The sequence below is a fragment of the Manis pentadactyla genome, chromosome 11 (assembly GCF_030020395.1).
Source record: "Manis pentadactyla isolate mManPen7 chromosome 11, mManPen7.hap1, whole genome shotgun sequence".
NCBI classification, from domain to species: domain Eukaryota; kingdom Metazoa; phylum Chordata; class Mammalia; order Pholidota; family Manidae; genus Manis; species Manis pentadactyla.
Genome location: NC_080029.1, coordinates 61,570,742 through 61,642,830, shown reverse-complemented (window position 1 = coordinate 61,642,830; position 72,089 = coordinate 61,570,742). Strand labels below are relative to the sequence as shown.

Here is a 72,089-nt window from a genome sequence, read left to right as displayed (position 1 = left end):
AAGATGGCGGCACACCCAGAAGAGAAGGGGAACAAGATGGTGGAGAGACTGGAAGAGAAGGGGAACAAGATGGCAGAAAGACTGGAAGAGAAGGGGATCAAGATGATGGAGAGACTGGAAGAGAAGGGGAAAAGATGGCAGAGAGACCAGAAGAGAAGGGGAACAAGATGGCAGAGACCGGAAGAGAAGGGGAACAAGATGGACATTGAGGAAGGGAGCCGGCCCCCGTGGTGGGCCTGGAGGTGCGGGAAGGGGGGTAGCCAAGATCCTCCATCGAGTCCATCAGAGAAGAGCCTCCCAGTAATAGGAGAGGTAGAGATCTGCGGTCCTTGGTGGAGGCCTGGGCCAACAAAACTTGGGAAGGAGTACACTTAGCACACAGATCTGGGAGGGCGCACAAAGTCCAAAAAGCCTGCACATGTGGGATTTCACCCCACTTTCTGCTCCAGTGGCAATAATTAGTCAAGTCGGTAAGGAGGCCAAAACAGAAAGTTTCCTCAGGGGGCCAGCGAGATTGGTTGTCCAAGGGATACTGAGGCCAGGCCTGAGAGCAAAGGAAGACCAGCTTCCATTTGTGAACTTTCTGGGACAAATATAGAGTAGCCAAATTAGAAATGAGACACCGCAACGGGGTCTGGGCCTCTGCTTTTGAGAGTTGGTTCCCCATGTCTGCACCACTTCCCAACTAATCCTGCTGAGAGGAGTGCTCAGCGTCCTAAGTGCGCCAAGTCAGGGGAGACGTCCTGGGAGCCTGGGTGAGGGACGTCTCCCACACCGCAGTGCCAGGGGCAGGCTTGGATGCCCACAGATGTCCTGGGGCCTGGGGTAGGGACGTCTTCCACACCGCAGGGCCAGGGGCGGGCTGGATGCCCGCAGAGGGTGGGCCGGATGCACAGGGGCTGGATGCCCCAACCTGGACGTAGCTACTATTTCTAATGGACCAGGTGAAACGGAGTTAGGAAGGGAAACAGACCGGGGGAAACTGAGGGACTCACCAGAAAATAGTCCACACAGCGGAGAGCAGTCTTAGGTCCTGGGTTGGGGAAGGAGGGGGCAGGGCCACCGATAAATTCTAACCAAAATGAGCAGGTGACAAGAAGCAACAAAAGGCCAGGCAGTTTATTTGAGCGCAATCCTGGGCGAGGTTCACCAGTCTGCACAGACACAGGCCAGAGAAGTCACGCCCAACCAGACAGGCGGGGAGTTTTTATAAGCACAGGGAAGGGAGGGGGGAGTGGGCCCCGCCAGGGGTATGTGGGGAATTTTTGTTGGCTCAGGGTCAGTTGATGGACAGCCAGAGGTCTCCTCCTTCCAGACAGAGGGGGTCTGCATCCGGGGTTTGTCGGCACTTCAGGGGACCGGAATCCAGGAAGAGCTGTCCGTTCCTTCCTTATATGGCACAGAGCTATTTGGTGCTGTCTCTGTTCCACTTGCACTGTCCTCACTTTCCTCCCTCCGGTACCTCCAGCCTTACACACAGAAGGTTACACATACACACTCCCCAAACTCTTAACCCTGGTTGTCTCTGGGGCTAAGTTTGGTAGCACAGGCTGTGGAGGGAAGGAGAAGGGATCATATAACTTATTATCTGAGTACTTTTTTAGAAATCAAAAGCAAAATAAAATACTGGAAAAACACAATAATGTTTGGGAAAAATTACAAACTTAGTAGAAGATGACAATGACAAAACATATTAAAGCTTTTTTTTAAACCAAAATTTGGGGTTATGACATTAAAGAAAAATATCAGCAGGCTTAAAAAGGGACAGAGAGAAGACAAATGGTGTCACAGAGGGTAAAGCACAGTTGGGGGCCACAGCTCCCACTCAGGTATCCTCCACCCACCTGTGGTCAGGCCTTTGGCCACTTAACCTTTCTAAGAGTCAGTTTCTCCTTCTGTAAAATGGAATAACTTTTCAGATAATTACTTATCTAGGATACCTACTTCTCAGAGTAATTGTAATGAGTTGATTCGCACCAGTGTTCAGAACCTGTCTGGCACACAGTTAAGTGCTTAAGGAATGTCAGCTAGTTAAAGGGTCCTCAGTTCTGCCAAGCTGGGGATGGCCACCCACAAGGCAGGCAGCCACCAATAGAAGGTGGGGCCCCTTCACTTGCTCTTTAGCATCTTGGCACTTCTCAAATACCTGTGAAAGTCAAAAAATATATGTTCGGTAATTAATCAGAGTACAAAGGACTGACTGATGTGTGGTTTGGAGGTCAGGGAACAAGTGTGGAACATTACAGAGTCCAATACAATGGAACACAGATCTGACTCCACCGCTTAATAACCTTCACCTTTGTTAGCTGAAAAATAAACAGGTCTCCAGACTCCCACTGGGATGCTATCTGCACTTATGGAGAGCGGGAGAAAACAATTGACAGGCCCCTTTGCTTGGCTGACATTTGCCTTAATAAGCTGTACTATATTGGTCCTCAGAAAATCAAGGGGTTGAGTTGTTTTTCTAGATTTCTAGGAAATGTAAGTTTGCACATCTTGAAGTGAGTAGCTGACTTTAAAATAAATCACTAGACATTTTTAAGTTTCCCAAAAGCAACTTGCAAATTCTGCCCATCGTACTCCTTTCATTGCAAGTGGCAGAGTGGGTGTCATGTAATTTTGCTAAAGACAAATGTTAAGGGATCCTACCTGAACTTTTGTTGCGAGAGAGGAATCCCAGAATTCCCAATAGGCCATTGGACACTTGTTTTCTCACGGCTTTCCCAAAACAGCCTCTCCCTTTACCTTCCAGAGTAATGTTGCCAAGGAACCAAAGTATAGAATGGCCCTGCCAGCGTCACTGTTCATTAAGATCGTGGGACAAAGCCAAGTACTTTTACAAGACAGTAAGTCAATCATCCCACGTGCTGACCTATAGCGCCCCCCCCCCAGAGGACGTAAGCGGTCACGTGCTGTTGTCAAGCTGACCTCAACAGGGTTTCTCATTCCCTTTAACGGCTCTCTTCTTACCTGTCTTCTTTCTGTTCATTTCCTCCCTTCTTTTCATTCACTTCTTGTCTCCATTCTGTACCCCCCGTTCTGTGCATTACCTAATTATTTCCCATCTTGTTTCCTATGGAGCACATTCACCAACATTTGACAAACGATTTGACATTTATTTGAATATCTTATGTGTGCTCAAAAGACACATATCTACAGATGTTGTCTCAGATGAAAAAGTTTTCACTTACCAAGCGAGAACAGACTTACTCAGATTACCATTTCCCCATTAAATTTTGCTGACCGTTCTTTTCAAATGCTTCATAGTGCCTTTGAGAAATAACATCTCTGGGGAATGGAGTACAATTTATGGGAGAAATTAGCTTGAGTAAATACGTAAGTGCTCTCAGGATATGGGACCAAGCAAGAGTTCTCTCTGTTTCCGAGAGTTTAGAATTTAAGTATAAAAGCAGTAGCAATGCCCTGGTGGATGGTGGCACCAGCGTTAAAATGCTTTTGAAAATTCAGGGGAGTTTCTTTGGAGGTCTCTTGGCTAATGACTGTTGCAATGGACACGTATATATTCTGTTCTTGATACTTAAATTTGCACATGGGGCACAGTGGTCAGATTATTGAAGAGGGAGCAAAAAAGAGGTAGTTTTATGAAACTCATTTATTTTCCTTATTAGGACTGTTTCATTGTTTGTCAACTCAAAATATTAGTGAGGATTTAGGGAAATAATCTTGCTCTCTAATTAGATGAAATTGGAGGTGGATTGCTGCAGCTATAAATGACCTTTGAGGTGTTACCAATTCAACTAAATCTCAGATGCCCGATTTGGGCAGCCTGTTGATGATATTATTCTAGTGAAGAAGGGTTGGGGAGATCGGGAATGATTCAGAAAATTGTTTTTGCTCACAACCTAGTGATAACACTTGGGGGAATATAAAAACAATAGCCATGTGGAAAGTCAGGATAGGCTGTCCAGCAGTGAACTATTGCTCAGCCCCTCCCAAGATTTGGATCATTAACTGCTCAGCTACATGAGGAAGAAATAAATTACTAATTAGTCCTGTGAAGGCTAATGTTCTTGTCTAGCCGTCAGACTGACTGGTTCCTGCCCTGTCCTGGGGCCCTGCACCATGCAAATCAACGGCATTTCCTGGTGAACTCTCTTCTCAGGGGTCCCAGATTGCCTCTTAGGGGAGCAGTGATAGGAAGAAGGCAAAAATAATCTCTGTATGGTGTATGGTGTCTGGTGTCTTCACCTCTCTGGCCTCAACAGTCCAAGGTCTCGCTATCCTTTATCTCCACCCACACTGTGCCTAAACTGATTTTCTAAAATTTTCAATGAAATTTGCCATTGTAAGGAGTATTGTGAAGGAAATGAGTATATGTATCCTTAAATCTGTTTCTTCACTTTGTAAAATGTCTTCATTTTCCCATCGGGACTTTGGGTTTCTTAGGGAGGGGGATCATCCTTTATTATCAGGGCACTTAAAAGGAACTGGAAAACACACAGGTGATTTGTCCCTAGATAGAAGGTAATAAAGATCAGAAAGCGTAAGGAGGCTGCTGGGACCAAAGGCTCCACATCTCCCTCTGACATGGCATGCTCCCTCAAGGCAACTGACAGAGGAGGTCGGGCCAAAACTTTGGGGTCCCTTTAGCCAGAGCCCAGTTGAGTGGGCCAGTTCTCGGCCAGCCACAGGTCCAAAGAGGCTCTACCAGGGTCTAAGAGCCAGAGCAGTTGCTGGCTTCCTCACGGTGAACCTGACAGCCGTTTCAGGAGCAGATGTGTGTGTCCATTAATGACACAGGCTGGGTCCTTAAAATTAATTTGGAGGCCTCCTGGTTTATACTTGGCAACTCCAAAATGCTCAACTCTTATCAATGCCGTTATGACACTATATGTGTGACTTTGTACTTAAAAAAAATTGTTTCTCATGTTAAAAAACAAAATCCAACCAAGTAAATTTAAACATCTAATTGGCTTCAATAAGCCATTCATGAATTGGGCAGCACCCCATCTAACAAGTAGGCATGTTCAGAAGAGTTGTACAAAGTGGGAAGTTTTTAAAAAATATGTCCCGTTTCCACTGTGTAGTGGCTATCAGCCTCACAAAGTGGAAGGTTTTTATAGGAAGGAGGATGGGGCAAGAAGTTATTAGCAAAAAAAGGAGGGATTGTCTCAGAAGAGGTCACCTTCCCTGCAAGGAAGAGCAGGGGATCTTACTGTGCAGATTGCCTCACCATTTTGGGGGATAGAGAGGGCTCGGCGACAGATCACCTCACTGGTGCTAACCAGAAAAGTCCTGATTGGCTGTTAAAACTACATTTCTGGGGGAGGTTGAAACTGCAGTTAGGCAGGAAGTCAGCCCCAGTTTGGTGATCCAGCGCAAATGACTCGCTGTCAGGCCTGTGGCTTTCTTTTTTAAACTGAAAATAGTGGTGATTTTAATAAAATTCATTTTTAAATAAAAATGTTGGTGTATTATATTCTGGATAATAGAGCACCTACATCCTGAGGAGGACCTTTAAGCTTACATGAAAGGACCACATAGATGGTGACTGACCACATAGTGGCACCAAGTCTCAGAGAGGACAAAAGCAGGGTGTAAGAAGACATATCTTACAGATGGGATCTTGTTTGAATGACTTAAATGTCAAAGGTAACATGATTATGTGCCTGCTAAAAAATTAGGAAGATCCATGTCCAGAATATACGGTTAAGCCAAAAAAATTAAGCAAGGTGCTAAAATTGTATATAATATGCTATTTTTTATGTATAATCATGGCAGAAAATGAGAATATATATTTGATTTGCTTGTATTTGCACAGAGAAACCATGGAAGAGTAAACAACTAATAAAAGTAGAGGGATGCATGAACGGGACAGGGACAGAGCATGACTTCTCAGGGTATACTTTATACTGCTTTGAGTTTTAAACCCTGTACATATATTACTTATTCAAGACAAACACTCTTAAAAGATGGATTTTGGAAAACTTAAGCCCAAACGGAGTATTTTCTGGGACATGTAAAGCATTACGTTTGAACATAAGCCCAGCATTGTGATGCAGTGGAAAGGCCAGTGGCCTGGGAAACAGGACCTGGGTTCAGGTCTCAGTTTTAGTTTAGCCACAAATTACTCTGATATATTTAAGATCAGCGCAGCAAAAGGGCCTATTGTGTGATGCCAGTCATGTGTATGATTAAATATGAAGAGGCTGGAGCAGTCCGCTGAGAAGGATTTTAAGGTCCTGTCCAGGTTCAGTAGAGAAGATTTCTTTAATTGATGAGTGATCTCTGCCCTGGGTGGCAGATTAGAGGGTGGCAGCATGCATGCCTTGTTTGTCCTTCCTGTGATTTTTCTTCCTTACTTGTAAGATTAGGGGCTTAGACTAGAAGATCTCTAACCCTCTTGCAGTTCTAACATGATAATGATAAACAAGGCATAGTCAAAAAAGATAAAATGAAGGAGGAGTGCCAGAGGGAAGGTGCCACAGAGGGCAGGGTTCAGTCATCTGTGGTTCTGTGGTTACAGATGGGAAGGGCTGCCTTAGGTGGAATGTAAGAAAAGCTGTTTCAGAGAAGTTCTGTTCCATGGTGGGTGACCAGGTTTTGGGAGCCAGGCTGAAATGGCCTAGCATTTAGTATTCCTTAAGTGGTTGGAGGGGAGCTAGGCCAAAGATGCAAGGCTTTCTAGGAGAATTTGCTGGAGATGATTCTTGGAATATCCCACTTCCTCCTGGAACATTATAACAACTAAAGGTGGAAACATGGAAGAGCCCCAAGAATGCTGGTCCCCCTGTGGTGCTGGACAAGAGCTGAGCGACTGGCAGAAACGGAGAAGGTCTCTCCTCAGAGCCTAGGGCAAAATTACAGATTTTTGTATCTTCTTTCAGGTCGCAGCCTGTAGAACCCCTTGGATCTTCTTGGAAAGGAGCTGGCCTGTTTACTTGCCATGTGCGGTTCCTGATGGACTGGCTGATCCTACTGTCTCCTGAAGGGAGATATAATTCATTTAGGAAAATGAATTATATCCACAACTCATATCTTAATAGAAATATAATTCAAAGTCGTTGTGTAAGCTAAAATGAAAAACCTGGGCTAAAAGCTGTAATGAAATATAACCAATTAGACTCACATAAACAAAAAGGATTAATTTGGTTTTCTTTTTTGTAGTACTTGAAGATGTGAGTGGTAGGCTGTGCTGTTAACAAATGGACAACCTAAAATGACCTAGGTGTTTTGCATTAACATCTACATTTTCTCCTCTAGTCCAGGACACAGTATATTGCCCCAAGGAGTCCCAGTTGGTTAGTGTGATGGCAGGCCTTCATACTAAACACAGAGAGCAAGCGAGAACTAAGTTCCCGTTCATTTAAGCAACTGAACATTTTCTTTCTGAGGGTGGGCAGGAGAATGTGTGCTTTGAATGTTTTCATAGTCATTGAGCAAGTGTGACACTCTTCCTTTTTAATAGGTTGGGCTTATCCCCCACGTGTGCTTGATGTCACCCTAGCCTAGATCATCCCCTGTTCACAGGATGTAATCAGGAGAGAAGACCATCCATGACCATCTGTAGGCAGATGCTGCAGTGGCCTCTGAACTGGAGGTGCTAGAGCAGGACATCCAGGGTACTGCAGGTGTTTTTATGACACTTTGCCATGTTTCATCTTTTTTCAGAAAGACAACAATAACAGAATGTAAGACTGTTCTTATAAATTTTCATTGTGTGTGGTGTTCAACAAATAATGGACATTTGAGGTTCATCTTGTTGGTGTATATGCATTAATTCCCTGGGACCTGGAGAAACCAACTATCAGGTAGATGTGTGTTTCTCACTCTCATGCTACCCTTAGTTAAAAACACTTTAGGCTTGTCATCGTCTAGCAGATACAGGGAACATGGGCACGGAGAGTCCCAAAGGCTGACTGATACTGCTGCTGTGTTGGAACTAAGTAATTCAGAATATTTTGGGCCTTTTTCAATCACCTGCCATCTTTTCTCATCGCCCCCGCCCCCTACTGTAGTCCTGGGGCAGTCTCCCCCGTAGGAGGACTCTCCTAACCCCATTCTTTGTGTTCTGTCCACGTTCTTCCTAAATCATACACTTGGTTGTAAAAAAACATATTACCATTAGGTGTCACTGTTCAACACATAATGTACTCGGTGAAAATAAGATTTTAATTTATTTAAAAAAAATCACACAGTTGATATTACAGGATATTAACACTGAAAATTTTGAAAACATATTTTTGTCTTGCAAATAATAAATTCTTGAAGGTATAATAAATGGGAGCTCTCCAGTCAGAATTTTTTAAGTAAATAAAATTTGTAAGTTTATTTGTTGGAGAGATAGCAAAAGAAAATACAAACCTTTTAGCTGGCATTCAAAGCTCTCCCCAACTTATCTCAAACCTACATTTCCAAAACTTCATCTTCTGTCTTTAAGCACCTCCCCATCCCCCAGTTAAATTGTGCGACTTGCCATTCTTTGGATATTCATGTATTTTCCCATGCTATTCCATTTACCAGGAGGGTCCTTTCTTCGTCTCCCAATAATGTCTCATCAAAACCTACTTACTCTTACAGTTAAGCTCGGATACTAAGCCCTCTATGAAATCTTCCTTAATGTCTTCAGATGGAAGCACTTTTTCCTACTTCTGTATCTCTGCCATTTTATCATGTTTTTTTGTGTAGCATTTCATAAACACCAGGTCAAATAATAATTATTCCTGTTTTATCATGAAGACAAGGTCTGTGATGTAATTATCACAAAGCCAAGAATGGTGCTTAGAATAAAGGTTAATGGTAGTGATGTTAATTAAGTGAATCAATTAATAATTTAAAGAAATGGATCTAGAAAATTTGATTCCAGTTGACTTTTGAGGCATTGCCAATTCACTGGGTACTGGAAGCTGGCTGCACAATGATAATTAAAGAGTAATGATAAATGGCAGTTTATCAATATATGAGGAAATGCATCCTATGCCGAGCTGTAGGGAGCCAATCAGTACAATTGATTTATTAGTCATGATAATTGATGACATGAGAAAGTAGACGGTTCACCAATGCCTTAGCATCTCTATTTAGAACTTCTTGCTTTTTTGCCATGCTCTAGTGAATAAGTAAGAATATAGTTAGAAATACAATATTCTTTGTATACGATTTAGAAAATGTTTTTCCTTCATCCATCATATTCATGATGAAAATGAGAGGCGGGATGCTTGAAGGGGAGAATGGAAAGTCTCTCAAGGTAAAAATTAAGGACAAGGAAGTTTCAGCTCACGTGAGATGAAAACCAAACTTCATCAACCACTTTCCTATTACTGTTGGCCTTTGTGGTCATTATTGGTAATCTTGTTAGCTAACCTGTTTCATTGCTTGTGTGGAAGGGGGCTTATTCAGTCAGAGCCCAAAAGTTGGTAAACTGTCCCAGTAAGCAGAGATTCTATGAATTCTGATTGTCCCAAGTGCTCAAGAAAAGCCCATATTCATTGGAACTTGTCTAACTTCTGGTGCAACATTGAGTGAACTGGCTATTATTTTAAAAATTATAAAAAAACACTTGGACTGTCTTGCTGCTTGGCAATCACCAGACCTGGTTAAAATTTCTCCACCTTCAAATGTAGATAAAGGGAAAACCACCAAACAGAACCTTAAAAAAGTCCTACAGAATGTAAAAGAGGGGACCCACTGCTACAAAGTACTATTAAAAGAATATGTGTGAAAGATCATCCTAGCAAAAGAAGAGAACTTACTTCCTTTGAGTTATTAAAAGACACAACGGTATGTATGAAAGGGTATTTGAAGGGGGAATTGATAAAGATTAAAAAAAACTGCCAATGTTAAGAAACAAAGACATAGAAATTAAGATCCCATTGCAGAATTAAAATCTGCAGAAGAGATAATACAGAAAAAAATGAAAATTATTGATTTGGTGGACAGAATATGAAGCTATGAGTAGCTGACACTCTTGAGATGAAATAAGTAGAGTAGAAGGTATAATTAAGTGTATAACCAACCAAACAAACAAAAAAGTTTCTGGTTTAAAAAAAAAAATACCTGGAACCATATATTGAGGAAAATGTTCTGGGAAAATGAATAAAATGAGGAGTCCTAGGCATATAGTAAAAGTGTGAATTTCCAGTATAAAAACAATTAAAAATTTTCAAGCCAGAAAAAGAAACAGGTTATTATAAGGATATTGATTCTAAAGGACCTTAATGAGAACACTGATGCCAGACATATATACAGAGTAAAGCCCAGCCACTTGTTTTAAATTGATACATAAGTGAAATACAGGAATAAAAAGTAGAAGACAGAATGAAAACAATCTGATGTTATTTTAGGTATACATTCTCAGGCTGTATTGGCAAGGATTGGGAAGGAAAAGGCTATTATACTAATACCTATACCACTATTGAACTTATAATTAGAAAAAAACATGTAAGTTCAAATACGATTTAAAAAACTTGATTATAGTCATTAACACTAGCTCTACTTTGTCCAAATCATTGAATAAAATAAATATATATTTATGACTGAACTCTTTATATATGTATATATATATAAGACTGAAAGTCAATTCAGCAAAATGCTAACAGAAGTTATTTCTAGTTACAAGATCATGAATGATTTTTATATTCTTCCTTATGTTTTTGTATTTTTATAAACAGTAAAAAGATATTAAAGCTGCAAATCAGTCAAAGTGAAAGCAAGCAATGTTTTCTGTGCATAAAGGAAAAAAGGCAGAATCAAACTACTGTTCAAATATTCGACCAGGTTTGTTTTCCTATTGCATCTCTGAGTAATAATGGACATCAAGTGGGAAAAAGGCAGGAAAGTCTGAACCCATTTCAAGGTTCTAATCGTATTGATAATGCTTCAAGTTTGCATCTTTATGAAGCCATAAAATCTTTTTTAGGGCCATTGGAGCTGCCTTATGTAATCCTGAAGGATGTGTCATTTTCCACCTTTACAAAGCTAGGCCCATTATCTTAAGCAGAGTACCATTAGCGATCTGTCTCCAACTCTGGCACCAGATAGCGGAGGTGATATGTGAGAGAGAAATTCAAGCACAGATAGACTATAAATAGCGGGAGATTTAATTCCATACTTAAATTTAATTTCCTTGATAGCTGAACTGTACCACAACGTCACAAAGAATGTTTTTAATCTAGAGCATTCAGACCTAAGCGGTTGAGATAAACCTTAACAAACACACTAGAGAGCATGACAACCATGACAGAACAGTCAAGGCCTCCCTGGTGTCTGTCGGTGAAGCTCATATGCTGATGTCAGCTGTCTGGATATCAGCACATGGTGGGTGCAAAAAGGAAAAGAAAGACACCCGAGTAAGACTGTACTGAAGTCAGAGAGGAGAATGGTTTGTTTCAAAGCCTAGACAAGTGCTGTTCTAGGCATCCACACGGGGCCTTCCCAGGGAGGGGCCTTCCCCTGTGGAGTAGCCACAGGCCCGTTTTAGTGCAGCAGGTAGAATATTAGAAACAGACACAGCAATTCAAAAGAATTTCAAGAGAACGAATCCAGAACAACCTCTTCATTTTGTGAAAGCCTGAGTTTTAACTTTCTCTCATTGCACCAAAAGCTGCTCTGGCACAATATGGCTTTAGACCTAACCCACTCTTTAAATTCTCTACCCTCCGAAGTACAGGAATTCAACAAAAATATAAACAAAACAAACTCGTTGAATGATAAAGTACTGGTTGAGTGGGTAACCTGATTCCAATGTCACCCTGAGAGTTGGCAATATCCTCCAGTCACGACCACTTTGTTTATTTCAAGCTAAATGAAGACACAGTTTAGCTTTCTCAGTTAAAATAGTTTGATTTTCATGAGCTTCCTGTTGATTTCAAGAACAACCTCCAACCTCACATCGTCCTCCCTGCTACCCCACTTTACATACAACATCAAGGGCTAACACAGAGTGTCGGGGGGTTTCAGGAAGCAACAATGAAGGAGAATTTGAAGTTGTACTTGGGGAAGAATTCTGAAAGGTGGTGAGTGAAATCCTACTTCTTTGCCTTCACCCCAACTTCAACCTATTTGCCTCTGCTGAGCCGCATGGCTGGTAGCTGGTCCCAAGGGAGGTCGTCCGCTGTGGGGATCCCAGTGAGTAGCGTGGTGTGGCCATTTCTTCTTTGAGGGCTAAGTAAGAACTTGGGAAGGCCTCTGGGGTAAAGCGGAGGCTCTTGGGAAGAGCGTGGCCTGCAGAGGCCTGTGCGCACCATACCCTGCTCAGAATAGGATAAGGGGAATTAAAATCAACTTTGTATAAATACGCCAAATGTTCCAGCCCACAGCAGAGCCAAATCAGCTGAATGAATGGGCTGAGTCTCTCTAGGCAGGAGTAAGTGTTAGACATGAGCTTCAATGGGTCAACAGAACAACAACAAAACTAGTGATCTAAAGGGCCCTCCTACAATTGTAAAATAGAATTGTAGGAGGAGATGGAAGATAATTTAAGCAAAAAATAATCAGAACATTTAAGGAAATTCAAGTAGAGCACCAATAAGACTTTCTGTAATTGAGAATCATGATTTTCCAACTAATGAATTCAGTGGCAGATTTGAAGGAGAAGAAAGTCATTTTCAGGACAGAAATTTGTGGGAAATATCACGAGATGGAAGGGAAGAGATAAGGTTGGCTCTATAAGACCCAGTGAGTAATTATACTCATTGTGGGGATTCCAGAAGGAGAAGGAGGAACTGAAGAGAGTCAATAATTAAATAGTAGGAGGAAATGTCCCTGATTTGAAAAAAAAAAAAGGCTAAATCCACACACTGAAAGGGCTTACCAGATTCCAGGAGGGTGCATGAAAAAAGATATATTGAGGTATAGTAAAAATTCTTGAGCTCTATCAGAAAAAAATGGTCCAAAAGCTGAAAATAGGTAGAAGAGATTGTTGGGTGTGTTTTCTGTGCAGGGCAGGACCTGACTTTAGATTGACTGGACTATTTTTCAAGTCTGTAAGTGGCTGAGGCTCATGTGCACATTTTTGTCTGATAGAGAAGAAAATAATTTCTGTCTTGTTGAACAGATAATCCCCTAAGGGTACAGTTTAGGGCTCTGTAAGACATTAAGCAGGTCTGTAACTAACCTAGCAATTTTATCTCAACATTCTTTCACTAAATTGCCTGCTTATACCTCCCTTTTTGAATTCCCTCTGACCCCTTTAAAAAACATTTTACTGGTTTTCTCAGTATTTAATGAGTGAAAAAAATCACCAACAAATGCTTGAGTTACATTGCATAAGAATCATGGTTTCACCTTTTTGAAAATGTTTCCTGTAAGCGTTTTGGAGATCAGCCACCGAAACGCCCAGGTGTGCTCACCTGAAGAGCGGCTTCGTTGGAGAGGTCACCGGAGAGCTGCTTCCGCTTGAGCGTGTCTTTCCTTGGAGTAAAATCACAAGAGGCAATACAAGTTTAACTTTGCTGATGCTCTGTTTCTCCAGTTTATTATTATTATTTTTTCTCTCTATTGATTTTGTGGTTTTGCTCTTTTCTGTTTCCTGCATGGTCAATAAAGTCATTCCCCAGTGGGGGCAGCAATGTTGGGAATTGGGTTTCATGGTTTGGCCATCGGTAATCTCTGTCAAATGGATGATGAAAATCTAGGCTCTGCAGGGTGAGCGATAACAGAATTTGGTTCGTTCATCTTTTTTCTGTTTGCCTATGTGTGGACTCAAATCAACTGAAAAGTATTTTGTGAACACCGGGAAGGGCAATAGCTTTTGAGATCGAAACTGGTGAGTTTTTGTGTTTCTGGGATTACTTTCACTCTGCAGCTGAATTGTACAACTGGGCTAAAAGCTATGTTTGTGGAATTGTAATTCAATAAAACCTTTACCTCTTGTGTGTGAATGTGAGATATTTTCCTACTTCTGGAGGGTATTAATAAATTAGATCACAATGTCTATTAAATTAAAGGACTCTTGTTCTGATTGGTTTTTAGAGATAAACAGTGCTTATATAAGTCAAATAGTCCCAGATTTCACAGAATAAATAAACTAAGCTTTTATTACTGTAAATGCACTAGTCTTTTGAGGGAAAAAAAACACTTCTTACAGAAACTGCTAGCTCAGTAACATATTAAGAATTTAAGTTCACATAAGCTAACTCCTTTGACAAATTAGACTGGTTAAATAATTTTTTTGATTCATCAGTGTTCAGCATAATATGGTATATATGTGTATATATATGGGTATGTAATTTAAAATTAATTTGGTTTGTTTTTTCATGATGAGACTAATTTAATATGACCTTCCTAAGCTTCTTACCTTAATCAAGGGAACTAATATTACAGATACATAGTGCTTAAATTATAAAAATATTGATTTGTCTTCATAATTCTGATAAATATTTTTATAGCACTAATTATTTCTGTAGTTGTCAATTTGAACATCATTTCCAAGATCTGTAGGTAACTTAAAACTGGAATTTAAAAAATTGCATTAATCAGATAATCAATGGATACACAGATGATTTATAAGCACTATTGATACTGAAACATTAATTAATAAGCATAGTTTCAAGTTTGTATATTTTTGCATCTAATTTTGATACCCTCTAAAGTGGCTATATCCTTGGGATATTCATGTTAATGAATGTTTTATTTTTGCCATGTTATGAAGGTGTAAAGGATATGTACACCTGGAAAGTTTTATTATCAGTGTTCATGAGTTTTGTTTGATAAAATCCTTAAATATGATACATTTCTTAATTTTCTATGTTCTAGTTTGCTCTATGAAATAGAAGCTATTTTTTAATTAAAATTTACAATTAATATGGGTACTTGAGAATATAGGAGTCATAGTGAGAGAGAAATACAACTATGTATATACTTTTGTTTTCCAAGAAAAAAGGAGAGTGATTTTATCCTAAACTAACATGTCAGTTTGTTCCAGAATATGAGAGAGCATAGTGAAGGACAAAATCTGAGTATGTGAGCAAGTTTTAGAGGATTTGAGGAGATTGAATTTTATTTGCCTTGAATTATAAAATCTGAGTCTATAAAGAAGCTATGAAATGTATTAAAATTTTGCCAAAGTTTGTCCAATTTTTGAAGAGTTTATTCACCAGGTAATTTAAGGAACAAAGAGGAGCTTGTGAATCTTTTACTGCCAAATATTATATTAATGAAAATCTAGAATTTACCTTTTCTCTATTAAAATCATAAGTTAGTCTTTGGATTCTGAATAGCTCTTAATAGAAAAATGTTATTTGGCAACCTCTGTGAAATCTGTTCAGATAGTAGAGACTCCATATCCCATCAGAATGATTTTCTCTGCTCTATTATTGACTTTTATAGTGTCCTTAATTATTTTTTAAAAAAGCAAAAATAAGGAACAAATGCTCCTTATTTGTGAAAGTTAGAATTCCTTACAATCATATTACTTTATTTGATGTTATTTTAAAATATTTCATTGATACTTTGATAACCAAGTACTAGTTCTCAAAATCCATCATGCTACTAGATAAGTAACCAAATCTCCTCTAATAACTCTTTTGATTTTACCTGCCAAGTTTTTTCTATAACTAGAAAAATAAAATCAGTATGTTTTTTACATGTAAAGCTATATTTGAGAGTTACCAGAAGGCTCTGGAAAGTTAAGATTTATTATTATTCCTTATATAGAAGGATGCTTAGAAATAATTGGGAGTGTTTGTTATATTCCATATTTCACAACTAATTTGGCACTACTGTAAGAACTACATGGAATAAACGGCAAATCAGAAGACATGTCCGATCTTCCCTTAAGTTTATATAGGTAAAGTGTTTTTAACACAAATATTTCAGAAGTTGTGCATTTTATGAGATGACCCTTGAGATTTATCAGTGCTCTCATAATTTTTATTCTCTGGAAAAATATTGACCAAACCCTTATAAAATAGTTATGTATTGTACCCCATTACAGAATATCATTTTCCTCCATTCTTATTCAATTGGTCCTTATAATAAGCTGAGCACAGCCATCCCGTTTCAGGTGTCTGCCTGAAGGCTAGTCTATAAACTAGTATAATATATGCTCAACAAAGAAGGACAGCTTCAGAGTCTCATGGGACGGACTCTGCCTGGTTTTCTATTGACATTTTAAAGAATAGACACTTGGATATACCCTTTGAGCTTGGAATATTTAGACAACTTTGAGATTTTACCAATGGATGGAGTTAGGAGTACTAGGACTCTTTTCAGTCCTGAAGAAGATATTCATGATGAAAGCAGATGGTTTGACCCAAAGCTCCAGTGAAGTGAGAAGGATTACATGGGGCCAAATAGACTGATAAGGGAAATTAAATTGTGGTTATTTATTTGAAATATTGTTATCATTATTATTTTTTAATTAAGGTAACATTGATATACACTCTTATGAAGGTTTCACATGAACAGCATTGTGGTTTCAACATTCACCCATATTATCAAGCCCCCACCCCATTGCATTCACTGTCCATAAGTGTAGTAAGATTGTTACCATTATTATTATTATTTTTTTTTTTTTTATTGAAGGGTAGTTGACAACAGTATTGCATTACATTAGTTTCAGGTGTACAACACAGTGATTCAACATTTATATACATGATAATTCTAGGTACCAGGTATCACCATACCAAATTGTTACAATATTTTGAATATATTCCTTATGCTATACATTACATCCCGGTTACTTATTTATTTTACAATTGGAAGTGTGTTTATATATATATATATATATATATATATATATATATATATATATATATTTTGTGAGGGCATCTCTCATATTTATTGATCAAATAGTTGTTAACCACAATAAATTTCTGTATAGGGGAGTCAATACTCAATGCACAATCATTAATCCACCCCAAGCCTAATTTTCGTCAGTCTCCAATCTTCTGATGCATAACGAACAAATTCTTACATGGAGTACAAATTCTTACATAGTGAATAAGTTACATGGTGAACAGTGCAAGGGCAGTCATCACAGAAGCTTTCGGTTTTGCTCATGCATTATGAACTATACACAGTCAGTTCAAATATGAATATTCATTTGATTTTTAAACTTGATTTATATGTGGATACCACATTTCTCTATTATTATTATTTTGAATAAAATGCTGAAGTGGTAGGTAGATACGAGATAAAGGTAGAAAACAGAGTTTAGTGTTGTAAGAGAGCAAATGTAGATGATCAGGTGTGTGCCTGTAGACTATGTGTTAATCCGCGCTAGACGAGGGCAATAAACATCCATGTATGCAGAAGATTTCTCTCAGAACATGAGGGGGGAGGTTCTAAGCCTCACCTCTGCTGCTCCCCATTTTCTCACCAGATGGCCTCCTGTGACTGTGCCTGTCTTAGGTTGTTCCTCCCTTGAGGAATCTTACCCGTCTCTGGCTAACCAGTCATCTTCCGGGGCCATACAGGGAAATGTTAAGTTGGTAAGTGAGAGAGAAGCCTTATTGTTTGAAAAGGTTAGCTTTTTACTTCTTTGCATATTTATGCCCTGTGGCTTCTATGCCCAGCATTTGTCTTGAGGTGTCTTTACCACTTGGAAGAATTATGATACTCAGTAAATTCGACATGTGGCACGAGTTCTATTTAAAGGTTGTGATTAGGTAGGAAGAAGAAAAGCTATAGAAGTAGCAGGCAGAAGAAAACCTGGGAAGATTGATTATTTCTTTGACATATCTTCTTGTAGAGTAACTTCAGCATGGATAGGTTTTAAACAACTAATTAAATTGTGCACACACATTAACATAATAGGAATATAGTTACCTAACCAAAGCATACCTGTAATTACCAGCCATCTCCAGTGAAACCAAGAAAACCAGTTAGGCACCTTAGGCATTTGTGAGAACTTATCCATGATATGGTGGATATTGTCCGACTGAACTTAAACAGTCTGAGAGAATTCAGATAAACTAGAACACCCCATTCCTGGGGACTGTTCGTATCCCATATGTTCTTTTAACGATAAATAGTCTGTGGTTGTAAGATTTTGGAGTGCTACAATTTGCACTTCTCCTAATTCTTGGTTGAGTTCCAACAGTATAGATCCAGTCAAATTCGTTGTTTTACTGTATGCACAGGCCAGCTTAGATATCTCCTTCATCTTTCCTATGGCAAGTCCAGGAACTGGTGGGATGAGTGCATCTACACCTGTGACAGTGCGTGGATCTTTGTTGGAGTTTTTTTTTTTTTGCTGATCATCTTCTGTCATGAGTCTTCCCGAGAGTGCTGATGTTGGAAGTTCTTTTTCATATCGTATCTTAGTTCATTTTCGGGGTAACCAAATTAGGCTTTGATCCTCTGTATAAACACAAACAGACCCTTTGCCTACACTTTTATATGCCCTTTATATCACTGTGTAGAGCTCATTAGAGGTCACCACATAGGAAGTGCTTTTTTTTTTTTTTTTTTAATCATTAATCTACACTTACATGACGAATACTTTGTTTACTAGGCTCTCCCCTATACCAGGTCCCCCCTATATACTCCTTTACAGTCACTGTCCATCAGCGTAGCAAACTGTTGTAGAATCACTACTTGTCTTCTCTGTGTTGTACAGCCCTCCCCTTTCTCCCACCCCGCTATGGATGCTAATCTTAATACCCCTCTTTTTCTCCCCCCCTTATCCCTCCCTACCCACCCATCCTCCCCAGTCCCTTTCCCTTTGGTACCTGTTAGTCCATTCTTGATTTCTGTGATTCTGTTGCTGTTTTGTTCCTTCAGTTTTTCCTTTGTTCTTATATTCCACAGATGAGTGAAATCATTTGGTATTTCTCTTTCTCTGCTTGGCTTGTTTCACTGAGCATAATACCCTCCAGCTCCATCCATGTTGCTGCAAATGGTTGGATTTGCCCTTTTCTTATGGCTGAGTAGTATTCCATTGTGTATATGTACCACATCTTCTTTATCCATTCATCTATCGATGGACATTTAGGTTGCTTCCAATTCTTGGCTATTGTAAATAGTGCTGCGATAAACATAGGGGTACATTGGTCTTTCTCATACTTGATTGCTGCATTCTTAGGGTAAATTCCTAGGAGTGCAATTCCTGGGTCAAATGGTATGTCTGTTTTGAGCATTTTGATGTACCTCCATAGTGCTTTCCACAATGGTTGAACAAGTTTACATTCCCACCAGCAGTGTAGGAGGGTTCCCCTTTCTCCACAGCCTCGCCAACATTTGTTGTTGTTTGTCTTTTGGATGGCAGCCATCCTTACTGGTGTGAGGTGATACCTCATTGTAGTTTTAATTTGCATTTCTCTGATAATTAGCGATGTGGAGCATCTTTTCATGTGTCTGTTGGCCATCTGTATTTCTTTTTTGGAGAACCGTCTGTTCAGTTCCTTTGCCCATTTTTTAATTGGGTTATTTGTTTTTTGTTTTTTGAGGCATGTGAGCTCTTTATATATTCTGGACGTCAAGCCTTTATCGGATGTGTCATTTTCAAATATATTCTCCCATACTGTAGGGTTCCTTTTTGTTCTATTGATGGTGTCTTTTGCTGTACAGAAGCTTTTCAGCTTAATATAGTCCCACTTGTTCATTTTTGCTGTTGTTTTCCTTGCCTGGGGAGATATGTTCAAGAAGAGGTCACTCATGTTTATGTCTAAAAGGTTTGTGCCTATGTTTTCTTCCAAGAGTTTAATGGTTTCATGACTTACATTCAGGTCTTTGATCCATTTTGAGTTTACTTTTGTATATGGGGTTAGACATTGGTCCAGTTTCATTCTCCTACATGTAGCTGTCCAGTTTTGCCAGCACCATCTGTTGAAGAGATTGTCATTTGGCCATTGTATGTCCATGGCTCCTTTATCAAATATTAATTGACCATATATGTCTGGGTTAATGTCTGGATTGTCTAGTCTGTTCCATTGGTCTGTGGCTCTGTTCTTGTGCCAGTACCAAATTGTCTTGATTACTATGGCTTTATAGTAGAGCTTGAAGTTGGGGAGTGAGATCCCCCCTACTTTATTCTTCTTTCTCAGGATTGCTTTGGCTATTCGGGGTCTTTTGTGTTTCCATATGAATTTTTGAATTATTTGTTCCAGTTCATTGAAGAATGTTGCTGGTAGTTTCATAGGGATTGCATCAAATCTGTATATTGCTTTGGGCAGGATGGCCATTTTGACGATATTAATTCTTCCTAGCCATGAGCATGGGATGCGTTTCCATCTGTTAGTGTCCCCTTTAATTTCTTTTAAGAGTGACTTGTAGTTTTCAGAATATAAGTCTTTCACTTCTTTGGTTAGGTTTATTCCTAGGTATTTTATTTTTTTTTGATGCAATTGTGAATGGAGTTGTTTTCCTGATTTCTCTTTCTGTTGGTTCATTGTTGGTATGTAGTAAAGCCACAGATTTCTGTGTGTTGATTTTGTATCCTGCAACTTTGCTGTATTCCGATATCAGTTCTAGTAGTTCTGGGGTGGAGTCTTTAGGGTTTTTTATGTACAGTATCATGTCATCTGCGTTGGTTCATTGTTGGTATGTAGGAAAGCCACAGATTTCTGTGTGTTGATTTTGTATCCTGCAACTTTGCTGTATTCCGATATCAGTTCTAGTAGTTCTGGGGTGGAGTCTTTAGGGTTTTTTTATGTACAGTATCATGTCATCTGCAAATAGTGACAGTTTGACTTCTTCTTTGCAATCTGGATTCCTTGTATTTTTTTGTTTTGTCTGATTGCTGTGGCTAGGACCTCCAGTACTATGTTAAATAACAGTGGGGAGAGTGGGCATCCCTGTCTAGTTCCCGATTTCAGCGGAAATGCTTTCAGCTTCTCGCTATTCAATATAATGTTGGCTGTGGGTTTTTCATAGATGGCCTTTATTATGTTGAGGTACTTGCCCTCTATTCCCATTTTGCTGAGAGTTTTTATCATGAATGGTTGTTGAACTTTGTCAAATGCTTTTTCAGCGTCTATGGAGATGATCATGTGTTTTTTGTCTTTCTTTTTGTTGATGTGGTGGATGATATTGATGGACTTTCGAATGTTGTGCCATCCTTGCATCCCTGGGATGAATCCCACTTGGTCATGGTGTACGATGGTTTTGATGTATTTTTGAATTCGGTTTGCTAAAATTTTGTTGAGTATTTTTGCGTCTACGTTCATTAGGGATATTGGTCTGTAGTTTTCTTTTTTGGTGGTGTCTTTGCCTGGTTTTGGTATTAGGGTGATGTTAGCTTCATAGAATGAGTTTGGGAGTATCCCCTCCTCTTCTATTTCTTGGAAAACTTTAAGGAGAATGGGTATTATGTCTTCCCTGTATGTCTGATAAAATTCCGAGGTAAATCCATCTGGCCCGGGGGTTTTGTTCTTTGGTAGTTTTTTGATTACCGCTTCAATTTCGTTGCTGGTAATTGGTCTGTTTAGATTTTCTGTTTCTTTTTGGGTCAGTCTTGGAAGGTTGTATTTTTCTAGGAAGTTGTCCATTTCTCCTAGGTTTCCCAGCTTGTTAGCATATAGGTTTTCATAGTAGTCTCTAATAATTCTTTGTATTTCTGTGGGGTCCGTCGTGATTTTTCCTTTCTCGTTTCTGATACTGTTGATTTGTGTTGACTCTCTTTTCCTCTTAATAAGTCTGGCCAGAGGCTTATCTATTTTGTTTATTTTCTCGAAGAACCAGCTCTTGGTTTCATTGATTTCTGCTATTGTTTTATTCTTCTCAATTTTATTTATTTCTTCTCTGATCTTTATTATGTCCCTCCTTCTGCTGACCTTAGGCCTCATTTGTTCTTGTTTTTCCAATTTCGATAGTTGTGACATTAGACCGTTCATTTGGGATTGCTCTTCCTTTTTTAAATATGCTTGGATTGCTATATACTTTCCTCTTAAGACTGCTTTTGCTGTGTCCCACAGAAGTTGGGGCTTAGTGTTGTTGTTGTCATTTGTTTCCATATATTGCTGGATCTCCATTTTGATTTGGTCATTGATCCATTGATTATTTAGGAGCGTGTTGTTAAGCCTCCATGTGTTTGTGAGCCTCTTTGCTTTCTTTGTACAGTTTATTTCTAGTTTTATGCCTTTGTGGTCTGAAAAGTTGGTTGGTAGGATTTCAATCTTTTGGAACTTTCTGAGGCTCTTTTTGTGTCCTAGTATGTGGTCTATTCTGGAGAATGTTCCATGTGCACTTGAGAAGAATGTGTATCCTGTTGCTTTTGGATGTAGAGTTCTGTAGATGTCTATTAGGTCCATCTGTTCTAGTGTGTTGTTCAGTGCCTCTGTGTCCTTACTTATTTTCTGTCTGGTGGATCTGTCCTTTGGAGTGAGTGGTGTGTTGAAGTCTCCTAGAATGAATGCATTGCATTCTATTTCCTCCTTTAGTTCTATTAATATTTGTTTCAGGTATGTTGGTGCTCCTGTATTGGGTGCATATATATTTATAATGGTTATATCCTCTTGATGGACTGAGCCCTTTATCATTATGTAATGTCCTTCTTTGTCTTTTGTTACTTTCTTTATTTTGAAGTCTGCTTTGTCTGATACCAGAATTGTAACACCTGCTTTCTTCTCTCTGTTGTTTACTTGAAATATCTTTTTCCATCCCTTGACTTTAAGTCTGTGCGCATCTTTGGGTTTGAGGTGAGTCTCTTGTAAGCAGCATATGGATGGATCTTGCTTTTTTATCCATTCTATTACTCTGTGTCTTTTGATTGGTTCATTCAGTCCATTTACATTTAGGGTGATTATTGAAAGGTATGAATTTATTGCCATTGCAGGCTTTAAGTTTGTGGTTACCAAAGGTTTAAGGTTAGCTTCTTTACTATCTTACTGTCTAACTTAACTCGCTTGTTGAGCTATTATAAACACAGTCTGATGATTCTTTATTTCTCTCCCTTCTTATTCCTCCTCCTCCCTTCTTCATATGTTGGGTGTTTTGTTGTGTGCTCTTTTTAGGAGTGCTCCCATCTAGAGCAGTCCCTGTAGGATGCCCTGTAGAGGTGGTTTGTGGGAGGCAAATTCCCTCAACTTTTGCTTGTGTGGGAATTATTTAATCCCTCCTTCATATTTAAATGATATTCGTGCTGGATACAGTAGTCTTGGTTCGAGGCCCTTCTGTTTCATTGCATTAAGTATATCATGCCATTCTCTTCTGGCCTGTAGGGTTTCTGTTGAGAAGTCTGATGATAGCCTGATGGGTTTTCCTTTGTAGGTAACCTTTTTTTTCTCTCTGGCTGCCTGTAATACTTTGTCCTTGTCTTTGATCTTTGCCATTTTAATTATTATGTGTCTTGGTGTTGCCCTCCTTGAATCCCTTGTCATGGGAGTTCTGTTTACCTCTGTGGTCTGAGAGGCCATTTCTTCCCCTAGTTTGGGGAAATTTTCAGCAATTATTTCTTCAAAGACATTTTCTATCCCCTTTTCTCTCTCTACTTCTTCTGGAATACCTATGATTCTTATATTGTTCCTTTTCGATTGGTCACTCAGCTCTCTTAAAATTCTTTCATTCCTGGAGATCCTTTTATCTCTCTCTGCATCAGCTTCTCTGTGTTCCTGTTCTCTGTTTTCTAGTCCATTAATGGTCTCTTGCATCTCATCCATTGTGTTTTGAAGTCCTTCCCGAGCTTGTTTTATTTCTGAATTCTCCTTCCTTAGTTCTTGCATATTTCTCTGCAAGTCCATCAGCATGGTTATGACTTTTGTTTTGAATTCTTTTTCAGGAAGACTGGCTAAATCTATCTCCCCAGATTCCTTCTCAGGGGAAGATGTAGCAGATGCCAAAGCTGTCTGGGTTAGTCTTGTCTGGATCATATTTTTTTGCCTTTTCATGTTGACAGGTGCTATTGACTGTCAGCTAGGAGGGCCAAAATTTTCACTTGCTACTGGCCTTTCTTTACTGGGACAACTGCGACCCCTAGTGGCTTGTGTTGGGTAATTGCGTGTAGAGTGGTTCTTTGTGTCTTGCCTGGCCGGAAGGGTAAAATTTCCCTTTCTGTGGGTGGAATTTGTCTCAGGCTGCTTCTCTGCTTTCGCAGCGCCTGGTGGGGTAATGGATGGGGGTGCTGCTTGACTGTTTGCCTCCGTGAGGGGTCTCAGAGCTGTTGCCCAGGGGGTTAGTGCACCCGGTTTTCCCTGTAATTTCCAGCTGCTGTACTGTGACCTGGGTTGTTTCCGTCAAGCTGTTAAGTCCCTGTCCCTTTAAGACTTTCAAAAAGCCCCCGCTTTTGTTTGTCACAGGGGCATCAGCTTCGGGACATGCTCAGAGGCCTTGCTGCCCTGTTTCCCTAGTATCCAGGACCCCCAGCATGCACTGTGTCTGCGCTCTGGCCCGGATGGCTGGGGCTGGGTGTTCGGCAGCCCTGGGCTCCGTGTCCCTCCCGCTCTGCCTACTCTTCTCCCGCCGGGAGCTGGGGGGAGGGGCGCTCGGGTCCCGCAGTCCGGGGCTTGTATCTTACCCCTTTCACCAGTCGCTGGGTTCTCGCTGGTGTAGCTGCAGTCTGGCCACTGTCCTGCGTCTTCTGGTCTCTCTTTTAGGGCTAGTTGTGTTTGTTGTATTTTCAAAAGTATATATGTTTTTGGGAGGAGATTCCCACTGTCCTACTCACGCCGCCATGTTGGCTCCGCCTCTCTCCATTATTTTTAATGTTCCATTTTTTAACAAATATGAGGAAGTTCTTTTTCTTTGTTCATAAACTATCCCTAGCTCTCAATTTAGTAAACTTTGATCTTTTAAGCTGAGATACATATGTTATTTGGCAATGAGGTTGCCAAATAACATATGTATTTCTCTTCTCATTGAGCCTTCAGAATTCAGGAATACTTCTATTTAGTGTTCCCCCAGCAACTGGTCATTTATTTGGAAGCAAAGCAGCTCACATAACTTGCACTTTCCTTGAAATAATTTCTTGGGAAATTAAAGACAAGTGTATTTTGGGAAATTATATAAATGATAAGGAAAATATAGTGTATGTTTTGGGCTGTGAAGAGTTTTTAATCAGGACCCTGGACACAGAAATAGAAATTGCTAATAAGTTTAACAGATTTCAACTCTTAAACATTTAAAACTTACAGGCTTCTAAAACTCCATGAACAAAAGTAAGGGGCAGATAATAAACCAGGAAAAGAGTATTAGCTGGATAGTTGATAGGCAATAGGTTATATTCCTTCATATACAATTGCATTTAGAATTAATGAAAGAAAGACAATAATTGGGCAGGGGATATGAACAAGCAATTCTCAAAAGGAGAAATGGAAATAATAAACATATAAAACTGTAACCTCATAATGATCAAGGAAATATATATGTACATATATATACACACACACACATAAAAAAAAACAATGATTGGACGTCATTTTTTACCTGTTAAAGTTCCAAAGATAAAAATTGTTAATAATGTGGATGAGGATATTTGAAAAAAGCATTTGCATATCTTTGTTAGGAGTGTATAATATTTCTGGAATTACTTTAGAAATACATTTTGGCTTCTGGACTACTTCATTTGGAAAATAATTACTCATCATAGAACTCAATAATATCAAATAATTGGGAATAATCCAGATTTCTGTTGATGGTGGCTGAGTTAAATAATTGGTGATACGATTATACATTAAAATAGATATATTGTTATTTATAATAATGTGGTATGATATTTAATAACATGGACTAACATTCATTACATATGATTAAGTCAAAAAGATATCACAAGGTATATGGTCATTTTTGAAAACAAAATATATTTAATTTTTAGAAAGTAGACTCAAAGGATAGTTATAAAAGCATAAATAGTGATTTATTTTGGGTCATGAGATTTTCATTTTGATTTCCTGCATTTTGCTGATGAATGTTATTAAATATGGCTATAAGGAACATTACTCTTTTGTTAAAACTAAAGATGTTTTTAAAAAGATACTACCCTCAGATTCTTTAATCCCTTCATATATATTTTTTAACTCAACTTAATTTCCAATTATTTTACTTGAAAAAGATAAATCTGTTGGGTATAAGGTTTGAAGGTTGATATCTGTTTCTTTTTTATTTTATAAAGCTGAATTCGATATTTGGGGGAAAAATATCTGTGTCTGATTTAAGTAGTTTTGCCAACTCTTTTGCGGTATGTAAAAGTTTAAAATTGCTTAGCTGGACATGGTGTATTTTGTTCATGATGTATCAGATAGTCAAAGTTTAATTTTAAATTCATTGAGCAATTTATTCTTGAGATAACATCAGACTCAAAAAACCCTGCACAGAACCTTTCAAAAGTTTGCTTTAATATGCCAAAGAAGAAAGTATTTCAAACTATTTAACCTCTCATTAAATCTCATTTTCTAAAGGTCAAAATATGAGAGCAATGACTCATGAAAACAACCCTCACCTCCCAGTCTCTCTGTGATGTTCCTACCCAGCTGTCTGCCTTCTCTTAGAGTCAGCCTTCTGCAAGCCTGTGAAGTAAAGAAGGACGCAGTGAGAAACTGGTAGGTTCTGAAATATGTTTTGATGGATTATTAGCACTCAGAAACCTCCTCTTCTATAGACCAGATTTAAAGAGGCCTCATATCTCTGGAACCTCTGAGGACCAGGACATCACTGTGCTCGCCTTCAATTTCTTAAATGACCTCCTAGCATCCTGTTGAATAAATATTTAAAGACATTGGGACTTGACAGAGATGCTTGAACAGTAGTGACCCCCGACCAACCCAGCCATACACACACATCATTTTGTTAGTCACTTTTCTTTTACTCTTTAAATGTTGATTGTTGATTTGCAGGATCGTTTCACCAGTTGCATGATTTGCTCCCTTTTTTAATCAAGAACCTTGTTTTTGTTGAATAAGTTAGTCCAAGTTTAAGTGTGATGTTCTCCATTTTCTCATCATTTCCATTTTAAAAGATATTACACAGGCATGTGTGTGCAGACACCTGTATGTGAGCATCTTTTCATTGCTATTGTAATTTTATGTCTCTTCTTACAAAAGCTTTAAAAATCACTTTCACTCTTACATGCTTAGAGAATAAAACAAGGACAATAACGGTTTTAAATGCTTCCACATCAGCAACATCCCTCACCTTTTACATCTTAAACTAGTGAATAATATGACATCCTATACCAAAATAAATGTACTTAAGGGAAGGGCTGGCAAGGTTGGCATGTTTTTGCTTCTTTCATACACGTAACTTTTTTTTAGACTGGAAGTTCATGAAGAGCGGGGACTGGGTAGCCAGACAATAACATTCTGTACCCCTTGGTTTTCCCTTTACGTTGAATATATTTTAAAATATTGTGTCCATCTTGGTGACTGCATCCTCCTTACAGTTTGAAAGTTAATAAGCACTTTATTTTTTGAGTGCAAGACTGAACCAATGAATAAACTGATGATTCATCCATACTAAATATTACAGATGATGTGTTAGTAGGACCCTGTGTTGAGCAATCTGCGTTTTAAAGGAGATTAGTACATGTTGCATAGAGAAGAGTCAGTGGCAGATATTGTGTATCACTTTTGGGGAAGGACCATGTGTGAATCCTCTCATTAACCAGCCTGGCCAATGACTAACCTTCCTATACTCTGCTATTCTTTCTCCATTTTGGAGTTCCAGAATATTTGTTAGGCTTCTGTTGGTGTCTTCAGAGCATTTATCACCTATATATGTCCCCATGACTTGGGTGAGGATTGGGGGAAAATCAGTGACCCCTTCCTAATCTTAACAGGAGAATCATCAGTTGCACAGAAATAAGACTTCAGGCTCATGGACCTTTGGTTCTGGGAATAGACATGACTACACAGGAGTTTGTTATTTGGCTGTGTTCATTAAAACAATTTGCCTATCTGACCTCATTAGCATGATTTTTAAGATTCCAGGAAATGCTTTCGAAAAAAAAGTTGTAAATAACTTTATTGTTTGTTTCAGGGACTATCCCCAAATCCATCTATCTGAACACTAGGCTGCTCAATTTACCTTCATCAGAATAAATATCCCTTTTCAGGATGATAGGTAACATCAAATTACTGTTTATTCTTCAAGATGCACTGTGAAACCCTTGCTTTGCTCACTAGTCCTAAACAATTATGTCAAAAACTTGATCAATCCTAATCAAGCACCCTTCTCTCCACTTATAAAAAACCAGCTTACTCCAAATCTCCAAAATGTTACAAATGGCCTATCTTTGATCTCTTTTTATATGCTACAAAGAATCTTTCAAGGAAGTGATATCCCTCCCCCAGTAAGCAAGGAACACAAAGGTGTTCTTTCAACAGGTTATTTTAGTGACATTTTCAGGAAGCAAGTATTTGACAGTTTAGAATGAAAACATTGTGGACTCTGACTGACTTATTCAAGTTCTTTAAATAAGTGAGCTTACTTTCTGGAAAGAATCCTTAGGTTGCGTTATGTGATACAGTGTGTGGGAGCTGGCTTGCATCACTTGACTTAAACCCTTTTGGAGAGCCGATTTTTAAATAATCAAGGGATTTGAAAGCTATTTGTTAAAATATTGGTAGCTTTAAAATGGTCATGGTCGGAGGATTTACAGCATGGGAATAGGCAAATACTACAAATCAGGGCCCCCCTTTTTTTTTTTGAGAGCTGGCATACCAGCACACCATTGGTTTATTGCTGGGTTAATCTCATGTGGGGTCCTCAAAGGATGCTTTGCTCATATTGGGAAATAGGGATGAAAAACATCATCCTTTTTTGAGATAATGCAAACTTTAAAGCCCCCTTATTATCAGAGATGCATTTATATTTTTCCATTATAAAGAAATTGTTATGGAGAATGGTGTAGGTATCAGGAGACTTTAAGTCCCAGATCTTTGGGAGATATATTCCTAATTCCATTACTTTTACTTTGCCATTGAGAAAATTTTAAATGGGTGAACTGGATGCACTGAAGTTCTACATTTAGGAGTTTTATGTTATTTAATATATTGCTGAAAATCAGCTTTGAACCAAGTGGGAAAGGAATAACCAGTCTCATTTTGGGGCTGACTGCATTCACTCACCCAGACATACACGTCTTCAGCTCAGCCTCCTGAGTCACTCCCCCTGCTCCAGACTTCTGGGATACATAGCTGGTCTTGGTTTTTCAGTGAGGGCAAGGAGATCTGTCAGCTGAAATTGTCTGACATTTTAAAAGAAAAACCTTTTATAAGTAATGTTAATTAGAAAAGCAAAACAAAGTAAAAACAAATACAAAACCATGGTGATACATTGGTGAGACACTAAATAATTCTTAATAGAAAAGCAAAATCAACCTTTGCTTATTTCTTTGTCACATTTCCATTCACCTTTTTTCTATACATAAACACACACACACATATATATATGCTTCTTCAAGCAGATATATATGTTTGTTCTCTGATTTGGAGAAGGGGCTGGGGTGAGAACTGGTTAGATTATCCCTCCTTAGTGAGTTCTGGATGGCAAACACATGGATACATGAGACTTGCATAGATTTTATTATTTTGTATTATTACACATATTTTATTTATTTCTTGGACTAGATTTACATCTTTTCTGGGAAAATATCGACTAAAGGAATCAGTGACAACAACAGCCAGTAGAATTATGTAAGTCTGCCTGTCTTATTTTCTTTTGTTGTAAGGTGCTGAATCATTGGAATGAAATCAACACTAAAACCCTGGGGAATTTGGTTGATAAAGGAGCTAAAATTCAAGCAAAGTTATTGTGCCTATAACTCTCCTCAAGCGTGGCAGCAGAATATGGCAACTTCTCTTTCACTGTGTGAGCTTAACAAAAAAAAACACCTCTGAGATCCCTGGGTAGGTGCTCACTTGTAGTATTTTTCTCCTTTACGTGGCCCTTTGGTTTTTCTTTTCTTTCTTTCTTTCTTTTTTTTTTGAAAAGCCTGGAGGACGATTTTATTTAGCAAGGCAGAAGTACACTGTTGAAGAAAGGGAGGCCTGAGAGGTCAGGACCGGCCTTGGTTTTCTAACTGAGAGAGAGACAGAGAAGGGCAAACAGGAAATCCTTGGTACATATTTGTTCAAGTTTATGAAATCATAGAACATGAAGAGACCTTTTGGTAAACAATACCAGTCCCCAAAATTTTGCAGGAACAATGTTGAAGTCACAACATCAATGTCACATTGATTGGTTATTTTTATTGTTGTATAATTGGCAGAATCAGAATCAGAACCAGACAGAGGAAGTGAGTTTCATGTTACTAGAAGTTACGGACTCCAAAATTATTCTGTTTTTTGGCCGTAATGACTGATGTGATGTTGGGTTTATAAGTATACATATATTTTAAAACTTTTCCATTTTCCCCTTTCGAGCTCTCTCTCCACTTCTTTCCCCCTTTTATCCTGTTCTTTCCATTGTCTTTAAAACATGGGCAAGGCTCACAAAGAAAAGAAACAACCTTTAGAAATAAACAAAGTAACTTCAGATTTTCCCCCTTATTGTTCAAGGGTCACCGGTGAGCAATTTGACAATCCATGTTAGAGCTCAGCATGAATTCCCTTGTGTAGAAATCTAAGTCACAAATAAACGTAACAGAAGAGTGGGATTTTCTTACAACAGATTTTAAAAACTGGCTTCCAACAGATAATATACCCACCATATACTGATTTCTCAGAGATTCTTTAAAGATACAATCTGCTGAATTATTTTACTGCTCCCCAACCTGTGGTCTTAAGAAGCATTTAGTCATATTTTTCTTGTGGGTAAACTCTGACAGAAAATTACTTTTGGAATTAGCCACAGTACCTCTTTTGGTCACTAGAGTATCATTCAGTAATTGCTTCTTTAGTGTTCCTTAATGACTGGGAAGAATTAATGAAGTTACTAGGTAATTTCTGTGCTGTGAGAATCTGGCTATATTGTTGAAAAGAAGAAATTCTATACTGCAAACATTTCTGAACAGGAATTATGTTTTTAGGTTTGTCCCTTCATTCAGCAAACATTTTTTGAGTGTCTACCACAGATGGGCTCCTTATTAGGCACTGGGGAGGCAACATGAACAAAAGCAGTCCCTAGTCCCCCAAAATAAGTCTAGATCTTATTTGACAGAGTACCAAGTGGCAGTTAAATATGGTGTGATATTGCCTCACTATGAGCCATGCACACAGTTCTCTAGGCAGACTGGCTGCAGTGGTGGTAGTTGGAGGCTGAAGACAACAATGATGGTGTTTGTAGCAATGGTGGGTGGGTGGTGGGGTTGATGGATGCGCTGGGGATCACAGAAAGCTTCTTGGAGAAGGTGCTTGCTGAGTTAAGCCCTAAAGGATAAAGGCAGATTAGTTGAAGGAGGAGCATGTTCTCTTAATGCTTACCTCTAAGTGTCTCAAACACATTTGCAATACATTTTAGTTCAAAATTCCTACTTAGCTAATGAGAGAACAATTCTGAGGGGTTCTTCAAGTTACCATCTTACAGCTCGGCTTGACTCTCCTGATGTGTGGTGTGCATCTCACGTGTGTATCACCACACCTCTGCACAATTATAAGCCATTCCACTGGAGAATGTATTACATGCTCTGGTTTTTGGCCCCATGTCAGGGTTTGACTCAAAGCAATACTTTCTCCATCGCCTCTGCTGCAGCAAGATGTATGCTATGCATCATGAGACTGCCTGGTAACATTGACACTTTTATGTATCCTTGAGAAATAATTTCTGGAGCTGAAAGACCAAGAATTTTGTACAGAGGGATTTTGAAGAAATAAGCAAAATGAAGACAACATGTTAAATTCTCTAGTGTGGATGCATTTTACAAAAAATGGCATTCTGGGGACTAAGGTCACTGAGGTGAGAAAAAATGATGAGGTTGCCACATAAATCTCATCTATGTCCTATAGTTTTTATCTGCTCCAGGTCAGTAGGGATTTAAATGCCTGACCAACAAGAATAGAGCAGTCAAGATACTCCTCAAGGGATCCTCAGAAGAAATGTAGATTATTTTTTATGTTTCTTGCCTGTAGGGACCAAGAAACCATAAAATCACACTTGATGCCCTATAGCATATTGGATTCTGCTTAACACACCTACACATCCACTTCTGATCTTCTGAGCAGTTGTTTTCATTTTAGTTCACACTGACATGTTCCCTGTTTCGCTAATATTCTTACCAACATCAAAGACTCACTCTCTCTATATTTTTAATAATATATAATATCAAAAATGTTATTATATAACATGATATTAATATATTAGTAAAAACAACATAGATATTTATCTTCCACAAAACTGATTGGTGTGAAATACTACCTATTTTTAGTGCTGACTCGAACTGAAATGATGAATCATCAGACAAGTGGTGGTGGAGTGTTTTCTAATACTGGTAGCTATTAAGTCGATGCCTGCTCTGCCAGGTATTGTACAACTTGTCTTAGGAAAGGAAAATTTCACACTTGTAATACTCCTACCAAATAAACACACACATTTATAAAGGTAAAAGGGTTTTCTAAGACCATATGCTTGAAAGTAGGAAAAGCAGAATTTGAACTCAGCTGATGTTTTTTGTTATGCTGAATAGATTTCAATATTTCACAGATGTTTGTGACTAATCAGTTTTCAGTACACCTGAACTATGTCACCTAATTGTGAAACTCAAAGATGAATTGGATCTTGCTAAGACATTGAGATATTGGCTTAAAGATGGAAAGTTTGAAAACAGTAATGCAGGAAACTTTGTAGAGGAAAGGAGGAAAATTTATCAGAGAAGTGCAACTTGAACTAAAACTTTAAAGATATATGGGACACGTAGACAAAGACAGAGGGAAAGCATTTTAGGAAGAGGGATATTAGTTGGAGGAAATGTCACAGAAGAGGATATACAAACAGAGTGATGAGAATCTGACTTGCTGTGATTGAAGTCTCAGCCCTGGGCAGGACCAGGATGGAAGTCAGGGCTGTGTTGTGAGTGCTTATTGGTAAGTCAGGAAATGGCACCAGAGACCAAGCTTATACTTGACCTTCTGCTGGGAATGAATGTTGAAAGAAATAGTTTTCCCTCATTTCAAAGGAAAAAGAATGACACAGTTTCCTTGCTATGACTGCATTTCAGTTGCATGTCTCCCAATCTGTATGTGCGAGAACACTGAGTGATCAGTGAGTTTGGAAGGCAAAACTCTGTGACCTTCGTCAGACAGCTGACATATAAGTAAGTTTATAACAATTACCTCTCCCTTTGTCTTTGAAAAAGCACTTGGTGCCCCAAGGTTCCTTGACCTGAAATCCTTCAAGGCATGAAGTTAAGAAATGAAAACGTGATAGATCTGACTTAGGGATGGTCTCCATGGGAAATGGTAGATCAGCAAACGGTCTGCACAACTTTTGCAAGTTTCTAATAGAATTATCATTTTCAACTTTCTTTGGAAATGATGTCTTTTATTTGGCTTTGAGGTCCAGAACAAGGGAAGAACAAAGATGGTTTGATGCAGTGTAGCAGTTCAGAGACAGGTAAGTGGGGGAGAGGGGGTAGGGTTGATGACACAGGCCTGAAATTCTGCAGTATATGTCAAGGGATTCCATAATGTTACATGCTCTGAAGGAAACTATGTCAACAAAACAAAAAGAAGCAAGGCCAATGTTCATCAGGTATGCTGCAGTTCCACACACCAATTAGCACCAATTTCTGACTGGCTAGTATTGGTCCAATTAGGTTGGGCTAAGTATTTTAAATGTCTATCTGGAAGCAGGGCCAGCTATATTATTTGTGGGCTCAGTGCAAAGTGAAAATGTGGCAACTTCTGTTCAAAAAGCAGGAAAAATAGTTCCATTAAATATGCCAAACTACAAAGCTTTTTCCTTCTGTGGTTGGTACCTTGACTTGTCATGACATTTTTTTTTTTGCTTACTATTTAGATTCAACATTTAGATAAAGAAAAAATTTGATAAATAAGTAAAATTGTTAAGATTTCAAGATGGTGCCAGGAGAATGTTAAGCTGAGTGGGGGCCCATCTGAGAGAGGGGTTCTGCATATAGGTAGTATCCCCTTAAGCCAGCCTTGTCTAGAAAGAAGTAGTCCAGAACTTTACCAACACCAAGATGAGCATTTGCTGAGAGTAATTCCTTATGGGTAAAGTAAGAAAACAAGAAAGAAATCAAGGGCTTTGTACATCCTATAACAAAGATGGTCCAGAGTACCATGTTACCATCCTGGGGGTATATGGAGCACACAGAAGACAAGGAATGTCTGGATGTCAGCAAAGGATCTGTTATGGTCTTTCCTAGAATCCTGGAGGAGGAATCCAGGAAGAGCACACGGGCTGAAGATTAGTACCATCAGGTGAACCCTTAAGTGGATACACTGACCCTGTCTACAAGCTGCCAATGTGTGAATTCACGTCAGCCCAGAAAGAAGTCTACAGGGTGAGGGGTAGAATTTCAAACCTTATTTTCCCTGTGTGGTCAATTTTTTTACTCAGTGATTTGGGAGGTCATGTTGACAATGGAATGGAGCTGTGAAGGAGAAGGAATCCACTGAATGGCAGAAACAAACCAAAAGCCTTGGCCCATCATTCCAACTTCCCCAATCTAAGATATGTAGCTTAAAATGGAAAAAGAAATGTCAGGAATAGTATATTGAAAATGTGGATTCATAGTTGCACATGTAGAAACGACCTAGTAGCTTTATAATGAGGACAGCAAATAGTATGTGAGCCAGCAGCATGAAGTAGCTGGAATAAAATGGCTAATTTGCTATTGAGCTACTTAAATAGAAGTGTAATGTCTGGGACAGGAATGGCAATAATGTAATTCAGCTCTGTACTCTTCAGACCACACCTGTGGTATTGTTTTTAATTCCATGCATCACATTTTAATAGTGATATAAACAAATTACTATGATTATTGGAACTGAATAGGGAGAGGGTAAGGACTCAAAACAATGCAATCTAAAGAGCAGTGGAAGAATGGGTTATTTATTTCTGCAGAAAGGAAATCTTGGTAGAGAAGGATGAGGGATGAAGTGAAAGGTGCTTCCCAGTACTCGAAGAGCTTTCATGCAGAAGATGAGTGAGACGAACTAATTTAACTAAAGGATGAAACTAGAGCTGATGGTAACTGCTAGAAGGGGATAGATTTCAGCTCAATATTAGGAGGAACTCTGAATTGTAACAGCTTTCCAAAGAAATGAGGAGCTTTGGGAAGTAATGAATTTCCTGTTGCTGGAGTGTGGGCACGGTGTCATCAAAAAAGGTTGTGAAGTCAGGTGAGGGGTTCACATTCAGGCCTTGGCACTTAGTAGTATAACTTGGTAAAGTGCTCAACATCTTCCAATTTCAGTAGCTGCTGGAGTCGATATCTAACTTTACTAGGAGTGTGTGGAGTATTAAGAAATCTATGTAAATCCCTGGATGAAAGCTCAAATGTTGTGCTCCCAAGATACTGAATGTGCATTCCAGGAACCATATATCATTTGACACATGTACACAAACATATTTCTTCAAAAGCAATGGAGATTACTTTGGCCTAGATCTCAAGATACCTATCTGGAAGTCTTTAAAAAGGAGGAACTTGCTTCACATAGGTCTTACCAAACTTCTCCCTTAACCTCTTATAACATAAAAGCTAAGATCTTAAGAATTTGCCTATTTAAGACATTGAAAGTTAAGAATAAGTATTCTTAGAGTTCTCCTAGCGAATTATCCATTTTTATATGGGGGTTTTAAATGTGGCAGTGCAAAATTTGATAGTCTGAACAAAAACATTTGAAAAGTAAGTGAAGTTTAATCTATTGAAAGCCTAGAATAAAATACTTAAATTCTCATCCTCTGAACCATCTTTTAAAAATCAAGGCATTTTCTGGGGTGGGGCAGAGGACTCATAAGGATTATAGAAATCAGTACTCTCGTAGCCAGCCAAGTGGGATAAGATAAATTCTATTTTGTAGCTGGAAAAACAGATTTTACCAGTGGAAAAATTTATTGAGCACCTTCCACATGTTAGATGCTGTGTCAAGTGCTTTACTTTATTTCATGCAATCCTAGCAACAACCCCAACTGACACAAGTCTTTCTCTTTATTCAAAGCCGAGGCACCAAAGATGAAGGATGGAGAATTTCCTTGAGGACAGAGACCTTGCTTCCCTTATTGACTGCACTTAACTGGGTTCTGGCATATTAGGCACACAAGAAATATTTATTGAATTAATGGGTAGATGAAAGAACAAATGAAAACATGGGATCTCAGAAAGAACAAGCAAACTGAGCTTTCAAAACTTTGTATGTGGTAGAGGTCGACGCACACTCAGGTCACTGCCTTGGCCCTTCTCAGAGAGTTGAACAATCTGCTTGTGATCGGCCCTGATTTCCAGGCACTGTATCAGATGTATGGGTGGTAATTTGCATTCTCATACCTAAAGACCACTGAGCATCTGGTAAATGACATTGGGTAAATCTGAGATAATTATTTTTACAGGTTCTTATCTTCTCTAAGTGTATGATTTTTATCTGCATTTTAGGATGTTTGTGTCATACCAGTTGCTCCCAATATTTTCTGATTATAAAAATAACACGTGGGTGACAGAATGAAATTTTGTAGATTTGGGTTTGAATTCTGAATGTTCTGTAGATCAGGGAGTGAGTTTAGGCAAAATACCTAATGGAGATAATACTTCCTATGTAGATTCTTTTTTTTTCCTTTTGGTCAGAATTAAATGAGATAATATACACAATTTTCTTGGCCTACTGGCATGTACATTATAGGCATTCAACACATATTGAACCATTAATGATAAAACACTAACAGCACATGTTCATTATAGAAAACTTAGAAAACAGAAAAATATTGAAAATAAAACAATGAAACTTCACAATCACTTCCTCAAAGTTAGTAATTTGTTGTCTAAAATGTTTTATTTTCTTCTAAAAATTGTTTGTTTTTAGATAGTTGAGATAGCACTGTAAATACAATTTTGTGAACAGCTCGTTTTGTTTTTATCTCAGCAAAAGACTAATTGGATTAAGAGATAAAAGCTGAAAAAATGTCAGAGTGCCTTCTACACTAGAGCAGTTTGATACTATGTTCACAGAACCTAAATAGACACTTCTTTGTTTTTTAAATTACTTTTCTATTCAAGGAGTGATGAAGTTGAAGTATTGCTCCCCAGGATATCTGGAAGGCAGTAATTATTCTGTTCTCTAATTGAAGAATAAATGTCCGGTTTTATGCTGTGCTTTTCTCCAGGCCTGTGCTAATCAGAAGGCTGCATCTTCAAGCTTTCAGATAATTAGTGATGGACATTTTACTCTGGGTGTTTGATAGGCATCCCTTTCCTTTCCAATGCTTTCTAATTAGTAGTCAAAAGAGAAATTGCATCAAAGAAGGTGAATATAACTACATTTATGTGGCTCAAATGCCACGACCGGTTTGTGAATTACTCAAAAACCTGGGAATATTTAACTTGGAAATCAGATGTGCTTCTGAAAGAGAGATTGTCTTTGACGAGGACGCTCTCAAAGCAAGGGGCTGACAGAGAGAATGTGTGGCTGCTCTCTTCCTGGTGGCCTGTGTATCCCGAGTGACTGCAACAGGCTTCAGCCAAGGTCAGGGACGGGAGGGATGGCTGAGCTGCTGCTTTTGGCTCTCACCTCACCGAGAGGAGGCACTGTCTGGTCGGAATTGCTCTTCCTATTCTCAGGAAAGAGAGGACTAGAGATTCAAGGCAGTCCTGCCTTCTCAGACTACAGCTAGCCTAGAAAGGAAGGTCAGAAGCAGATACAAGCAGGAAGCCTTGGCCATGGGTTTTCTGTCTACCCTAGTTTGCTAAGAGCCAGCTTCTTGGCTAGAGCAGATTTTAAAAATTATCTGTTATTATTGTCGACATCATCATAATACTCGGTGTGAGCGAGTGGGGAGAGAAGGCTACTTGCCTTGATTTTTCTGTACAGCTGGTGGATGTAGCATGCTGGGGTTGAATTGAGTCCCTAGAAAGATAATGTTCAAATCCATACGCCAGGATCTGTGAATGTTATCTTATTTGCAAAGAAAGTCATTGCAGATACAATCAAGTTAAGATGAGGTCATACTGGATTGGGGGGTGGGGTTAAATCCAATGACTGGTGTCCTTCCAAGAATGCCATGTAAAGGCATGGAGGGACACGAAGAAGAGAACCATGTGAACCTGGACAGAGCCTGGACTGGGCCGCTGCCAGCCAAGGAACACCAAGGACTGCCGGGAGCCCCCAAAATCAGGGAGTGACAAGAGAGGATCCTTCCCTGGAGCCTTCAGAGTGAGTATGACATCTTCATTTTGGTCATTAGGCTTCTGAACTGGGAGGAAATAAATTTCTGTTGTTTTAAGTGACCAGGTTTGGTTATTTGTGATGGCAGCCCTAGAAAAAAGATATAGTGTGTGTGGGGTTGAGGTCCATTTATACTAAGCCCTTTATAAGAAGCCCTAGTGTTCCTTTCTATTTGCTGACTGAGTTTGTACTGCTTCTTATCCTAGACTGCCTACCACAGTTGAAAATGGAGAGACGGGGTGTCCATATAGCTTAGAGGGACTTGTGGACACACGCATTTCATCTTTGGTTGGGTTTGCTCACAAGCAGACATTGGAACAAGAATTTGTGAGCAAGGAGTTTCTCAGGAGATATCCAAGGAAGTACTGACAAGGGAGTTAGGGGCAAGAGACAAAGGGAAGGAAACAAATGCAGGGTAAGTGGTTGATCGGCTTATCACTGTGGGCAAGTGGGACACAATCCCATTGGAGATCTCAGGGGGACAATGTAGAACATGCCTCAGAGCTTGCCTCCTGGAGGAGGGAAGTTGGGGGATAAATAATTCTTTCCATCCTAGATGCTTGGTTGTTTCCTCCAAGAATAATGTCCTTAATATGTTATGACCTTCAAGGGTACAACTTGCAGTTTTAGAGTCTGCTTTTTACCTCAGTGAGGTCTCCCTCTTAATCTTCATTTTCGAATTCCAAAATCATAGTGGAGAAGACTTTTTATGGATAGAAACAAATCAAATTGTATGTATTCTCTTCTTTCTGTAATAATTCTGGAAACTTCTAGCCCATCACTTTTTATGTATCATTCTGGAGGAAGGTATTCTCCTAGATTGGCATCTTCACACACATCCTTGCATGAGACTCCATAGTCCAACCCGTGTTTACTCCATGGGCTGCTTACTATTTCTGGGAAAGTTAAGAAAATAGCCTCAAAAGGTAGCTTTGAGGTCAAATTTCCACATATTCTGAGTCTGCTTAAGGCAAGGCAGTGTCACTCCTTTCAGGAACTGAATTGGCAAACAACTTCTTGAGTGGGAAAGCCCAGTGAATTGATTCTGTCAAAAATCAAATTTTCAGTCTTCTTCTTAGTTGCTGAGCCAGAATGGCTGCTCTAGCAATGTAATTTTAAGCCTTGGATTTAATTTGGCAAAGCAAATGTATAAAAAAGTTAGCAAAAATTATGTAACTGTCTCCCTAACCAAAGAAGTGATGAATGTGTCCAGGGACTACAATTTTTTTCTTTTTTTGTATTTACACAGAAAGACTCACCCTACAAGAATATGCAGTTCCCCCTCAGAGAGTCTTTTGGGTATTGCAAATGTTGCAAAAAATTCAAGTCATACAGGAGAGAAAAGTTCAGTATCACCTCAAACCATAGCAGATGGCAACAGAATACCTGCCCAGGGAACCTGGCTTCCATTCCAGAGCAGCAGCATCATCAAGGTGTGATGAATCATTGCCACCGTCTGTGTTACAAAGCGGTAATTCTTCTGGAACCAAAATTGCAGTCTGGCAAATGAGCTCTTAGCAGAGCAACAAGTCATCGCTCATCTGAGGCTATAGAGAGCGCTTGAGCAGGAAATTATTAGTGCAAATGATTTGCCAGAAACAGAACGGAATCTTATTAAAGACCAGAGAAAATAGTCAATTGGTAATGAGACGCAAAATAAGCAGTCAGCGATAGGAAGAGGGGAAACTAGTATCTCCAGAGGTTAAACTGCAGGATGTTTCTTATTCTGTTTTATCCTTTAGGAAGCAATTATTAACCGTCTCTATAAAATTTCTCACATGGCATCCAGGGTTGCTGTATGAGTGATGACTCAGAGTTGTGAAATATAGTTGTCCAAGTTAAGAAATGTTCTTACTTTCTATTTTCTTTATTATAGTAAGATCATTGTGTAGATAACATGTATCTAAAATCCATTTCTTTATTTGTAAGCGATGTGCATTTGAACTTGAGATGTATTACATATTTTCAGTATCAATTAAAAAATACTTATATGTAATATAATTCATAAGCATATTATCTTTTAGAAATTGAACAACAAAAGTTTTGAATTCATATTGACTGGGATTCCTTTTCTTTATAAGTTATGGAATTAATCTATGGCAAAACTTATACAAGTAATATAAACAAAAAGCAACAGCAATGCAGTTTATATTAAACTATAACAGGTGATTTTTAGTGTAATGTGTGATCCACAAAATTCATTTGCAAGTAAAAATTTATTATTAAATCTTGTTTGCTGATGTATTTTAAAATTGTAGATTTTTTGAAGTAAAAATGTTAACAATCTTAAACTTACTGTCTAAATTGCTAAATATAAATGCAGTATATTTAGAATTTTTTCTTCTACTCTTTATTTGTCTATAAGTCTTTGGAATTTTACATAAAATTTATATCCTTTCTTTTAAATCTTCCTGAACTCTGCACACCACTGTTCTATTATGAATATATTTAAAAAAACCCATAAAAACTAATGAAAGAGAAAGTCGCCTAGGGACTAGACTGTAATAATTCCTCCCTGAAAATTAGATTTGGATCCTGTAAATTTGGGGGATGGAATAATTTGGGTTGAGAAATACTGGAAACTATAGGCTGGCTCTGAAGGATGATTCAGAAAGCCCCAAAGAGAAAATACCAACATCTAAGCCTATGGCTACTTTATCTATATGTATGTCTTATATTTATATCCATGTGTATAGCTATCTATACCTACATATTTAGTCATTCAAACAATAGACAGTACCTCAAATGGACTCTAAATTATATTTTACATACCTAAAAATGTGAAAACCCATGAATTCAATACAATTAATTCTAATTTCTTTGATCCTCAGATGACTTTCTGAGATGATATTGCTGATGATTTTGGTGATAAATGAAGAAAAATGAATTTTCCTGGTGCTGCCCTCCAACTCTTGAGTCTCCAAGTTCTTAGGTTCTTGTATTTTCTTCATTCACTGTAAACTTGAAATTGTGGGATTGTTTCTTGAGAAGGTTTACCAGCTCTGGGGAAGATTTGACAGATACTTTCTGAAGGCCCATGAATATCTTTTTGCTGTTGTTGCTGTGGGTATATATATTTTTGAAATGTAGTTGATATACAATATTATATTGGCTTCAAGTATACAACACAGTTATTCAGTTATATGCATTATTCAGTTATTGGCATTATTAAATCCTCACCCCACCTAACGTAGTTACTTTTCAACATAGAAATACATTAAAAAACTAATGACTATATTCTCTACACTCTACTTTCATCCCTGTGACTGATTTATATTATGACTGAGATTTTGTAACTCTTTATCCCCTTCACCTATTTCACCCACCCACCCCAGCCCCTTCCCCATGGTAACCATCAGTTACTTCTCATTGTCTGTGAGTCTATTGCTGTTTGTTCATTTTGTTTTATTTTGTTTTTTAGATTCCACAAAAAAGTGAAATCATATGGTATTTGCCTTTCTTTGCCTGACTTATTTCACTTAGCATAATACCCTCTAGGTCTTTCTGTGTTGTCACAAATGGCAGGATTTCTTTCTTTTTTTTAATGGATGAATATTATTATTATTAATATATTATATTGTGTCATATTAATAATATGTTAATGATATTATTCTATTGTGTATATGTACCACATCTTCTTTATCCATTCATCTATTGACAGACGCACTGTTGCTTTCACATCTTAGCTATTGTAAATAATGCAGTAATAAATATAGGTTTGCATATATCTTTTTGAATCATGAATTTTGTTTTCTTTGGGTAAATTCCTAGAAGTGCAGTTACTGGGTTGTATGGTATTTCTATTTTTAGTTTTTTTAGGAACTTTCATACTGTTTTCCATAGTGACTAAACTGATTTACATTCCCACCAACCATGTAGGAGGGTTCCCTTTTCTCCACTTCTTTGCCAACACTTGTTATTTCTTGTCTTTTTAGGATAGTGGCCACTGTAACTGCTGTGAGGTGATATCTCATTGTGGTTTAATTTGTATTTCCCTGATGATTAGCAATGTGGAGCAGCTTTTCATGTGTCTATTGGCCATCAGTATGGATTCTTTGGGATAATATCTGTTCAGGTTCTCTGCCCATTTTTTAAATTGGATTGTTTGTTTCTTTGGTGTTGAGTCATATGAGCTCATTGTGTATTTTGGATGTTAACCCCTTATCAGATATATCATTTACAAATACATTCTCCAATACTATAGGATGTCTTTTTGTTTTGTTGATGATATCCTTTGCTGTACAGGAGTTTTTTAGTTTGATGTAGTCCCACTTGTTCGTTTTTGCTTTTATTTTCCTTGCCCAGGGAATGAATATCTTTAAATACACACACACACACACACACACACACACACGCGCGCGCGCGCGCGCGTGCATGCACATATATATATGTGTATATATATATATATATATATATAGCCTTGTGTGTTTGTTTGCAGATTATGATATATAATTTCATTATAGAACATTTTGGGGGAACCTAAAGGTCAGAGAAGAAAATAAGTCATTCATAATCCTATCATTCCAAAACACCATTATAATATTTTGGTATGCATTCTTCCAAACATGGGGTTTGAAAATCTCCAGACATCATCACTCTGAAGGCATAAGTGAAGTTGAAGCCACAGTAATTATCTTGTGCTCCCTCCAGTCAATGTAAGAGCCTGAGCCCCCTTCAATTTACTTGAGGCCTGGCCAGGAGTGGCTCCTGTGGCTTAAACAAGCATGTCTTCTACACTCTGAGGTCGCCTGCAGAAATGACAGCTCTTCTTCTGCCTGATGTCTTTATTTTCCTTGATAATTTGCCAAGCGAATTGTCTTCAGATCTTCCCTAAATTGCAAAACATTGAGCAACAAAAATGGGCCAAATGCCCTGAGTTTGTCACTATGGCAGATTTGTGCTCTGTTCCATGCTCCACCTGCCGTGTTACTATCCTGGGACCCAAGCAGAGGTGCTTGGCCCACATGCCTAACAGAGTGTTTCACAAAAACATTTCCCTGTAACAGCATCTGCTCGTTTTTTAGGGCTCAAGCATAATGTGTGGGGCTGGGAACAATACCATTCTGTTTTATGCACCCTTTGTTTCTCTCCCTCTATGTCTAGCAGGATATTTTTTCTTCTGCATAATAATGTGTGCAAACAGATGCCTCCTCTGGCCCCACCAATATGTTCGGATATGTTGTCATAACCTAGGTTCAAGCTGATATCCCCAAGATGTTTGTTTTAGCTAGGACTTTTTCTCTTTGCAATGTAAGGAAATGTCTCTTAAATAGCCTTAAGTTAAAAAAAAAAGAGGTTATCTTGGTTTCCTCTTTCCAATTCTCAGTCTGGTTCTCTTTAAGTAGTGGACATGATGACCAGGGGTAGACTAAGATTCCCATCCTAAAAACCTTAACAATTATAGCATGAGGAGAGAACTTCTCCTGATATTGGATCTGACAAAAGTCTCAGTGAAGATTCTGACTGTCCTCGTTGAGATCACATGCTTATTATGTAACATTCCCTCTAGCCAGAGGATTGAGTTCCCTGACAGGTTACAGTTACAACAGGCTTATATTAGTAGGATCAAGGACTGAAAAAATTATTAGTATCAGAGTGGAAAATGGCTGGTTTCCAAAATGGTGCCAGACAGACAATACCCAAATATCTATATAATATTCATATTTTGTTGTGATCGTAGAATGTAAGTTACCTACAGGCAGGTTTTTTTCAGCTTTATTCATTATTGTATTCTCAGTGTCATGTTACATACTTTAAAAATTATTTTTCACCAAACATTATATTGCCATCATTTCCTCATATGATTAAATGTCTTCCATAATTTTTCCATAATTTCCATAATTTCAAAATATTTTTCCATGATTTTAATGGCTCTACAGCATTCTGTTAATTAGATATGCCTTAATTTAGCCAATACTGAACGTTGGGTATTTATTTTTTGAATCTGAAATCTTTCTAAGAGCAAAGCCGTCATCCTGAGAATTGTTATATAACCTACCCTGTTCCTTCCAGGGTTCCCTTCTCAGCCTCCACGGAGGCAGGAGAGACAGAGGCGGTGAAGTGCATGCAGTAACATTTCATTTACTGTCTAAAAAACTCCTTCTGTTTATTTCTATCATTACAATACTTCTAACACGAGGTGTGTGTTATTTTGCCCCCACTGACCAATTCTCTGATGCTAACCAGGTGTCTAGCAACTCAGTTCAATTCCTACATGAATAGTTGGTGCAGATCCCATAAGTTAAGTGTTCAGTCCCTGAGGACTGTTCTTACTTCAGATGCCATTCGCAAGTGGAAGGTCACCAGGTAATCCGTAACTTCTGGCAAACTTGGCTACAGATTGGAGGTTCCCACGACCCTCCTTTGGATTCATGCATTTGTTAGAGCAGCTCACAGAACTTAGGGAAACACTTACATTACTGGTTTATTACATAATAAAAGATACACATGAATAGCTAGATGAAGGGATTCATAAGGCAATGTCTGGAAGGGTTCTGAGCGCAGGAGCCCCTGTTCCTGTGGACCTGGAGCAGCCACCCTCCTGGCATGTAGATGTGTTCACCAGCCTGGAAGCTCCCTGAACCTTTGACCACTGGGAATTTTACGGAGGTTTCATCAAGTAGGCATAATGGATTACAAACTCCATTTCCAGCCTGTCTCCGGTTTCCCTTCTCTGGAGAATGGGCAAAGGGGTTCTGAAAGTTCTGTTGTTGGGAAATCCAATCCAGGGAGGTCTACCCTTGCCAGCTAGGAGAGATCTCACCCAGGAGAGAGCTCTTGACCCTGATTGTGAAGAACAGGTGGAACAAGTGCAAGTAAGAAAGGGATTCGTTAAAGCCAAAGTAGCAGCAAGTGTCAGTGTTGTGTAGTTCCAGGGAAAGTGGCTCTTTTACTTGTGCAGCAGAGAGCAAGGAAGAGCAGAGGGGAAAAAAGGGAAGTTTATTGAACTCTTGCTCAGCATAAGGCACATCCCCTGCCAACTCCTAAGGCCAGGGTCAGCTGGTGCCCAGTGTCTGCTGCTTGAGTCTACACAAGGTGGAAACTGTGTCCTAAGGGTTGAGGTGCTGTGGAGCACTGGATGGAGTGAGATTATGTTCTGGGAACTTCCCAAAGCAAAGGAAAAGAGACACTTGGGCAGGCTGTTAAAGGATGTGATCATAGGCTGAAATTCCACCCAGTCACCCAGGTGACCTGACTCTGCAAGCAAGCCCCTCTCTACTCAGAGGTTTCCACAGCTGCTTCCTATTTGTCAGAAATAAAACAGGGAGAGAGAAAGACAAGAAGGTTGAATGCAACAGCAAAGTGATGAAGACACTACTGGTGGAGAGTCTCTTGAGCCTGATTAAGGTATGCATCCTTGTTTGTCATGAGAAAGAAGTCAGAGACAAAGCTCAAGGGGCACCAAACAGGTTTTATTTAAAGGGACAATATACACTCAGGAGTGTAGGCAACCTCAGAGAGGAGACCTACTTAAGGGTTTAGGGCTTGGGGTAGGGGTTGGTGTAAGGCCTGGTGTATACAAGTGGTTAATAATTCCTTCGGAGTTTTGTCTCAAGAGAAGGGTTATTTAGGTGACTGTGTTGATCTGGATCCCAGCATTCTTTATCCGCACAAGTAGGTTTGTTTGCACTTTGTCTTCTGTCCTGGTTACAATGTTACTTAATGGGTTAAGGTGACTGGAAAAAGGGAGAACATCATAAAGGTTAAGAATAAACTCAGCCTTTGTTTGCAGGCTAAATTGATTTTAGAATGGCATGACTATTGCCCCATGTACCTGCTCTCATCTCCATGCTCCTAGTCATGGCTTTCTGGAGACCAGACCTCATCTAGGAGCCTGGGAAGAGCCATCATTAGAACAAAAGATGTTCTTATCATGAAGGAAATTCCAAAGGATTTAGGAACTTCATGTCAGATTCTTGAGCCCATCACTCAGGAAATTACAAAGGAGCCCTCAGTCAGGAACCAGAGGCAGAGACCAATATATGTATTCTCTAGTATTTTACATTTATTCACACTGATTTTGACCTATTCAGAAAAGAAACAGCAGGTCTGCAATACTTATTTCTGAATGTGCTGGCTGGCCCTGCCCAATGCTATTTGGATACCTGGACTATCCCCCTATGATCCTATACTTTGTGTTCAGCATAAACCTTCTCAAATCATGCCCTGACCATTTGCCAAAATGGCATTTGAGGCTCTGCCCTGATTCCTAATTACTTCATTTGCATTTGTATCTTCTAATTTCATTTGTTAGCATGAGAATGGGTGCCACTGTCTAGTTTCACTTTCCTTGGAATCCTCTCTCCATTTGTTCAGTCTCCTTTCAGTCCAGGAGCCCAAGATCACAAACACTTAGCAGTCTCCTCTTTTTTGTTGCATTGTTTTTCTCTAAAGTCTTGCCAGCTGTGCAAAACTATTTTATTTTTACTAACCCTGTCTTTCAACATTATAGATTTCTTTTCTGTTCAGTGGTATACCACCAAAAGAAAGCATGTTCAAATATGTTAAAAAGAAAACCACAGGCCCCAAATGAAGTTACTTCTACTTACCGAAGTCATCAAACTGGGATTTAATACCTAACCTAACTGTAGTTTCAACCTCTCACAGAAATGTAGTCTTAACAGCCAATCAGGAATTTTCTGGTCAGCATTAATGAGGTAATCTGTCACATGAGTCCTCTCCTTCCCCTCCTCACAGAAATCTGATGAGGTAATTTGCTTGAAAATGCCCCTGCTCTTCCCCCTAAGGGAAGGTGACTTTATCTGAAACAATCTCTTCTTTTCTTTTGCTGACAACTTCCTTGCCCTGCACTCCTTCTTATAAAAATCTTCCCTTTTGCAAAACTCCAGGCGAGTATCAAATTTCTCTATTTGCTAGATGAGATGCTGCCCAATTCATTAACTGCTTAATAAAACCAATTAGATTTTTGCATTCACTTGGTTAAATTTTGCTTTGTAACAAGTGATTCTCTTTGAAAGTCTCTGCACCCCCTTATAAAACTGTATCAAATCACTGAAACCTCATTCAAAGACCCTGCTTTAGTTTATGTAGTTCATGCACTAGATCATTCTGTGCCTTCATTCCTAAGATGTAAAATAAGAATGGTAACAATACATATATCAGAGGGCTGTTATTTGCCTAAATGAGTTTACAATATTGCCTGGCATATACTAAGTACTCAGTCTCAGTAAGTATCAGCTAACCATTACAGTTATTATTGCTATGCTGTTCTTCTCTAAGAGCAAGTTTTATCTGTTAGTATAAAGATACTGGAATTAATAAATGTAAGGGGGCTAGCACCTGAAAATAGAATCTATAGGATATCAAGGATGATTTACTGCCTTTGTGTTGCTCTGGCAGGAGGGGGTTCCCTGCTCTGGGCAAGTTCACTATGAAATTGCTAAGACCGAATAAAGACAAGAGCAAGGGGTTCATACCATGTTTATTCCCATGGCTGACACCCTGCTATGTACAAGCAGAAAAGACAGCTCAGTCTCCCTTGTCTCTGGCACTGCTCCCTCCTGCTCCCCAGCATGGGCTTAATCCTCTCCTAGCATGGGGGCTCCCTGGCTTCCCTCTGCCAGATTCTGTTCTCTCCCATTCTTCCTCTAGGCTTCCCTTCTGCACTCTCTCCTGTTCTCCCAGCCCTCTAGTTCCCTGCCCCTACACCTGGAGGAACTCTGTTGGCAGTTCTCTCTGGTGACTGGTGGATGTCCAACCAATTATGTGCCAGGAACTGAGGAGAGAAAAGAATGGGTGTTTCCTCTCCACCCCGGCCAGGGCCAGTACTCCCAGTGACTGACCAGCTACTCTGTCACTGGTAAACATCCCATAGATATGCAGACAGCCTCTTATGCACACAATGGGTAATATTAAGGCCAGGTGAGTGTCCTGGTGAGAAATTTCCATTTTCTCTACACTTTGGTAATAACAATTAACATATATGGAAAACTCGATTTGCTTCAGTAGTTTCTGTACAAGGCTGGTTCTTGCTTTCATGATGTCAAGTTCTTCTGTATCCTGACTGTTCTGTATCTTTATGGGGGCCAGCTCTCAGAGCTGGTGTTGTTTTCCTAGTGGTGGGAGGGACTTTAAAAATCCTTCCTAAGAGTCCTTACGGGGAATGGATTCCCCATTGTGTGTCATAATGAGGTTTCTGTTGATGAAAGATAAACTGAAGAATATTAAAAATTTTAAGCATCAACTTGAACAAAAGTTAATTTGAATAGGGCAGCGTCCATTCTAGCAGGTAGAAAGGAATTCTGAGAAGCTGTACACGCAAACACAAAGGCTGTAAATAATCCTTGATATCCTATCCCTTATAGGCAAAAGGGAGTGGAAATAAGGACGTTATTCTAGGCAGAATTGAGTGTTGGTTATTGCAAGGTTACTTACCCGTTAGGGGAAGGAAGGGGTCTATCAGGCCAATTACCTAACTAGTTTTTGTCAGGCAATTCTTGATTGACATGTTTAAGATTCCATTTCTGGGAGAGCCAGAACTGTAATTAAGTTAAATCTTGGTTTGATGATGTAGAGCTTAGAACAAGTAAATCCATTTTAAACCTATTGTCTGTTTTTTTTAACACTATGTGACGCCATTAAACCTGAGAGCTGGAACTGATGAACCCTACTGTCTTTATGTTCACTTTTTGTTCAGTATCTATGGCCTTTTTAAGCACTGCATAGTACCAGTATATTTTCCAGTTTAGGAGGCTGTTACCAACTGTGCAGTTAGCAGGAGGCAGAGGAAAGAGCGTAGAAGTCAATGATCCAGAGTTGCATTCTACCTCATGAGGAGGTCATCAACAAAGCAATGATCACTCAGAGTGAAGGATCCAATGTGCACACAGTTGTGGAAAAGATAGAGACAATTCCATCCTCAGAGCAGGAATATCGCCAATCCTCTTCTCCTCTCAAAGGTGAGCTCCTCAAGGACAGGGGTCCTGTCTTAAGCATCTCCAGATCTCTGATGCCTGTCTAAATGTAATCAAATGCCTCCCATAGATGAGGCTCTGTGGAGAGGACTTACCTGATCTCAATGAATTACCATCACAACCTGAGGGTAGGCAGAAGTGGATTCACTGAAGAGCCAGAGAGAGAGAAGTACTGTGTAGTAAAATATAGAGTTGTAGAATGAGAAGCCAGGTTCAGGTCTGCCTGGCCACAAAGCCTTGACAGGTATGCAGTGGGTGATCAGGAGTATGGGCTCTGGAACTAGGCTACCTGAGTTCAAATCCTGGCTTTGTCCCTCGCTAGCTGTGTGACTTTAGGCCAGTCACCTAATCTTTCTGCTTCTCCTTTTCCAGGAAATGGGGATTATAACAGTACTTACCTAATAGGGTTAGTACTAGCTTAAATAAGTATTGCTTGGCATATGCCAAGTGTTCAGGAAATATTAGCTAAAATAACTATTATTATTATTACTCCACTGTCCTAGGAATGGGTCTTATATTTTATTCTGAGAACACTGGAGTCAATAAATGGGAGGGAGCTAGAACTCTGAAAACAGAATCTGCAAGATCTGAAAGATAAAATTACTGCTTGACTCCCTTAGTATCTTTTAGTATCTTTCTTTACATTATGTTTGGATCTTGCTCAGGCTCATTCCCTACAAAGAGACAGAATGTACTAAAATTCTACCTGGGCAATAGTTTCAACACTAGACAGTGTTTCTGTCCATAGAAGTCATAAAAAAATCATGGAAAATTTCATCTTAAGAGTGTAACTGATCTAACAAAGGAAAGCACAGCAGTGATACACTAGTGCTAACATTTTTTGGGTTTCTGTTTCCCACGATAAATGTACAAGTCTGAATATTTTAATCCATTAAGCTTTTCATTTTATAAAATGCTGAAAAATTACATATTTTATATACAGAGAAGCTCATGGAATCTAATACTTCTAATTTAATTTTTTTTCCTTAAAAAATGGTTGGATAAGTGTGAAAATGGAATATTCTTTCTTTTAAGCAAGGGAGGAAATTATACTTATTGTACTTTAAGCTTGATCCAATTAATTTTGTCCCCCTAATTCACTACTCAGTGGTGAATCTAGAGACATATGATGCTGATCATTACTTTTAGGGTTTGCAACTGTTCTGTGGATGTGGTTGGGTATTCAGAGAATGTGGGCGTAGCAAGAGAGGTTGCTATATTTTGCATATTTTGTTTCTTTCATTAGAAGAGCATTTTTAGAAGTGCACACATATTTTGTACTTTTCAAAGACAATAAAGTTAATCTTCATATCCAGAAAAAGTATGTTGGGAAAAAAGTTATAGCCAGATGTTAGTTTTTAAAATGCATTTTAGAAATTTCCTTGTGGATTCAGGTTTTTCTAGTATAAAGTAATTTTTCTCCCCCTTTCCTTATACTGTGGACAGGAGAAGAGGAAGGAAATCACTGTGTGCGGCCACACTGAAGGGGTGGGATGTTAGGCTCCCCCTTTGACTGCAGAGTATCTACAAATTATCTGAAATTCTTCTGCTGGGGAAAGTTGTCTATTCTCCTCAACTTATTTATTTATTCAGTCACTTACTTAAATCAGTATGGATTCATGAGTACTCATGGGTATTTATTTTATACTTTGAGTTATAAGCCAATATTAGTTTATTAATTCTGTTGCACAAATCGTTCTAGCTTTGTTGCTCAGAGTTCCACTGGGAGCTCTTCTGTTTGGCTGCTGGATCCTTAACATACTCTCATCGCTCTCATCATTGTTTATCTTCTTTAAAGCAATTCCTTTCTTTCTGATACTTCAAGACACCCCAGGATCATCTTGTGTATTTCCTGCCCCAGTCCTAGAATCAGCCATTTCTCCCAGAAGCTCTGGTTCCTTTTATTGAAGGATGGTGTTAAAAACCAAGATCTGGGCACTGGATGTGCTCCTTGGTGCTGGGTTCTCTCAGCTGAAATAACAAGGGGATATGTGTGTGTATTCTAGCCTATGCAAATATTCTAAACTATATGTATATATCTAAACTATGTATATCTAAAAAATATTTGTATATGTAACCAACAGTGTCTGTATGATACAGCTGGTCTAATGGATTCGTATTATTTCCAAGTCTAATCCATTTACTGTATGGCTCATTTTAGTTTTCTCCCCTTGCTTTTTGTACCATCCCATTCCCACCATCTGCCACCCATTTACTTAATTAAAATTCTGGTATATACATACAATGCTTTCAAAACCGTTAACCCATACTCCAGTGTGAGAGAACTTTTACCGACTAGAGTTTATCTCCAGTTGCTTTTGCCTTAGTCCTACAGACTGGACTCATTTCCAGTTCCTTAGGTCCTCATCTTATTCTCCTGCCCACTTCAAATATATGAGGTTGTTTCGTACATTTGTAACATATTTAGATTCTTTTGTCATCTCCCTCATTCTCTGCAGAGATCCTACAACCTCCTAAATTAATGTTTTAAAAATTTACATGCACAGAAGTTTGCTTTTTGTGCTGTAAAGTTCTGTGGGTTCTGTCACATGTTTAATGTCGTGCATTCACCATTACGGTATCACACAGAATAGTCCTTCCTTCCTAAAAAATAACCCTCTGTGCTTTACTTATTGCATTATCCCAGAGTCCTTGGCACCACTGACCTATTTACTTTTTTGATAATTTTATCTTCTTTAGGCTATCATATAACTGGAATCACACAGTATATAGCTTCAGACTGGCTTTTTTCACTTATCAATATGCATTTAAGATCATCGACATCTTTTTATAGCTTGATAGCTCTTTTCTTTTTATTGTTGAATAACATTTCATTTTATGTATGTACCACAGTTTGCTTATCTGTTCTAATGGAAGGCATCTTGGTTGTTTCCAGTCTTTGCTGATTATGAATAAAGCTACTATTAACATTGACATGCAGTGTTTGCATGGACATAAGCTTTCAACTCGGGAAAATACCTAGAAATGTGAATTGTATGGTAAGGCCACATGTAGTTTGGTAAGAATTGGCCAAACTGTTTTCCAAAACAAATGTACCATTTTCTATTCCCATCAACAAAGAATGAGAGATCCTGTCGCATGTTCATATACTTATTTGCCATCTGTATATTTTCTTTGGGGAGATGTCTATTTAGATCTTTTGCCCATTTTTTCATTGAGGTGTTGATTTTTTTGTTGTTTTTTGAGTTCTTTGTATATTTTGAATACAAGTCCTTAATCAAATATGTGTTTTGCAAATATTTTCTCCCAGTCTGTGGCCTGTCTTTTCATTCTCTTGAATGTCTTTCTCAGATGAACAAGCTTTTTAATGAAGCTCAGTTTATCAACCTTTTCTTCTGTGGATCATGCTATTGGTGTTGTCATGCTATAGGTCATCACCAGACCTAACATAGTGTAGAGTTTCTCCTATATTTTCTTCAAGAAGTTTTAGAGTTTTGCATTTTACATTTAAGTTTATTACATACTTTGAGTTAATTTTTATGTGAAGTGTAAGATACATGTCTAGGTTAATTTTTTTCATAGGGATATCTGATCTCACATCATTTATTGAAAAGGCTATTCTTTTTCTATTGAATTGTCTGCTTCTTTGTCAAATTTCAGTTGACTGTGTTTATGTGGGTCTAGTCTGGGCTCTTTATTATATGTATCCTTCACTGAGATCATGCTATTTTGATTACTGTAGCCTTATAATAAATCGTGGTATAGACTGTGTAGTCCCATAACTTTGTTATTGTTATTGCTGTTCTTCTTCTCCAGAATTGTGCAGATTGTTCTAGGTCTTTTGCTTTCCCATATAAACTTTAGAATAGCTAGCTGGTATTTTGATTGGGATTGCATTATATCTTTAGATAAAGATGGGAAGAATTAGCATCTTAATTAACAACACTGAGACTTCAAATCCATGAAAAAGAATTATTGCTTTGATTATTCAGATCTTTGATTTTTTATCATTGTTCTATAATTTTTATATACAGGTCCTGCAAATGTTTTGGTACATTTAAACATATACATTCATTTTTGGGGAATTTTATTATAAATGGTATTGTTTTATTAATTTCAAATTCCAATTGTTTACTGCTAGCATGTATATAGAAAAGCAATTTTGTGCATTAACTTCATATTCTATTACATTGCTATATTTGTGTACTAGTTCCAGAAGTTATTTTGTTCATTCTCTGGGATTTTCTACATAGATACTCTTATCATCTGTGAATAGAGATGGTTTTCTTTCTTTCTTTCCCATTTATATTCTTTTTATTTCCTTTTTTTGTTTTATTTCACTGGCTAGTACTTAGAGTACAACATTGAACTGGAGTGGGGAGTGAGAAATTCTTGTCTTACTTCCAGTCTTGGGGGGCGGTAAGAGACCAGTATTTAACGAGCCATTAAATATTACATTAAATTATGTTTTTTTGTAGATGTTATCAAGTTGAAGTAGTTCCCCATTATTCCTAATTTGCTGAATTAAAAAAAAATTATGAATAGGTGTTAGGTTTTATTAAATGCTTTTTCTGTGTCAATTGGCATGAGCATATGATTTTTCTTTGTAGCCTCTTGATTTGGTGGATCATACTGATTGATTTTCAAGTTTCAAATGAGCCTTGCTCACTTGGAAAATATACCATTTGGTCATTGTATAATTCCTTTTTTATACAATGTCAGATTTGATTTGGTAATATTTTTGTTGAGAAGTTTTGCATCTGTATTGGTCTGTGGGTTTTGTTTCTTGTAATATCTTTATCTGTTTTTGGTATTAGAGTAATGCTGGCCTTATAGAGTGAAATAAGAAATATTCTCTTTGCTTCTAACTTTTTTAAGAACTCAATGTCATATCTAAGTCTGGTTCTGATGCTTGCTTTACCTTCTCAGGCTATGTGTTCTTGTCTTTTGGTGTGTTGTGGAATTTTTTGTTGGAAGTACATGTTATGTTGGATAATAAGGACTAAGGTAAATAGAGCCCCACTGTGAGGATTTATGTAATACAGAGTTGGGCTGTATCTGCTGTTGCAAAATGTGCCAGGCACTTTAAATTCCTCCAGGGCCCTAATTGTTGTCCTGGCTCTTGACTTTGGGTTTCCCTAAGTACTTCTCCTCAGAAAGAATCTGTGTCTTGCAATTCTTTGTGCTGTAATCCGCTGTTCTCATACTGGGGTCTCGTTGATGTGGGGATATTTAGCAAGCCTTTATCTATGGTCTGAGATCTTCCATGAGTGGTTTTTCATAGCTTCTCCCCTTTCCCCCACCTCCTTTAGTGAGCCAGGAAGGCTAGTCAGGCATGGAGTCCCAGGGTACTAGAACAATCTCTGGCAGAGTCTTTGTCTTCTGGAGGCCTTTGTTAGGCAGAAGATGCTGAGATATTTCTCAAGGATTCATCTTTTCCTCCCCCTGCCAGAGGCACAGGGGAGTTTCTCAGTTCTTCAAAATTACCATTTAGATGCTCCTCCAAGTCTATATTGCCAGTGGCTTCTGTTCTAGAGAGGTTGATTTGGGATGTGACTCTGGATTTGCTTGATTCTTCAGATCTAGGAGTGGTGGTTTGTCCTGCAAACTCAGTTCTATCATAGGGGCCAAGAAAAGTTACTGATTTTCAGTTTTTCAGCTTTTTCTTGTTGTAAAGATGGGATAAGAATTCCAAGTTCCTTACATGTCTTAGCTGAAACTCTAAGTCCACTTTTAATGACCTATTTATCTTATTTTATTAACTTCTAATCTATTGCTCCTTAATGGGGCATGACAAATCTCTACCATGTTTCACCCATTCTTTTTCCCCTCACTTCCAGCTCCCCACTCCCACATGTACGCATACAGTACTTGGCCGCTTTGGGCCTCTGTGAGAACTTCTTTTCTATCTTTGCTTTTTTTTTTATACAGTAATTTTATGTTTTTTTTCTTAATTAGATCTTTGATTCATCTTGAATTCTTTTTGGTGGAAGAAGTAAGATAACCATTTTTGTTTTTGCCCAAATGCCTTGTCAATTTTTGGATAAATCTATCTTTTCCCCACTGATATAAAATACTTTTCTTTTTATACTAAATGAAAAAAAAATATATTTGATCTATTCCTGAACTCTCAAATTTGTTCCATTGATCTGTCAGTTTAGTCCTGTGCAGTCCAATTTTTTCATATATGTTTCACAGCTTTGTGGGTTACTGAGAAACATGGTATTTTAAAAATAGTAAGTATTAGTGATATAGATTAGATTAAGATATCTTTTTAATATTTACTTTGCCTCTAAGAAGAAGTATCTTTTTATTTATTCATCTTGTATCTCTTAGTAAAATGTTAAAATATTTTTTCACATAGATCCAACATACTTCTTATACTTATTTTGACTATCTTTTCATTATATCTTCAGTAGTTATTATTTGTATATAGGAAAGCAATTGATTTTGGGGAATTCATTTTGTAACCAAAGATTCTATAGAATCATCTCATTGTGACTAATAGTTTGCTAGTTGTCTCTTTTGGGCTTATGATTATATAATCATATCATTTCTAAATAATGATAATTTTGCCTTTTCCTTTCTATTTTTTGCCTCATTTATTTCTCTTGCCTAATGACAATGGCCAATCTTTTTTTAGACTAATACTAACTAATACACACTTTATTGTAATAGACTATTTTTTTTACCGTAATTATCTCATTTTTTTTGTTAAAGTGTAAAGTCCTTGAGGCAGGGACTTTTATTTCTAATGCCTAATATAAAATAGGCAGAAAATAGGTACTCAGAAGATAGCTGTTGAGTCAGTAGACAAATACCCCACCAAGACACATTAGCCTATGCAAATTATCCTTGAATGTCACAGGGATAGCAAAAGTATTTCTTGATAAGACTCATGAAAGTATGGTGTGATCTAGAAACTATGATTCTTGACCACAGCTGAACTATATCCTCTTGGTATATTTTAGGTCAGTTGGAGCAAGGGAATACTCCTGCCCAAGGCCCATCTTTTAGGCATGACTGTCCTGGAAGATGGAGCTTTAAAGTTTTAAAGGATATATACAGAAGTAGCAGAAGAGAAGTTGAAGTGCTTTTTAGATTTCACACAGCCACCTGCTGCACAAATCTCATGATATCCTCACAGAAACAGCCATAACATTCCCTGGTTCCTGGATGGGACTCTACCAGTGGTCTTGTGTCAGGAGTAGAAAGATTGGAGGCAGTAGCTTGGCTTTTCTGTGCATAGTGAATATTAGGCTCTTTGAAGAATGTGGAGAGGTAAACATAAATGTAAGGCGGCTGTAAGAGTTCTATTAGTGGGGCCTGCCTGCAACATGTTGAGGGTAACAGAGCATCAGAAATGGGAGGTTGAAAAAGACAGTTCCTGTTCGGAATGGGACCAGTGAGGGTAGCAGTTGTAGTAAATAAACCAAATACACTTACATTCTTGGGTTATGAACAGGTGCCAAAGCAGTCAAAGTTTGATGGGCTCTTAAATAAATGTGCAGACTTGAAACCCAAGGGCTTTGGCTAGTGGCCTGACGAGCAAGTGCTCTGGCTCAGTACTGGATCCTATAACCCTAGTATGGTGGCCCAAGAATAGTGCTCTCATTTTCAACTCTATTCCAGTAAGTCCTTTATCATGCATCTCTATTTCAGAGAAAACTGCGTCTAACTTTTCCATTAGAAAAATGAATATTATGATGGATTTCATTTCTCCATTGAAGTTAATTAGCCATGGACAATAATACTAAGCATGGCATCTAGTAGAAAGAAAAGCAGAGAGATGTTGTTCATAAATTGCCCTGGGGAAGGAGAGATCACGGCTCATTTGAGGAACCCAGGCTTTTGATTAGCTGTGCTACTTGAGGCAGGTAGGATGTTCATAGAGTCCAGCAACTCATTCCCAAATGGGGTTTGTTCTTTTATTTGTTCTTTCATGAATGAGTGTGTATCATATTGAAGGCATATCATGCAGAGAACTAGAGACTGAAACATGAATAGACCATCTAACAGGCTGGTGTGGATAATGTGTCATTTTCTTTTCATTATATAATATATAAAAATAATTTTGGTGATGAGCCTCTATGGAAAACTTAAAGGAGCAATGACCCTTCTTCCCAGGAAAAAGAACACAAACCCCTAATTTTCCATACAGTTTTAGGTGATGCACAGCCACCTGATGCATGTCTTTGGAGGGCCTTAGGTTGAGACATCCCACCAGGCCTACAGTAGCCCTCAGGGCTGATGGCAGAAGACTGTGAGCTTCATGCATCAGGCTAGTGAATACCATGATCTCTGACCATTCACTTTTATAACCTATTTGTCCCTCTTTATCTTTTAATTTGAACTCCTAAGTATTTCCTTCTCTATGGTAGTATAATACTACCAAACACAGGTGAGGGCTTAATTGAGGATGGAGACCGAGCATTTTGAAATATTACCATTTGGAGTTATGTGTTTCTATAGCAGCCTTCTGCCTGAAAGAGCTAAAACAATTTTGGTTGGATTGATCCACAGTCTTGCCTAGGATCCTGTGGCTTCTTAATGGCCGAGCCAGAACACAGAATTCCTAGTCCGCAGGTCTGTGTCCTTACAGCTGGCTTGGCTCTCATTCCAGGCCCTGACTCCATCACTGGCTTACCTTCTGTTCTGAAAACTTAGTTCTAACAGGCACTCTTTCTCAAGGGAGTTAAGAATTTGTTTGCCAGAGATGTTTAGAGACAAATACAGGGTTACTGAGCTGTTTTCATGATTAAAATGAATACGTTCATACAGTGTTTCCCCACCACACATACACACACAATTTTAAAGGCAAATTTTTTTTTTCAAGTAAGAGATAAAAATGAAAATTTTTTGGGTGATTCTCAGATGACTAAAATGATTTTATTTGGAAAAAAACCTTTTTTTTTGAAAAAACCCACAGTTTTCTGGAAAAAAACTTTTCCTTTTTATGAAGTAGGTCACTGGTGTTGCCCAGATAAAACTAAAAATGCAGAAACTGAGAAAGGACATGCTGACAGATTCACAACCTCAGGGTCCAAATGGCACCACAAAGATTTCTCACATTTTTGAACTTTCAGAAGACCCTGAAGATTGCTTTTATTGCGTATTTCAAGGAGTCATCTGTCTTTTTACAAGAGTTAGTATATATTCAAAACTTTAAATAATTTTTTTCCCTGTGTTAGTGGACCAGTGGACTTCACCCACTGTAGTGGCCAGTAGGAAATTCACAAGGTTCAAATAGAAGAAAGAGTCTTGGCAGTCCTGAAGCCTGCTGCAACTGAGGCCATGCAAACTACAGTAGGTGGGCATTTCTTGATATGTGTGCTCTTCCTACCTCAGCCAAGAATAATCAGTGCCATATATCATCCTAGGTGACACATCCTTTTTAAGGATCTTCCTTTCTACTTGTTGATACAGTGTCATTTAACATTTTTATTATATTTCAATTGAGACTCCATAAAGAGGAAGGCTTCCTTCAAATCCATATTTTCTGCCTGCGAGTAAGAGTGAGAGGTAAGATATGAAGGAACAGTGTTTGCCTGAGGTAAAGCACTATGGTAACTAGTGAAAGAAGTGGCTTAAGTCTCAATAAAGTCTAAACACAACCACCAACCCAGACATCCACAATGCAAGTCCACAGATACTTGAATATAAAGTACACAGAACTTGATATAGGGAAAGTGTCCAACATAATCAATTATTACTATTAGTTCTCCTACCCCTACTGCCCCTACTGCTTTTCAAATAAGATTTACAAAAAGTACTGTCATAATTCATACCCATCATAATGGAAATACTCCTGAGGGTATTTTCACATTTATTGTGAAAGATGCTTCAATCTCCAAAAGAATATGGGTCATCCTAGTAAGAACTCAAGAGTAGAGGAACCCCTAATTTAAAATAAACCTGACAGTGGCATTTTCCCAAGTGTTTTGGAGCATACTGATGGCATCTCTTGGAAGGATTTTTAATACTCAGGATTAGGAGTAAGCATACTATTTCCTCAGAAGTTAATCTAAAGAATTAGATTTGGACTAGAGAATAATCTAGGCTTTTATGTTTTCAGATGAGGTTGATAGTGGTGGTGGGGAAGTAGAGTGAGTGCTGTGAATGATCAGTGGTTCTCAGATTTGTGTGCATAAGAGTCATTTGGTGTGCTGGTAAAAATGTAGGTTTCTAGAAGCTCCCAGATATTTTGATTGAGATGGTAGAGAGTGGGGACCAGGAAACTATATTGTCAAGAAGTCCCCCATCTAATTTTGATCAGCTGATTCATGTTCTGCACAGTGAAACACTGGAGATCCGATCTTGACTTTGACTTTTATACTAATGCTTCCAGATTCTACTCTCAATAATAGTAAATTATAAAATACACTCATTCTGTATCCCTGGGTGGTGGTAGTAGTCTTTTCAAACCATAATATGTCAACATGTTTGTTTTTAAAAGTAAGTAAAACAAAATCCGAATTTCACTAAAAAATTCAAGTGATACAACTGCAGCATGACTATTGACATTACGATAAACATTTTAGTGTCATGTGCAAACACAGAAAGTGTTTTTACTAAAATTTAATAGTATATGAACTACTTCCCCCCACCAAAAAAATGACCCATTTCCAAAACATAGCTCATTAGTATCCAAACATTCATGATTCTCAGGTTATGTTTTAAGGATCTTCCTTTCTACTTGTTGATACACTGTCATTTAACATTTTTATTGTATTTCAATTGAGACTCCATAAAGAGGAAGGCTTCCTTCAAATCCATATTTTCTGACTATGTTGTATTTATGCATTACAACCTATAATCTCCTAGTTTATATCAAATCTTCACCTACATTGGTCTGTATTACAAACCAACCTCAAAATCAACATAATTCCAATAAAACATAAGAGCATAATACTTTTGATCAATAATAGGACAGAACTTAAATACAGTTTTCACACAGAAGTCTCTTAATGTATGACAGAAAAACTACTTGATTAAAGGTATTCCCTATCATATTACCTCAGAGATGACAAATACCTTTCTTTCCATACTTAGGCAGACATCATTCATGGATCATAGTATTTTCCAGCTGTAGCTCCGGGGAAAAGGGTGTTCCCTGTCAGGGCCAAGTCCCTAATGAATCTGATGAAACTGAACTAAGTCAAGGTTGGGAGAAAGGCTTTTATTTCTTACAGTCAGTAGTCAGGCTCCCATCCATCAGTCCCCTCCAGCCACGATGTGCGCTCTGCTTCCCGGCCTGCCCCTTCTGGGAGGAGGAACTCCATGGGCGGGTCCTCGATGGCTGGTAAACGCCACACCAGTTACACACCAAGAACAGAGGGGAGGAGAGAATGGCTGTTTTCTCTCTACTGCTTTCCCCAGATTGACCTCGAGGCTCTGCAGTAGTGAACACCTGTTGATATGTAAATGGACTAAGTCCAGGTGGGAGAATTCTGGAAATCCTGCCAATTGCCCCACACGGCTAGATCAGATGCCACCTCAGAATCCTTATCAACAAAGATAGTACCGATCTATCATGGCTGGCTTGAGGATGGAATTGTATTGACCATACTTGGCCCACATCAAACAAAAAGCACCCCTTCCTATCATGTATGCACACATTCTTTCTCCATGTCCTTCAGAGAGAATTACTTATAAGAGAAATACATAAAAGAAAATTAAAATATCCATATAACTCATAATGAAGTAAAGTCTTGGTATAATGCCCTGTTTCACCATAAATTAAATGAGAAGTGCTTGCTCTTAAAAGGAAGCATGGGACTCCATGCCTTTTTATTCTTTTTCTAGAGATTCTCCCATTAGTGACACATTTGTTCATAAAATTAAACATAAACATAAACACAGATAGTTTAGATCCATCTATTCTTAAGAAGACAGTGATTCTAACCCATATTTTCGAATTTCTCAGGAATCAAGGAATTCCTTGATACTGAGGAATCAAGAAGCCTCCTTTTATCTTTGAAGTTCTAATTCAAGGAAACCAACCAATGAAAAACCCTAGATTATTTTAGGAAAGCATCATATGTTTCAGTTTAAGAATTTTTAATGCTTAGCCAAGGACTTGGTCCATTCAGCTACTGTAACAAAAATACCACAGACTGGTGGCTTAAGCATTAGAATTGTATTTCTCACAGTTGTGGAGACTGGGAAGTCCAAGATCATAGCACCGACAGATTCATTGTCTGGTGAGGGCCCTGTGTCCTGTTTCATAGCTGGTCATCTTCCTGGGTCCTTACATGGCAGAAGGGACAAGGGAACTCTCTGGGGTCTCATTGACAAGGGGTGCTCATCTCATTCACAAGAACTCTGCCCCCATAATGTAATCACCGCCAAAGGCCTTACCTCCTAATACCAATACATTGGAAATTAGGTTTCAAATATGAATTTTTGGGGACACATAAACATTTGGTCTGTAGCCAGCCAAATTTCATTTTTTCCACTTTTCTATAACACCTATATTTAGTTAAACTCTGATGTTGATACCATGTTTTAAATTTTAAAATAAAATACTCATTTTAAATAAGAGTGTTCAGAAAAATACATAAAAGAAAATTTAAATCATCTATAAAATTACTATCTAAAACTAACCACTTTTAAGACTGGTATATTTCTATCCATTCTATTATCTGTGCATGTGAATGTGAATGTGTCTTTTTCCCATAATATCTGGCTAATTTTGGGCAAAGAGGTTGCCTTTTATTTTTTAAAAATGTAATATTTCATGAGCATTTAAAATAAGAGTATGAAATTGAATTTTCTTTTCAAAACATGTTTTCATGTGTAGTAGTCTGGGTTCTCTGAGGAGCAGATGCAAGATGTGATACTTGCAAGGATTTTATTAGAAGTGCCTATGTGAGAGAATAGGAAGAAGGTCAGATAAGGCTGGGATCGCCATCATGCTGCATGCAAGTCTGACCAGGAATGGGTCTTTCCTAGTACCTTGTGTCCTTCATTGTTAGCTGGAAGCAGGCCTTGGGAGGTGTGATCTTGGTGCCAATTTAACAGTGGATTTCAAAATGCAATAACCAGGTGGGCCCTTGGTTGATTATATTTCCTGTAGTTGGAGGTCTATGAGGTATGGTCTCATGGTCCCCATATTAGGCTACATGATAGTCCATCATATGGGAAGATTCTCCCTCCCCCCAATATTTTCCACCAATTGTGTATCAACACCAATAAGTGATGATTTTCTTAGTTGAGTTCTTGGAAATGAAGTTACTGAATCATGGCATGAAATTTATTTCTAAATATTTCTATAATATTTAGTATTTTTAAATAGTTTTCCAAGTGAATTTCCATATAAACTAAGATTTATTTACTTTAATCTCTCTAGTTATTTGGAAGGTCTAAGACATTCGTGTGCCCTTCTCCTCTTTAATTTTTGTTATATTTTCCTACCTTCATGAATATCATGTAGGTTTGAGGCTAGGATGATTGTTATTAAATTTCAAAAAATTAACCTTCTTTCAGGTGTATGTTTTTCACATTAGCAATTAGCATTAAATTAGAAATAACAGAGTATTACTACTATAAATAAACCCAAATAAACAATTAAAATCCTTTTTCTAAGAATCATACTGTAAAAGAGAGTCATCTATTCTGGGTAACTAAGTGTATCTTTTGATATTGGATTTTATGTTAGCAGTTCCCAGGGGAACAGAGCTCTCTTCACTGAGACAGAATTTTCCTTAAAATCGATTTTGAACCAAGGCCTCCTAGAGCTGATTTACTGATGCCGTGGTGTACTCCTGTGAGTTGGCCACCATGAGCTTCTTCCTCGCCCTCATCAATGAAGTTCTCTACTGGCCAGGAAGGCTGCCTTCCATCTCCAGCCACAGGCTGGCATCATCATCATTAATGAGGATCAATTTCTATTTCTCCCAGCTCTGTGCAGCATAGTTTTACAGCAGAAATATATGCCCTCTGTTGGAACATAATTCTCCTGGCTGTGTTGATGGTGAAATGCTGACTCCATGCTGAACACATAATTCCATATCCATCTCTCTCTTCCAGGGAGAGTTATAGTCACCTCACATGAAGGGATTAGCAGTGCGGCTGCAGTGATATACAATGCTGGAAGTGAATTCTGTGCAATATGATTTTCTTAGTTACCTGCCAGCTTTTTTTGACTCCTTTTCAGGGAAATAGGGCTCACTGTGTTTATATCCAAAGTGCTAACCTGACAAATCATAAAGAGGGGGTGGAGCAGGGAAACTGGCAGGGGTGTGGTGGGTGATTGGTATTCATTGAAAGGTAAAGAATTGTCCTGTGTAATATTAACCACCCATAACACCATTTAGTCTGATAACAGCCAGCCCAGTGAATATTTAACTTCCACAATGTTTGCTTTACTGATAGTGGGGCACTTTCATATATGAAACATAGCCTATTGCTTGTTATTAATTGGACCTGAGGTGACCTTCAGAGTTTAATATTCTCAACATTGACATGTGTAATATACTACATGGTAGTGTACTTTCAAAATGTGAGACTACCACAGGCTTGGAAAGAATCTTGATAGGCCATCTAACTTATTCATTCAATTGTCTATTGCAAGCCATTTAAATGCTAGGTGCTAAAGGGCATTCAGTGAAATATAAGGCACCTTTTATCTGCTCATGTACTCAGACTTTACTTGCAGTGGAAATGAAATGACCTCATAAGAATACAAGGCAATGCTGGTTGACAGATGTTGAATCTCTTTCGAGCACAGAGCAGAGGAGGAGTGACGTGAGTAGCTGGCAGAATGTTAGTAGAGAAACAAACAGTTCAGACAGCCATGGAAGGAAGGGTAGGGCTTGGGTAAGCAGGTGAAGGGAGCAGCGGGAAGCCAGACCAGACTTGCTGGTGCCTGGGTCTGTAGGTCAGCCAGCCTTCCAGCAGGCTTGGGCCACTCCTGGTGGCATGAGGCTGAAAGACCTGAATGTCGATGGCTGGGCAGGTGGGTGCCTCTTGGAGGGAAGTACAGCTTCTTGATCTAGGCCTCTGTGATAGAAGGCCTCTGTCATCTGAACACAGGCTTATCTTCTACAACTCTCCTTAAAGCACCCCTATTTTAGTCAAACACACTACTTCCTGTTCCCTGTGGCTTAAATTTATGAATTAATACATGTGGGTGCAGGTGGACAAAGATAAACTAGAAAGGGAACATGAGGCTGTAGATGACATGGTGTCATGTCATACTTAAAGGGTAAGCCTTTAATCATTGAAGGGTTAGGAAACCATTTATGGGGTTGTGCTTTTAACTGAGGGAACGGCATAACTGGATTTGTGTTTTAAACAGATGACCGAGTATGCTGGTGCTACTGTATGGCTGCCAATCCCCAGTGTCCTGGAGTCAGATGGCCTGGGTTCGGATTCCTTCTCTGGTCTTATTAGCTCTGACTTTATTAACTTCTCTAAGCTCCAGCAACCTAATCCCTACAATGGGGATAAAATCCATTACCTGTCTTAGAAGTTTGGTGTGAGTATTAAATGAGATAATGCATGTAACATGCTTGGTCCGGTGTCTGGCACAGAAAGAGAGAGCACTTATACATGTTGGTTGTTATTGTTCTTATGTCTCTCCAGGAGTACTTTAAAAGATGGCTCTGCTGGCAGCTCAAAGGAAGGGCCTGGAGGACAGAAAAAACAGACAGGAATCCTCTCCTGGAGATATTTTAGGAAGGGCATGAACACCCTGAATTAAGGAGATAGCATAAGGTTGAGAAGGGCAAAAAAGTTAACACTGTGATGAGAGTAAAATCAATTAAGAGTTGTTTGAGTTCATGTGGAGGGTGAAGAAGAGGGAGAAATCATGGATGGTTGTTTCTAACTGGGTCACTGGTGGTGGGGTGCCAATGGGCACAGTGCAGAACAGAGTCAGCAGACTTTGCTGGTGCCCCACGCGTAACCATAGCACACAGCCTGGCAGCTAAGTGTGCTTCCAAGGCCTTAGCACTTTCTCTGGTGTCAGGGACAAAGGAGATGGGAAGCGCTGGGAATTAATGTCTGGGCAACAGCCCTCAGACGTTGTTAGGAGTTGTGGGTAAATACTTCAGCACCTTTGCACCACATGTGGGATTACTCTGAGGCTTGCGTTCTACTCTTAGAGTTCCCTGGTGGGACAGTTCTAGGTTCCCATAGTGGTAACTGGTTTGATGACTAAGCCTTTCTCGCTGCCTTCCCTTCCTGCTCTCACTGCTCCAGTCCCTGAGTAAACTCTCATTGATCACCTTCCAAGTGAACTATTTACTTTGGAATTCTTGTCTCATTGTTTGCCTCTGAAAGGAATGAAACTAAGAAAGTAGGGAAGTGGAAAGAAACACTGGGATTAGGAAAATCATTTCTGTTCCAGACATTCTTAGGGGGAGATGCCTTTGGGACATTCAAGTAGAGAGTCCAGGATGAAATGGGAAAAGGAATTAAATTTAATAAGTAGTTGGACTCAGATATTCTAAATTGGTGAGTAAACTGCAAAAAAAAAGTGGCAGCTGAAATCTTACAAAAAAGATGTTCCCAGTTTTAAATGGATTAAAGATGGCGGTGTGAGAGGAGAGACAGAGGCTTCTTCCTCAAACTGTATACAATTAGAAAATATTGTTGGTGCAACTAATCCAGAGAGAGTAACAGGAAAGAGGACTGCGCCAGACTGCACACACCTGAAGAAAACAGCAGACCTCACCGAACAGGGCAACGTACCAGAGCCGTGGCCCAGCGGGACCCGAGCCCCTCCCCCACCCCAGCTCACCAGCGGGAGTAAGAGAAATGGAACAGGGAGGGAGTGGAAGGCCTGGGACTGCTGAATACCTAGCTCCAGAGATCTGCTCTGGGAGCACAAACCTGTATTTCATGGTGCTTTCATGTTACTTGTGTGATTATGGGGATGGAAAGCTAATACTGGCAGAATTCCTGGGGAGACTGAGATTCCAGTCTCTTGTAGAAAGCAGGGATCCGTACCCAGCTGATATGGGACAAAAGCTTAAACCTGTGTGCTTGGCCCACTGGCTCAGGCAGTGGAGACAGGCATAGCAGCCAGGAAGCAGGAAACAGCTCTTTCCTCCGCCCAGGCACCAATACCGCTCCCCTGAGAACCCCAACATTGCTTCAGGGGCTGAGCAGCTCCAGAGTAGAGCTTCTGGACACGAGAGGGCGCCATATACAAACATGAAACGCCAAAGGAACGTGGTCTAGAGTAAAATTATTAATACAACTCCCGAGAAAGATTTAAATGATATGGACCTCGTGACTCTCGATGAAAGGGAGTTCAAAATAACAATCATCAACATGCTAATGGAGGAACGGAAAGATATCCAAGAACTCAGGAATGAATTCAGGTCAGAGATCCAATCATTGAAGAGCACGATGAGGGTATTAAAAGCAGGTTGGATACAGTGGAGGAGACAATAAATGAAATAGAAACTAGAGAAGAGGAATACAAAGAAGCTGAGGCACAGAGAGAAAAAAGAACCTCTAAGAATGAAAGAATATTGAGAGAACTGTGTGACCAATCCAAGCAGAATGATATTCGCATTACAGGGATGCCAGAAGAAGAAGAAGAGAGAGAAAGGGATAGAAAGTGTCTTTGAGAAGGTAGTTGCTGAAAACGTCCCCAATATGGGAAAGGAGATAGTTTCTCAGGCCATGGAGATCCACAGATCTCCCAACACAAAGGACCCAAGGAAGACAACACTAAGACATATAATAATAAAATTGGCACAGATCAAGAATAAGGATAGACTATTAAAAGCAGCCAGAGAGAGAAATAAGATCACATACAAAGGAAAGCCCATCAGGCTAACATCAGACTTCTCAGCAGAAAGCTTACAGGCCAGAAGGGAGTGGCATGATGTATTTAATGCCATGAAGCAGAAGGGCCTGGAACCAAGATTACTTTATCCAGCAAGATTATCATTTAAATTTGAAGGATGGATTAAACAATTTCCAGATAAGCAAAAGCTGAAAGAATTACCTCCCACAAACCATCTCTACAGTCTGTTTTGGAGGGACTAATATAGATGGAAGTGTTCCTAAGGTTGAATAGCTGTCACCAGAGGAAATAAAGCAACAGTAAAAAAAAGTAGAACAGCTAATTACTAAGCAAATGCAAAATAAAAATAACTATCCCCAAAGTGAATCAAGGGATAGACAAAGAATACAGAATATGATACCTAATATATAAAGAATGGAGGAGGAAGAAAAAGGAGGAGGAAAATAAAAGAACCTTTAGATTGTGTTTGTAACAGTTAAGTGAGTTAAGTTAGACTCTTAGATAGTAAGGAAATTAACCTGGAACCTTTGGTAACCATGAATCTAAAGCCTGCAATGGCAATAAGTACATATCTTTCAATAGTCACCCTAAATGCAAATGGACTGAATGCAGCAATCAAAAGACAAACAGTAATAGATTGGATAAGAAAAGCAAGATCCATCTATATGCTGCTTATAAGAGACTCACCTCAAACCCAAAGACATGCACAGACTAAAAGTCAAGGAATGGCAAAAGATATTCCATGCAAACAACAGGAAGAAAAAAAGCAGGTGTTGCAGTCCTAGTATCAGACACAATAGAGTTCAAAACAAAGAAAGTAACAAGAGATAAAGAAGGACATTATATAATGATAAAGAGGTCAGTCCAACAAGAGGATATAACGATTATAAATATATATGCACCCAATATAGCAGCACCAGCATCTGTGAAACAAATACTAACAGAATTAAAGGGGGAAATAGAAAGCAATGCATTCATTTTAGGAGACTTCAACACACCATTCACTCCAAAGGAGAGATCCACCAGACAGAAAATAAGTGAGGACACAGAGGCACTGAACAACACACTAGAACAGATGGACCTAATAGACATCTATAGAACTCTACATCCAAAAGCAACAACACACATCAACAGAATCAGAAACGAGAAAGGAAAAATCACGATGGACCCCACAGAAATACAAAGAATTATTAGAGAATACTATGAAAACCTACATGCTAACAAGCTGGAAAACCTAGAAGAAATGGACAACTTCCTAGAAAAGTACAGCCTTCCAAGGATGACCAAGGAAGAAACAGAAAATCTAAACAGACCAAATACCAGCAACAACATTGAAGCGGTAATCAAAAAACTACCCAAGAACAAAACCCCCAGGCCAGATGGATTTACTTCAGAATTTTATCAGACATACAGAGAAGACATAATACCCATTCTCTTTAATGTTTTCCAAAAAATGCAAGAGGAGGGAATACTCCCAAACTCATTCTATGAAGCCAGCATCACCCTAATACCAAAACTAGGCAAAGACCCCACCAAAAAAGAAAATTATAGCCCAATATCCCTGATGAACGTGGATGCAAATATACTCAACAAAATATTAGCAAACCGAATTCAAAAATACATCAAGAGGATCATACACCATGACCAAGTGGGATTCATCCCAGGGATACAAGGATGGTACAACATTCGAAAATCCGTCAACATCATCCACCACATAAACAAAAAGGACAAAAACCACATGATCATCTCCATAGATGCTGAAAAAGCATTTGACAAAATTCAACATCCATTCCTGAAAAAACTCTCAACAAAATGGGTATAGAGGGCAAGTACCTCAACATAATAAAGGCCATATATGATAAATGCACAGCCAACATCATACTGAACAGCGAGAAGCTGAAAGCCTTTCCTTTAAGATTGGGAACAAGGCAGGGATGCCCACTCTCCCCACTATTATTCAACATAGTACTGGTGGTCCTAGCCATGGCAATTAGACAAAACAAAGAAATACAAGGAATCCAAATTGGTAGAGAAGAAGTCAAACTGTCACAATTTGCAGATGACATGATATTGTACATAAAAAACCCTAAAGACTCCACTCCAAAACTACTAGAGCTAATATCAGAATTCAGCAAAGTTGCAGGATACAAAATTAACACACAGAAATCTGTGGCTTTCCTATACACTAACAATGAACTAATAGAAAGAGAAATCAGGAAAACAATTCCATTCACAATTGCATCAAAAAGAATAAAATACCTAGGAATAACCTAACCAAGGAAATGAAAAACCCATACACTGAAAACTATAAGACATTCTTAAAAGAAATTAAAGAGGACACTAGCAAATGGAAACTCATCCCATGCTACTGGCTAGGAAGAATTAACATGATCAAAATGGCCATCCTGCCCAAAGCAATATTCAGATTTGATGGAATCCCTATCAAATTACCAACAACATTCTTCAACGAACTGGAACAAATAGTTCAAAAATTCATATGGATCCACCAAAGACCCCGAATAGCCAAAGGAATCCTGAGAAGGAAGAATAAAGTGGGAGGGATCTCGCTCCCCAACTTCAAGCTCTACTACAAAGCCACAGTAATCAAGACAATTTGGTACTTGCACAAGAACAGAGCCACAGACGAGTGGAACAGAATAAGAGACTCCAGACATTAACCCAAACATATATGGTCAATTAATATACGATAAAGGAGCCATGGACATACAATGGGGAAATGACAGTCTCTTCAACAGTTGGTGCTGGCAAAACTGGACAGCTACATGTGAGAGAATGAAACTGGATCACTGTCTAACCCCATACAAAAAAGTAAATTCAAAATGGATCAAAGACCTGAATGTAAGTCATGAAACTATAAAACTCTTAGAAAAAAATATAGGCAAAAATCTCTTGGACATAAACATGAGCAATTTTTTCATGAACATATCTCCCTGGGCAAGGGAAACAAAAGCAAAAATGAACAAATGGGACTATATCAAGCTGAAAAGCTTCTGTACAGCAATGGACACCATCAATAGAACAAATAGGTACCCTACAGTATGGGAGAATATTTTTTTCGTAAATGACAGATCCGATAAAGGTTTGACATCCAAAATATATAAAGAGCTCATGCACCTCAATAAAAAAAAAGCAAACAATCCAATTAAAAAATGGGCAGAGGAGCTGAACAGACAGTTCTTCAAAGAAGAAATTCAGATGGCCAAAAGACACATGAAAAGATGCTCCACATCGCTAGTCATCAGGAAAATACAAATTAAAACCACAATGAGATATCACCTCACACCAGTAAGGATGGCCGCCATCCAAAAGACAAACAACAACAAATGTTGGCAAGGTTGTGGAGAAAGGGGAATCCTCCTACACTGCTGGTGGAAATGTAAATTAGTTCAACCACTGTGGAAAGCAATATGGAGGTTACTCAAAGAGCTCAAAAGAGACATACCATTTGACCCAGGAATTCCACTTCTAGGAATTTACCCTAAGAATGCAGCACTCCAGTTTGAAAAAGACAGATGCACCCCTATGTTTATTGCTGCACTATTTACAATAGCCAAGATATGGAAGCAACCTAACTGTCCATCGCAGATGAATGGATAAGGAAGAGGTGGTACATATACACAATGGAATATTATTCAGCCATAAGAAGAAAACAAATCCTACCATTTGCAACAACATGGATGGAGCTAGAGGGCATTATGCTCAGTGAAATAAGCCAGACAGAGAAAGACAAGTACCAAATGATTTCACTCATATGTGGAGTATAAGAACAGAGAAAAACTGAAGGAACAAAACAGCAGCAGAATCACAGAACCCAAGAATGGACTAACAGTTACCAAATGAACACGACTGGGGAGGATGGGTGGGAAGGGAGTGATAAGGGTGGGGAAAAAGAAAAGGGGCATTATGATTAGCATGTACAATGTAGCGGGGGTGGGGCATGGGGAGGGCTTTGCCACACAGAGAAGACAAGTAGTGATTTTACAGCATCTTACTACAGTGGTGGACAGTGACTGTAATGGGGTTTGTGTGGGGGACTTGGTGATGGGGGGAGTCTAGTAAACATAATGTTCTTCATGTAATTTTAGATTAATGATACCAAAAAAAAATAATACAATTTAAAAAATAATATGTTCCCTTAAGGGTAACTTGTATAAGTGTAAGAAGTTTGAAAAAACTAATGAAAAACACTAAAATGGACATATAAATGATATGGCTAGAAAGTTGAGAGAATGATGGAAGTATGATGTTATGGAAGCCAGAAAACAACATTTTTTAGGAAGAAAAGTCTGAATTTTTTCTTTTTTGTTGTTAATGTACAAATCTCATTAGGGGAGTTCACCTTTGTAATGGCTAAACCAAATATTTGTTGAGTGAATATCACTTTTCCTTTCAAAGCTGAAGTGGTCAAATTAAGGGGTGAAGAGTATCTAAACAATTACTTGCGTATTATGTAGTCTTTTCTGCTCTCAGTTGCTAGTTTTCTGCCTTTGTTTGTTACAAAATGAATTCATAGTGTGAAGTATTATGTCCTGCCATGTTCCCTTCTCTAACATCTATATTCTAGATGAGTCTATTTCCAATACAACTAATAGTAGTTAATTTTGGCATGGGTTACAAAAACAAGGGCTCTAAGCAGTGAAAGAGGGAGAGGAAGAAAGGACAGGGCACCCCTGCTACTTAGTTCCAGTTCTTGTTCACTTCTGCCACTGCTGTTTCTCCAGACTTCTCCTTCACTACTTTGTTACTGCTTCTTAGGTTGGAACAGGAAGTTGTAACATGACGTCATAACACGATGTTGTCATATCATTACTTTCTGCTTCATAATTTTCATGTCCCCTCATTTCTTTCCCTTCTCTGACACTGAGACAGTATAGAGCCAACAAGGTTTCAATTCCTGATATTCAACAAGCACTCCATATGAAGTATTTCTAACCTGTAGTCAATGATTTACTTATTGTAGGGAGACTTACATGCAATAAAATTCCTGAACTTCTTAAAAATTTACAGTTGAAATTATAGGGGAATTTAATTTGTAGGGCAGAGTGGCATTAATGTTGTTGATGAAGAAAGAGGGTGGAATCATTTGTCTTAGATTTAAGGCCTTCCCTGATTTCATGCCCTCCTTTAATACTCAGCATCTGGTTTTGCAAGACTACCCAGAGAAACTTTCTTCAAACTTTTCTAGGATGAAGAAAAAGTGGCTTCTTGTTGGAAATAGAAGAGATGAACTTGGTCGTTTGCTATCAGGTCAACCAATATTATAATACCTGGAAAATCAATGTTATTTTAAAATACATATTT

General features: G+C 38.6%; 2 long non-coding RNA genes across 2 annotated transcripts; both read left to right on the top strand.

Moving 5' to 3' along the window:
• Window positions 1–13,383: 13,383 nt before the first annotated feature.
• On the top strand, window positions 13,384–33,418 carry LOC118910312 (uncharacterized). The gene is made up of 5 exons (XR_005023898.2): window positions 13,384–13,723; window positions 26,232–26,372; window positions 27,808–27,891; window positions 29,400–29,465; window positions 33,262–33,418. It is a non-coding gene; the product is annotated as an uncharacterized LOC118910312 (long non-coding RNA).
• Window positions 33,419–37,879: 4,461 nt separating this feature from the next.
• On the top strand, window positions 37,880–41,811 carry LOC118910311 (uncharacterized). Its single transcript, XR_008992506.1, has 3 exons — window positions 37,880–38,093; window positions 39,355–39,576; window positions 40,937–41,811. It is a non-coding gene; the product is annotated as an uncharacterized LOC118910311 (long non-coding RNA).
• Window positions 41,812–72,089: the final 30,278 nt, after the last annotated feature.